The 60,948-nt window shown below is 40.4% G+C and overlaps 4 protein-coding genes and 1 long non-coding RNA gene across 6 annotated transcripts; 2 read left to right on the top strand and 3 right to left on the bottom strand.

Moving 5' to 3' along the window:
• The first annotated feature begins 294 nt into the window (after positions 1 to 294).
• LOC140994387 (uncharacterized) lies at positions 295 to 3,937 on the top strand. Its single transcript, XM_073463983.1, has 6 exons — positions 295 to 530; positions 1,323 to 1,468; positions 2,728 to 2,792; positions 3,321 to 3,488; positions 3,588 to 3,692; positions 3,786 to 3,937. The coding sequence occupies exons 1-6, from the start codon at positions 411 to 413 to the stop codon at positions 3,830 to 3,832; spliced, it is 651 nt and encodes a 216-aa protein (XP_073320084.1). The 5' UTR covers positions 295 to 410; the 3' UTR covers positions 3,833 to 3,937.
• A 1,368-nt stretch (positions 3,938 to 5,305) lies between these two features.
• On the bottom strand, positions 5,306 to 6,707 carry LOC140994388 (uncharacterized). Its single transcript, XR_012178734.1, has 3 exons — positions 6,629 to 6,707; positions 6,482 to 6,549; positions 5,306 to 5,395 (listed from the first exon to the last, which is right to left on the bottom strand). It is a non-coding gene; the product is annotated as an uncharacterized lncRNA (long non-coding RNA).
• Positions 6,708 to 12,257: 5,550 nt separating this feature from the next.
• Positions 12,258 to 33,413, top strand: slc12a4 (solute carrier family 12 member 4). Its single transcript, XM_073463924.1, has 24 exons — positions 12,258 to 12,649; positions 22,896 to 22,993; positions 23,086 to 23,217; positions 23,569 to 23,715; positions 24,099 to 24,153; positions 25,085 to 25,215; positions 25,352 to 25,593; positions 25,941 to 26,155; positions 26,302 to 26,466; positions 26,715 to 26,813; positions 26,942 to 26,999; positions 27,082 to 27,256; positions 27,560 to 27,678; positions 27,835 to 27,933; positions 28,141 to 28,260; positions 28,430 to 28,534; positions 29,742 to 29,910; positions 30,424 to 30,619; positions 30,882 to 31,051; positions 31,386 to 31,517; positions 31,768 to 31,875; positions 32,022 to 32,209; positions 32,388 to 32,521; positions 32,637 to 33,413. Exons 1-24 carry the CDS (start codon positions 12,514 to 12,516, stop codon positions 32,726 to 32,728), a joined length of 3,285 nt encoding a protein of 1,094 aa, XP_073320025.1. The 5' UTR covers positions 12,258 to 12,513; the 3' UTR covers positions 32,729 to 33,413.
• A 1,438-nt stretch (positions 33,414 to 34,851) lies between these two features.
• dpep2 (dipeptidase 2) lies at positions 34,852 to 42,854 on the bottom strand. Of its 2 annotated transcripts, none has more exons than XM_073463926.1 (11): positions 42,771 to 42,854; positions 42,049 to 42,212; positions 41,802 to 41,928; positions 41,456 to 41,585; positions 40,870 to 41,020; positions 40,321 to 40,390; positions 39,022 to 39,198; positions 37,499 to 37,583; positions 37,318 to 37,393; positions 36,649 to 36,784; positions 34,852 to 35,876 (listed from the first exon to the last, which is right to left on the bottom strand). In XM_073463926.1, exons 2-11 carry the CDS (start codon positions 42,207 to 42,209, stop codon positions 35,679 to 35,681), a joined length of 1,311 nt encoding a protein of 436 aa, XP_073320027.1. In that variant the 5' UTR covers positions 42,210 to 42,212; positions 42,771 to 42,854; the 3' UTR covers positions 34,852 to 35,678. The 2 variants fall into 2 exon arrangements, with proteins under 2 accessions (XP_073320027.1, XP_073320026.1); XM_073463925.1 differs by having other exon boundaries at positions 42,767 to 42,845.
• A 9,028-nt stretch (positions 42,855 to 51,882) lies between these two features.
• LOC140994745 (uncharacterized) lies at positions 51,883 to 52,698 on the bottom strand. Its single transcript, XM_073464512.1, has one exon. The coding sequence runs from the start codon at positions 52,696 to 52,698 to the stop codon at positions 51,883 to 51,885; it is 816 nt and encodes a 271-aa protein (XP_073320613.1).
• Positions 52,699 to 60,948: the final 8,250 nt, after the last annotated feature.

Here is a 60,948-nt window from a genome sequence, read left to right as displayed (position 1 = left end):
AAGTTTCTATTTTGTTCTTATTTAAGTTGTATATAACTTTATTATCTTGTTCTTTACTCTCTATGCTCGTCTGTCCTTACTTGTGTCATTGGGCTATAACAACATTATTTTCCCACTGGGGATCAATAAAGGTTTATCTTATCTTATGAACTCCTGCAACTCCTACACAGAAAACCTTAAAATCCCTTTTGACCAAACAGAGATAAGCTGACGGTGAAATATTGCTTTCACAACTCTGGACCAAAAATGTAAATATTGTCAAAATCTAGAGGGTTGTAACTGTAACAGCAGCTTCTATAAAGGCTGACCGGCTCAGTGATCTCAGTTGAGCAGCTTTCATCTGAGGTCTGTCCAGTCAAACTTCCCACTTGGTGTTTGTGTTCAGCTATATTCTGACCAACCGCAGCATCATGAATCTTCAGTTCAGCAGTATCTTCTTGTTTGCGGGGCTGTTTCTGAGTGTCTCGGCTCTGACACCTGAAGAATGCAAACCCTTAGTCACACCTTTGTCTCTGGAAGACCCCTCTGTGGTAAGTCCTTCTCTGATTCCTGCCTGCACCTTCAGGTTAGCATTAGCACTGAGGCATTCAACCTCATTTTTCTGTGTCTCATGTGATAGCATTAGCATTGCATTTAAGTAAGCTTGAATCGTACATTTCTCTTAAAGATAAATAAGCTACAATTCGTGACAAACCCAGAGGGTGCAACACTGCACAATGCTAAAAATATTTTTAACCCATTTTCCAAGTTGTGATTTGTTTCCTATCAAGGCAACCACTTGCAATGATCTCTGTTTTGATTAGGAAGTGCTGAAATTTGGGAAACAGTTTTAAAAAAACTTTTTCATCATGATGTGGACTTGATTATTTTTCATTGTTTTCCAGGTGTTTAGTTTGGGCAATTTGGCCAAAAATGGCATTGCCATAAAAGTTTTCACATCACAAATTACCACAATAAATGTGTAATCCGAATCTTTCGAACTTAAAAACTTGACTTTTGCTTCAGATTGCTAATAGGATACACACAATGAAATATGCAACTAGAATTGTGATGTCAGCTGCTATGGTTCTTGGTCAGATTGTAAAAAGCATCTCCATGCTGCTAAAGATGGGTCCTTTTTAAAATCAGCGATGGCCTCTTTCTGCCTCAAGATGGTCACTACATTTTCTTCAGTGTCGCTCATCCTTTATTAAAATGGTTAAAAAATTAGCAAAGATATGACATAAAAGATTAACCATCTAATTAAAGACTCTTTTTTTCAGAATTACTTAGCCTTTCTTCTATTAATGTTTGTCACTAACTGATTTCATGTCTATTTGCAGCTCCACGGCATGGTACACCTCATCATGGGTTACACAGATACCGCCATATATAACAACATCCTGAATGCAAGCGATGGCTACTGGATGAACACCATCGCATCACCGTCCAGTGACAAAGAAGTCATCGTACATCAGGAGCATAAGCTGTGAGATAACAGTGCAACATCAACTGTACAAATACACAACATGATAGCTTCTGTAATCATATGGTTAGAAAAAAATAAATCAGAGGTTGGACTTATACTTCTGTGGATGAAGTATGAGTCAGACTTCCCACACAGCGGATGTTCCAGTCCTAAATAGGTTCTGTTTTACATCGTAACCTGTGGTCCAACAAAATAATGTGGTTAGTGCAAGGTCCAGTCTGTAAGAAAGTTGTCTCATCCCCAACTCGACCTACAATCCCAAAGTGTATTTGACACTTTGGGATTGTAGGTTGGGTCGGTCGGAGTTGGGAATGAGACTCAAAAATCAACTTTCTTTCAAATTGGACCTTTAATGTTGGCCTTGGTATTCATGTGGATACTCAGTTTTCATGGAGATGTACCTGTTGACATGAAAGTAAAAAAAGCCCAGGAGTTTTGATTAATATCACAATCAATCACGATCGATCACAAAGTTTGCTTACAATAACTTGCTAGTGGAAAACATCTGCACCACTCAGCTAACATGTAATTTAATTTCTTTTCCATGATGTCATTTGAAAGTGTATTGATTAAGGTGAAGACCTAATTACATAGACTAAAGAAAATGAAAGCTTGAGTTTACCCAAAATTAGCAGTTAGTCCGACCAGTGGTGAGACATCAAAGGCACTAGCAAAGCAGCACAGTAGGCTTGACGTGGTAGTCGGTGTTTCCGGTACATTACTTGCACACCGTCATTTTGCTATTTGACGGACGCTAAAATAACTAGAATTTGGTCAGTAGAGTGTATACCTCTGCCAGTCCCCATTAATTTAATCAAGCCTAATCTAATATCAATCTCAGTACCCCTGTATCACGCTAAGTTTTAAACCACCAATAACTGCTTAACCTTAATTTAAGATCACCAAAACTGTAACAGCAATAAAAGGTGGTAACCATTTTAGATCATGTCCACGGTCAAGTTGTGTAACTATTTAACAATACAGTGTTTTCCCTACATGGACTTAGCAGTGGCATGCCTCAGCTGCTGAAACTATTGTCTCTGTTGGCTTAAAGGTAGAGCATCTTCACTTTGAAATAGTAGTTTAACAAAACGATCCAAAACTCTGGTTCCACTTTTTTCAGAACTTTCAAACATAAACAGTATTCTTAGTAGTGTAGTAGTCTTCATCAGTAGAAGGAGTCCTCACTTTTTAAGCCAACATGGACAAAAAGTCCTTCATAAGAAGATGAACTCACCTCCTGCTCTGTCTTTTCTCAGAAATGGAAGCTGCTATGGCATGACAGTCAATTTCACTATTGATGGCAACGTTGCTAGAATGGCACGTAAGTTACCTGATCTGACATGATACTGGAAGATATGAAGAGTAGACACAGTTGATAAAACATTTAAAAACATACATATTTTAAAGTAAATGAATGTAAATGTATTGACAAATGAACCAATGATTGCTGTTTATATATTGTAAATTTGTGTTGCACAATGTTAAACTAAGCTGTTGAACATGGTAAACATCAACACGTTAGCATGCTGATGATTTAGCTCATTTAGCTCAAAGGAGCTCAGTGACTATACACTTGGAAGAAAAAGACTGACTGTAAATCTTTTTTTCCTAATTCCATATCTATATTTTCAATGTTAAAATTTAAAGCCACAGACCCAGCTACATGTGTACAGTATGAAGACTATTTTTCACCTTTTACAGTCATGACTCAAACAGACAGTAACACAGTCAGAACATTTATCGCATATCTTCTTAGGTTTTCAATCTAAGGCCTAGATACACGGTATCTGTTTGAATGTGAATAGAGTAGTTGTTTTAATAGAATTTTCTGACTTTATTCTGTCCTCAGTCGGCAACATCACCGCGATGTACCATGTGCTGCCAAGCTGTGACGGCTGTCTGGTCCTCAGCGGCAACGGCACCGCCAGAGGCCTCGACCAGTTCTTTCGCGCTATGAACTATGAAACCACTATTAAGGCGGACGATGTGATCAACAGTCGTGTCCTTTATTTGATGGGTAGGAACGAACAAGTCACAGAGAGAAAACATTTTATATTCATCACAGTACATGCAATGCAAGACGCATCATTTGTTTTTGGTTTTTTTTGGTTTCCAGCCAAAGAGCGGACCCTGAAGGACTCCGACCTGGAACAGTTTAAGCAGCAGGCAGGCTGCCTTGGCTTCTCAGGAGAACCTGACTTCGAATTTGACTCCAAGAAAGGTGCTTCAGTTAAAACCTGTCTGATTAAAGAATAAAAACAAGATGTGTGATATCAGACATAACTGATTTCTTTCTCTGTCTTTGTCCCTGCAGATTCCTGTAAGGAAGGCGAAGGCGTCAACCTAAATTTTCCAAACTGAAAGTAAGGAAAAGAAAAGTGGCTCAAAACATCAAACATGTGGATTTGTATCTGTATCTTTGATCTTTTGTCATGTATTAAATTGGAATATTGATTGACTGAAAAATGATGTCTGTCTGTCGTCCATTCAGCTACAAAGGGTTTTACTGTTGATACAGGACATGAAAATATGACGTAAGCCTATAAATTAGGGTTGGGCGATATGTTAAAATGTTCCAACCAGCCACCCTCAGCCCATCAATCGGCGATTGCTGATATATTCCTGCAGTTGTGCACCAGTACTGCACGCATTTTCAGCGGATGTAATTATGGAGGAGGAGCAAGACATCAAACACGGTAGACTCACATCGATGCAATGCTGCTTTAAATGATTCGTGAGATTTGACGTGCAACCTGACTTGTAGCTAATGAACTTTCCACATGTCCTTGACCTTGTCTTATTGACCTTTTTACACATAAAAACAGGTCATAAACAGAATGGTTGACAAATGAATTGGTTCAATAACCCACTAAACACACACACTTTGGACTGATTCGGGACCAGCGGGGGCTTGACGTCTCCTCTCACTTGGCTGACCTTAAAGAGCACAGAGCTGGGTGTGTTTTTGTCTCAGAGCATGATAAGTGTTGTGAAGCAATCACTGCTGCTGCTGCTGGCGGCTATCGGCAGTGAAGACTGTGAGGGTCTGAACATAATACTGCCAACAAAGGACCAAAACAAGGTGATTCTGCATGCACACACGGAATGTTCTGTCTGTTTTTTTTAAGACATCAACAATGGAAGCTGCTCTGGTTGCAAAACCAAATGTAACTTTTCTTCCAGTTTGGTAACATCTTAGCTTTCAACCCAAAAAAATGGGAGAGCCAACCAATTAACATTTGCAAAACTTGCATTCTAGAGCAGCTAGGTTTAAGAGACTCTACAGGGCAGAAACACTGTAACGCACTGTAATACCCTCCAAATTCACAGACTCACAAGTACAATAGTGACCCATGATTGGATCTTAATGTTGCCCAGGATTATAATACCACACAGGGTAACTCATAGTACTCCCTACTATGCAGACTGGCCCGCTAATTATCCCAATTCGCCACAGCTGGCATTCGCATCCCACAGCTTGCCGAGAGACACTTGAGGCAGGAGGACAGAGAGTGCAGATACAAGCAGGTACTGAGATGAAACTAAACTAAAATGAAACATTTTAACCCAAAAAATTATTTTTTTGTTTGTGTCTATTGCAAAAGCAATAAGCACAATGATGTTACTCTGAAATTATACATTTGACTTTGTCTTTATATGAGAAGAATAATCTTTATTTATCACATTTATACAGTTATAAAAATGTACAATGTAGTTAAACTTATTCTTGGCGTTTAATCCATTTCTGGGAAGTAGTGGGCAACCAATGTACAGGGCCCGGGGACCAACTCCAGATCTATAGGACCTCACACACTAGTGTGTCCCTCACCATTGGCACTGGACGGCCCCTGTCGGAGGCTTTTTGGACGATTCAGCATGTGGAGTCAGTGGCCGCTTGTCGGTGAGAGAAATGACTCTCATTGGCTGTTCAGGTAAGTCGATATGTGCAGAAAAGAGACGCAGAAAAAAAACATGGAACCCATTCAGTGCAATTTGTACTTATTTTTCTCCTCTGCCTTTAATTTGCAGCATTTTTCTATACATATTATCCTTAAGGAGCGGCTACATTAGCAAGAGTGATGTCAAAAAATTGATGTGGTTTGTATATCCATGGAGAGGTATTTCCTTTCAGGCCGCCAGCTGTAGTCTTTGCAGTGTGTTCACAATGCAGATTGCAGATAAGGGAGACATGAGGCGATGCTAAACAGTGTGCCTTTGTCGCAGCTAATTCTCTTATTGTCAGTTTTGCGTGTAGGGGCCTTAAGATGAAGCCGGAGCACCTGGAGGAAACCCATGCCCCAACCAGGAATCAAACCCAGGACCTTCTTGCTAACCAGTGTGCCACCGCGCTACTTAATAAAAGATATACTTCATTAAAGACCAGGGACTCCCAAGTATTTCCACTTTTACAGATTTTTCTTACTTTAATCCAAGATGGTAAATGATTGACTACATTAACGTTAACTGTATCAGATAGCATCCTATCACACTGAATTGCATTAAATCGCATCACATTAAATCGCACCGAATCATCCCATATTAAAAAAAATATTGTCTAAATCCTACTGTAGCCAATTTGTCCACATGCATATCTGATTGTCTTATAAGAGAGAGATTGTCTGGAAACTTGTAGCGAACATTCAACTCACATGACTGATCAGCTGTTTCCACTGTCTGCTGCCTGCATTATCATCATTGCATTTCCACGCGTGACGTAGCCACGTGGCCTACACCGCGTCATCCTCAGACGAAATTACGCTTTATGTAGCCCAGTTCCATCGCTCAAAAAAAGTTGATGGAATCGCACCAGATTCACATTTAGATCTCTTCGATTTTTGCAAACTTTCAAACGTTTACGATTCCCTTCACATTTTATGGAAAACAGTGGGCTCCAACATTTTGATTGAATTCAGACAGCTGATCAACATCTTAATTCACTTTGCAGGCAAACCAAGACAGAGATCAAGGCCAATTAGTTGCTATAATTTCTAGGAAAAATGTGGAACCTACCCTCAAACGGAGAAGCTTCATGTTTACAGATTGCTGGCCAGTGTTGTTGTTGTACGCATTACGCAATGCTGAAAAAAGTACAGAGATTAGATGAAGTGCACCGGCTATCTACAAAGACAAAGCAGAGCAGATAGGGAAAACACAAACCCGTCCTGTGGTGAGTGAGGGGAGAACCCTGGTTAATGTCTCTACCTCTTCAGATGTCTGGTAATGGTTCAGTTTTCTTCCTCTCGTCTGCATTCTCATTTTCTCTGTTTTTACCTTCTCTTTGACTCTCTTATTTGTAATCCAGTTTGAGCTGGTTCCTAGTCTGCAATCTGTCACAGAAGGAGTATGGTCCTAATGTTATCATGTCCATCAGCAGTAGATTTCCTGAGAGGATGGTGTGTGTGTGTGTGTGTGTGTGTGTGTGTGTGTGTGTGTGTGTGTGTGTGTGTGTGTGTGTGTGTGTGTGTGTGTGTGTGTGTGTGTGTGTGTGTGTGTGTGTGTGTGTGTGTGTGGGTGGGTGGGTGTGTGTGTGTTTGTGGCATAAAGCAGTTTATAGTTTTTTCTGCAATACACAAAAGAAAAAAGGAAGTCCTTGCAGATTTTGAAGACACATGTAACTCATTTAAATTTATTTTCTTAAGGAAACGTGATTTTTTTCTAGTGGCTGTCGGTCAAAATCTGCAAGCTGACAAATCTTTTGCTACAACCAGAGAACATGTGGCATGAAACAGTTTTGAATGTCAGATGCCTAACATGTAATTGTAGGACTACAGTATGTGCAAGGATGGGCTATGTAAGATTTTCTTTTTTTCTAAGTACTATAACTGAACATAAAATAACTCTTTCCTTTTCTCCCAAAATGCACCTGATTAGAGCACATCATCTCTCTTACTCAAACAAATCCTCAAAATAAAGTGTTGCAGATAACTGGGCAGAGGCTTTTGTAAAAACAAACTGCCAGCTGAAAATGAAATGGGAGTATGTCCCGCTTTATCTAACATGTTTAACTTTCTCAAAAGCAAACAAGTGCAACAGAGCTACGTAACAGCCCACCTTGTCACCAACTCGAGTAACGTCTGTGTCCCTCCCCCGCTCCATGTCTGTCTGGACTCCTGCCATGAAACACACAGACAGGCAGCAGAGGAGAGCAGAGACGGTTCTCAGAAAGAAACTGTGAATGACCGTGAAACACAGTTGACTGTAGTTGTGTAAATTTGACCCACGTGGATATATCTGATATCTGTCAACCGCATGAGGCATTTCAATTGCCAGAACATAGAGTTGACTTGCTTGATGTTGAGCCCTGCGTAGTGTTAACATCCTCGGGTACCAGCACAACTGCTGTTTGCACCAGAGGGATATAAAAATACCAGACCATGGAATCTGGATCGGTACATGGATTGGTGACATCAGTCCAATATTCTGTGAGTGGATTAAGTCAGGATCAGGGGACCGATACCGATATTGAATCAGTCTCAACTCTACTGTTCATCTAACTACATATTCTGTATCTGTAGCCATCCCACAATCCCCGTCTGGGAAACGGCAACAACTCTGAGCCAACTTACACATTAAAAACAAGATGTTCTTTTGATTGGGTCCGAGGGAACGTTAGTGGTTCCCCAATAAAATTTGTGATTTATGACAATTTATAGAGCTCGCCTTTGATGTTTTATGGTTATATTCATGGTTATATTCATGTACGTTGAAAATGTATCTGAAAATTAAATAATAAAAAAACAGATCCCAATTCTGTAAACAAAACACTGGCACATCTAGGGTTCGGATTTTAATGTGTCAGAGACGCAGGATGCTTACCTGTCGGCATCACTGCCTACAACAGACTTCAGCCGACCAAGCCGGCTAACTTCCAGTTTAGTGCCCAGCTAACTTGAATAGAAATAAAAATGATTTCATCTTCCAGCTCTTCTAGACTTTCCAAATGTTATTGGACCGAATGCCTCAAATTATGATAGTCAAATGAGTCATTCTGCAGGGGTTGCGACGCTCAAAATAATGTATCCACCGTTTTAAAGCTGCTTCTTTCACAATGTAAGCTTATCGGTAAAAGTCTTTTTGTGCCACATTGCATCATGTGACGATGTAATAATACAGATTGGCCACTACGAAAGTTGGCCTCAAAGCCTGGCACTGGTGGGCTCTGCGCAAACATGAAAACATTTTGTCAACAGTGGGTCTTTTTCACAGTAAACATTTTTGAGTTGCAATGGTAGGTAAATCACAGTTGAGACTGATTATATTAACTATGGCTCCCTTTTACTCAAGTGTCCTTAAAGGCAACAACAGTGTGACAGTCACATAAGGTGACCTTGAAACCAAAGGAGCTAAATGAAATGTAGCCATTCCTGAGTACACTAATACTGTATTAAAATCATCATTGTGCAGGTGAAGAACAGGTTAAGTGATTATGCCTGGAAGAGAAGCACTACAGTGTTGAACAAAACAAACTGGGTTGTATGATGCTTTATTAAGTTACAAAGGCAGTTGGTTAAAATATAATTTGAGAGGCCCTGGCAAACTAAATATCTCTTGTAATAACAAGACTGATGTGAAAGTTACCACCTGTAGTAACAGGAATAAGACCCATAGAGTGACACAGACTGAAGCCACCAAAGGTTGCTCTCAGTCTAGCTGCATTGAACGGGGAAAGCAGCTACGGAGACAATATATACCATGGGCAACCTTTCAGTCACCACAGAAGTCAGGCTGCGTGGCATTCATTGTCCACAGAGGCAGATATTCAGTGCTAGAGACAAAGTGAAAGGGACCCGGGGCCACGTCAAGCTAACAATTGCAGCCAAAGGTAATTGGATCGACTTAAGTCCCTTCGGGCACTGCATTAGAAAATCCTAATCAATGTCACTAGTAGAAAGACAAGGGGTGCTTAGCTTTCACAGCCAATTAGATTTAGCCATGCAGCTAAGAAGCATTCATTCAAAATGCAAAGAAACACCCTCTTTTAGACAATGGTCTTCAAAGTTGTTCTTTATCTCATGAAATTCTTAGATGGTGGACAGGATGTGTGTGGGAAAAGTTTTAATACAGAGAAATACATTATAAGGTCATTATTTAACATCACAGATTGGTGGGGTAGAGCAGCCTTGTATTCAAACCAGTTAAGAAACACAAAATGTATGTTTTTGTAGTCTGACTCTTCAGATTCTGTAATTCATAAAGTGCCTTTAAGAGAAAATGTGTTTTAGGATTATTTTGGTCATCTGCTCTGAGATTTGCCAAATTAAATTTTGGCATTTTATATCAGGCCATACACAGTGGTACTTTATTTATTAGGTATTAATAGTCTGACACCTAGAGGAGGTCACTTAAAAAATATCTAGAGGCTGAAAAGACCAAATGCATTTGCAGAATGCCTGAGGTGTAAGGCTGCCATCTAGTGGGGGTTAGGCATAATCACAAGTCAGACAAGGTGGAACCTGTTGGAACCCAGTGAAAACAACATTTGGTCATCTTAATGTCATCTTTACCTCATTTGTTGTTACGCTTTACTCAGTTACTGACTGAAACATACAGGGTAATTTCTGCAGCCAGTACACCCCATTGGTTTTTTTGTGACCTGACCTCAATTTGAACCTCTGACCACACCTGTTAGGTTCAGAAGTGCCCTAGGGACAGTTGAGGACAAATGTGAGAAGCTCGCAACATAGCAGTCTCTCACCTCAGTGCCTTCACCACCAGATCCTCAAATGCCTTTCCCCTTTATAAACATGCTGATCCTCTCTGGCCTCATGTTTCCTGGTACCTGCCCCCTCTCCTGCTTACATGTCTTTCCACAAGACTGAGTAATTGTGGTGGAAGAAAAGAAAGAGTGCGTCAGGACCTGCCTCCCCTGCCTCCCCTGCCTGCTGCTCACTGACCCTCGCTTGTACACAGCACTGCATGGGTTAGTCAGTCTAGGAAATGACCTTATATGGTTGATGGCATCCCATGTGTAATACTTTGCCAGGCCAGCAAGTCAGTCAGGAAAAGACATTAGGGCCTACTTCTACTACATCAAAGACTTGGACTGTTTGGAGAGAGAAGACAATGTGTTGTTTATTGCGGGGCTGTAAAAGTGTAAAGGTACTGATTAGTGAAGAATCTTGATTTTTACAAATTTACGAGATGCTCCAGAGGCCATTTTAAAACATTGATAGGAATGAATCATCTTTTAAGTTTCAAGGTTTCCTCATGTTTTTATCTTTCAGACTTTCAAAAGGGTATTTAGATACAGTTTCCTGTGACATTATGGCGTTACTCTAATGTACAGCAAAACAGCATATGTGTCCACACCAAGATTTCTCAGGTTAAACAGTTTCCGATGTGCAGATATCCTCTGCATATTGAACTTCGACAATTTTACATTAAACATGAACAATCATCTCATAGGAGCTAACATGCTCGAATAGATTATCGAGGCTGTATTACAAATGAATTTTATTATGATAGTGTTGTAAGTATTTTAAATGTTTGTAGGCCATGTGTGCCATAAAAACAAAATAAACCTTGACTGGAGTAGAGAGCTGCAATGATAAGTCAATTATTTGGTCATTAAAAAATTATTGCGCACTATTTTTATAATTGTTTAGTTGTTTCAGTCATTTTTCGACCATAAATATCAAGCAGTTGCTGGTTCCAGCTTCTTGAATTTAAGGATTTGCTGTTTTTCTTTGTCATTTATGATTGTAAATGAAGAGTCTTTGGGCTAAACAATTTAAAAAATCTGCAGATTATTCAATAATTAAACTTATCGTAATTGTAGCCATGAATACACAAATGTTTCTCACTGGGCTTAATTACTGGAATATCTAGACTTGAGTTAGTCATTTTCCCCTACTTTCACAGGGTTGCCTCATACGCCCGAAAGTATATTTTTATACATATGTGTGGTTGTCCCTCCTGCATCTCAGCCAAGTTAGTGACTTACACTGCAGCTCTTTCCTGGATTATTTTCCATTGTTTATTTCTTCCAATGTTTCTAGAACTGAGTGAAAAATCACCCAAGACCCACAAACAGTTTACAAAGCCTCTTCTATCCAAACAGAGCAGTAGCAAGATCTAAACCTGCTTTAAACAGGACCTCTAATAACAGCCTTACTAGAGAGTCTTTGATGTGCTGCTATTATGGTCGAGAGTAGCTACTATTCTTGGGAGGAAAAGGAGGGTAAACTACAGCTTCTGTTAGGGATGTTACTGCTCAGTCATGCTTTAGATCTTCTACAGCTCCTTAACCATCTCAGTTTATGATTATATTATACCAAACATTAATTTAATATCATTTAATGAATGATTCAGCCAAATTTGCTGACAAAGCTACAATTCAGATTCTGATTGACCGCGGGGTCAAAGGTTATAATGACACGTTGAGCTGTTGGAATGGGGGCTGGGTCCATTTAACTTTTCCTCTCTTTTTGACAAGCTGCTTCTTCCCCTCCCTCCTCCACTCTGTGCTTCCCCGTCACCAATGTAGTTTGATTATTTTCCAAACTGCCACGTCGCTGTGTGTGTGTGTGTGTGTGTGTGTGTGTGTGTGTGTGTGTGTGTGTGTGTGTGTGTGTGTGTGTGTGTGTGTGTGTGTGTGTGTGTGTTTTGGGAAAGGCCTGCATACACAGAGGACTGTCTGTCTGAACCTTGGATAGACAAGGTTCACTCTGTCTGCTGTCATTATGACACAGACAGCAGAAAGGGGTCACCCCTCTCCCTCTCACCCTCTCACTCTGCATGACTCAGAGATGACAAAGCTAACTCTTCAGCTGGAGCTGTGCCCCACATGTCACTCTTACCCCTTGGGGAGGGTGAGCGTCTTCCCTAAACGCATCCCTGGGACCTCCATACCCTTTCTGTTCACACAGAAAGCCCAGTGAGGGGCTGGCCTATGGGCGGGGAGTATGATAATACCCTCCAGAGGAAGTGAGCGCAGTGTAGTGGAATGTAGTTGCCATTAGTGGGAGTTGAACTGAGGCCGGCTAACAGCTAACCTGCTATGTTAAGTCTGAGCTGGAGACGCAGAGGAGAGTGATGAAAACATGCCTCACTTCACAGTGGTACCGGTGAAGGATCAAGCTCAGTCCAGCTACGACAGTCTAGAGGGGATTAACTGGGTGGATTACAGGGACACTGGACAGGACTACCCTGATCATCAAGATACTGTCAGCTCTGATGGTAAGACTCACAACTTATATCAAGCTTTTTATCTCTCAGCTTGGAAACAACGTGACTAACTTGGAAGTTGTAAGGTGTGTCCTAAAAGTGATACTTGTTGAGTTGGACCAAGCACAGCGTGGTAAAGCGTTGCTTTGTCCTGAGAGCCTTCTGAACAGCTGGTTGTATGGTTACCATGGCAATTCTCCCGTGCCAGAAAGCAGTTTTCCTATAGGAGGCAGGTCTGTGTGTGACAGCTCACTTTCAGTAAAGTTGTGGAAACAGTTCTCTTATCATTCTGGAGTATTTCTTGCCTTTTTTTTTAATAAATTCAGGGACAGATGAGTAACAAAGGGAAAACAATGAAAGGGGTGAGAACCGTGGGGAAAGGCACAACGGGGGTGGGATTTTTGTGAGGGGGGCCGGTACAGCCGCGACAAGAAAAGGCCCCAAGTGCTTCCTTGCACAAAAGATGGAGCTCTCTTTGTGACATGGGAGGATTTCCTTTCACAGAGATTGGCTGCTCAACAACACAGGAGCAGATTTCTCCCTCCTCGCTCCTCTGCCTCAGCTTGTCTCTCACTGTCACTCACTTGTTTCTCCACTGTATCAGCATGTAAAGAGGTGGGGGGTGGGGATGGGAGAGAAAACAGAAGAGAAAAGGAGGACAAGGAGAGGCGCTTGTGGGATTATGTGAGAGAAGCTCTGATTTGTGTTGGCTGAGGGAGTAAACCAACTGGGGGAACAGAGTTTTTAATAAAAGGCGCACATGGGTGTGGCCTTCAACATGAAGCACCCACGCTTTACGCTTTGCCCAGAGGGCACAAAAACCACACACTGACTGGCAGTCCATTTATATTACTGTACTGTCTAGCGGGGAATGCGAGGCTGACTGTGTACTTTGTATACAACCAAATGACATCAGATCAGAGTGCAAGGATGACGACCCATTGAACTTGTCACTGTGTTAATAAGCCTCCAGTATAAAGACGGGATGCGTGTGAATTTCTGTGTATTAGTGCATTAATGTGTGAGTGCATATCTATCAACACAGTGCCATGCAGATGAGATGAGCTGTGCTTCAGTGAGCCACAGACCACAAGGATAGATATTTGAAGCGTCACAAGTAGGAATGTCAGCATGTTGACATAGCTGTTTGCTTGCATATTTCTGGAATGCATGGAAGTCACCCTCCAGGGCCAGTTAGTACACTTAAGATACTGTAATGGGACTTTTAAAGTGCAAAAAAGTAGTTGCTTGAACGACGGCTAACTTTGTGCCATGCCCCTACAAGAGGTTATAACGACAGAGGGAAAGGAAAAAAAGCAGATGTCCTGATGTAACCCTCAATGTTTTATGGGGGAGTTTCACATATGCTTGTGGCCGTCGCCCTCGTCTTCCTGCTGTCATAATTTGCACTAACTCAACCCGAGCCGGGGAACAACAACAACCATCCAATTTGGGGGGATAGCTGCATGCTGAGGTGAACATGGTGAGGGAGAGGACGAGGAGAAGAAAGAGGAAGTGAGACTATGATGAATGATGAGAGGGTCAACGGGCACACAGTATGTTACCATTACGTTTCAAACACATGTAGGAACTAAACCACAACAGCTGCTCCAGTCAGTGGAGTTAACTGCGTAGCATCTTTGAAGTATGGATAAGAGTTATTTTAGCCGACTTGTCAGTTTTAGAGTCCAGAAAGCAGTTTGGAACATGTACAACATACCTTGTGTACATATTATATATAATATTTCTCCAACTTTAGTTTTACATGCAGCGTTATGACACATTTAAACAGCACAAAGTTGGGTGGGACGGTATTCACTGTGGTTTAACAGTGCCAGAGTGCCTGTACCGCATGATTTCATCATGGGAGTGGTGGGCTTGCTCGGGTATGGAACATGTGTCAGCTACAGTGTGACGTCTGCAGCATTGAGGAAGTGACACAGTGCCGAGTCTGTTTCACCCCTATGAACTCAGCTCTGTTCAGCACAGCACAGGACAGGACTGGACCAACACTGTGGTCATTGTAACGGTGCTGTACCCCAGGAGCAACTACCCTGAAATAGCCTTCACATTTCAGGGAGGAAAGCGTTGCAGAGACGAGCTATTCTCAGTTTCTTGCTTCTGTTTTAAAACGTGAAAAAGCATATGTGTTTGTTTGAACACAACTAGTCCTAGACATTAAGTTTTCTTATGTCACCTATAACAGGATAAAACTTTGTCCCCCTCATTTTTGTTTGTCAAAGTCAGAGCTAAGCATGTTAACCAGCTAAATCCAGCGCATCCTGGTCCAAAGCTCCTGTGCTAGTGATGTAAACACCAACACTTCCTGAGTTCCCAGTTAGCCACAGTTAGCAGTTACTCAAGCGATATGCTGTCCCCTATTTGTTTTGAGTATTCAACAGGTGACATATTGCACCTTACCTTCTGTAAAGTTTTTTTTTTCTTAATAAATACACTGTCTCCAGTTGTGATGAAGTCCTAACAATTGAAAGACAGGGACATTTCTTGAAATAGGTGGAAACCTTATATTATTCTCTTGTTCACCTTCTGTCTGTGTGAATGCATTATAATTAGTTTTATTGATACAATTATTATGATTTGGTATGTACAATCTGTTTATGGTAACATCACAACCCTTATGCTGTAGTTAAAAAATATTGATACACTGGTAGATCAAGGAGGAAAAGTCAGCAAGAGGCACTATTTTCTCTCTGAATATCTGAAACAATGCAACAAATAATATCCCATTAACTAGATAAAGCTAGTTAACTTTTCTTTTATCTTCGAATTTTCCCAAAGACCTCTTATTTTCACACACATCCTCATAGATAACACAGTTATAGTTCTGAATACATATATAGTTATTATGCAAATTTCTAAATGGGTGACAGTTGAAAATTTGACCACTACATTGTCAATATGTTATTACATGTGAATTTATGATAACTGTTATATTATTATGTTATAATAATTATGATTTATTATCAGTATTGTTTTGTGTGCGCTTAAATTTGCATTACTTTTTGCCAACTTGGGGGCAGGGAATCGAACTGTAAACGCCACAATGACATATTATCACAATCTTAATTTGTTAAGTAGACATGATCGCGCACTTTTAGACATATCTAGCAAGGAGGACAAGTAGTAACATTACAACTAATTTGTACTCTGGTTTCTGTAAGTTTAAGCGTTTGGTCTTTACCTTAACTCTTGAGAAGGATATCGCCACTATGTTCAGCAGTAAAAGCCACTTCTTTGTGTAGTTGGAAACTGTGTTGATAAGCGCTGTAAGACTGAACCAAAACAGTTGCACTCTCATTTCATACATCCAAAACCACAACTATGAGCTGAAAGATGCTAAAATGCTAAGAGCTGCGGGAAACGGCACAACTGTGTTACACAACAACTTACACATTACAGTATGATCCATGGTAGATATTTTGACAAGTGTAAGCTCTATTATTTTCTTTTATTTCCTTCTCCAAGGAGGTTATGTTTGTTATGCTGCTGTTTTGTTTGTTGGTGGGTTTGTCAGTTTGTCAGCAGGATTACACAAAAACTACTGAACAGATTTCCACAACACTTGAATGGAGGATGGGTCTTGGCCAAGAATAGACGTCATTGTTTTTTGGTGTGGATCCAGATAAAGAGACAGAACCAGGAATATTTTTTTAACTCTCTTTAAGGTGCAAGATTGTGGCAAGATTTATTTATTTTTTCATTAATTTCTCAGGGAATAATGCATGGATCTTGATGAAAAAAACATCAGGTGTATTTATTCTATTTAATTTATTTTTGCTGTTATCTATGACTGAGTACAATCTGTGGCATATCCTAGATCTGATTAGCTTAAATTATGGTTAGACAGTTGTGGGTGGTTTAAAATTTAGAGTGACACAGGGCTATTAAATTTAATATCGGATTAGTCTTGATTGAATTAAATTGGACTGGCACTACTCTGGTTGCTATTGGAAAGAAGAGAACATACTTTGTATCTGGGTTCATAATATAAACATGTAGTGCAAATGTGTGTTTTGCTTATCTTTCCTGAGACATGATATACTGAGTGGATGATTTGGAGAATGCTGCAGTGTGTCCCCTCTCTAACTCAGGAGAACAGGGTGACAATTGCTTTCATGCTGTCTGGCACGCTGCTCAGATGACCCATGAGAGATAAAACACACTGTGGCAGAGCAGAAATGTGGAGCTGATGACAGAGTCAGAACCAATTCAGACAAACGCGAGTGCACATACCCCTCAAGTTTATTCATCTTTAAAGATCATCATAGATGATACAGAGGATCGTGCTTTAATTAGATTAGTCGTCACATGTTATTTCCTGTGATGTAACTGTCATTGCCATCCAATCATCTGCCACCTTTGTTCTATCTGCTCATTCGCATCAAAGTGGCAACAGGGCAAGCAGAGCAGCCAGATGTTGTTTTTCCAGTGTGCTCTCCAGCTCTCCCTGAGGATCTCTTAACAATTCAATGCGTTCAGTTTGTCCTGGGTGTACCGAGGTCTTCTTCACACCTTCACGTTTGACATAAAACAGAGATCAGTACAAAACACATACAGTACCATCCATGTAAACCTGAATAGTTTAGTGGCCACGTATGAATGATTTCTATTTCAGTTTTCCCCATAACAGAATTGTCGAGAGAAGGGCTGTCAGTCACGTTGCAATACATCAATGTACAGGGGGTAAACTCATTACTTTCCAACCCGCTGTGGACACAACAGGGTATGACTGACACTTTAACCTAATTGATGGTCAAGTGTGAAGTTGCTAAGGGAAAAACATTTACCATCTTGTTGTTTGCATTCATGGTAGTGTGCTGTTTATGATATGAACATTCAGTAGATTATGTGTAGATAAACATGGCAGTGACTGTTTATCTGCACCACAGGATCTCTCATCTGTACATGGAGCAAAGCTAAACATTAATGTGGTTGAGATGTGTGTGCAGCAGATGTACAGCATAAACTTCATTAAGTGTGTGAAGCAATATCTGCTAAGATGATACAGACAGAGTGACGGACAGTTCTCGTGTACAAACCACACACTCTGTTCAGTCATTAGTCCTACACCCATTGACAAAATGCGTTTAATTAATTTGTGTCTTTTTCGGAAGTCTGCTGTTCTGTACGATGCACCTTTTCCCGCCCACCTTCACCCCCTGAGGTAATCAGGCTGAACAGCCATCCTTTTCCTCATCATTAGCACACATCAAAGCTAATATGTTTTGCTGTACGACTCAGCAGGTTAGCATTCCTCTGCTCTGTTCAGATGCAGCTCTGCATGAAACACAGTTATTACAGCTAACATTGGCCTATTGCTTCAGCAGAATTACATTGCTTCAAGCCACAGGCAAGTACAACGATACCAAACAACTATATATAAAGCTTGTAGCAGTTTTTAAGAAGCAAAACATGTTTTTTACCTTGTACCATTTTGATTTTTCATGACCAACTTGACACTATATACTACATAGGTATACTTTTAACTGTACCAATCGCTCAATACATGTAAATAACAACATTTCTGAGTGATATTGTCCAGATTTAGATGTGCACTACAAAAGGGTATGAATGTTGCTTTAGTCAGTGAGAAAATATGCTAATTTGATGTTACAATGCATTGTGGGAAGTGGGAGCTGTCAATCAGAGCAAAGGCATTGGTGGAAGGCACTGGTAGAGCACAGTCGCCCCCCTTGGTGGCCCCATGTTCGAAAAAAAGAGGATAAAACATGATGAAGTGGCCTCTAGGGTGCCCCTCCAGTGGACAAAATGTGGTAAATTGCCCTCTCTCACCATAGATATGTCACAACTCTCTGTGCACGGGTGGCCCTTTTTATTTATTTCACCCCTGCACCACAAACGTCCTGAATCTGCCGGTGCTGGAAGTATATTAGGACCCCAACAGTATTGGAAATGTGTGTCTCCCCGGGCAGTTCATTATTAAGCTTGCACTTTGAGTTTGAGACATATGTTTTCGTGAACATATTGGCATTCATTTACATGTAAATATGGTTCATAATTTGATTGGCTTGCCCTCAGCTTGAACCAAGTGGGAGTATAGGTGCACTCGTCACGCCCCAGTTATATATTATTTGCTATTATGACAAATTCCATGCCTAATGTTATCATGCCTCCGCAGCGATGCACCATACTGTGACTAACAAAATATTAGCTGGGTTAGCTCTGCGCTGTATACTAATGCTAACACATAAAGACCCAACTGAGCTTTGCTTTTGTCTAAATTTGGACTCCTGCTTGTGACAAATAGATATTAGGTTTCAAAGCAGGCCTCCAAATGAATCATGTCAACGTTTTTCACTTGAAGGAATGATTGCTCATTCACTATTTTGCCATCCAAGGCAGATAAACTGCAGACAGTTATAAGGAGTCAACGTGGCGCTGAGTGTTGGGAGAATCATTTTACAGGCTCAGGAGGAAAGTATGAGCTGAATACAGTGGGCAATACAGAACAAGTTCACCCTTAAACCATTTGAGCTGCTGCCATGCAACAGTTGTATCATGTTTGCCCAACCCAGACTCACATCTAGCTCTACTTTTAGAAGGCGTGCAGTGTATAAAAGCAGAGGGAGCGAATGACGTGCACATACACTTATACTCTCATTTACTGTACGCACACACACACACACACACACACACACACACACACACACACACACACACACACACACCACCTCCAAATACATAATAAGTAGAACATTCCTGCCAACTAACTGCAAAGAATAGAGTGAGCTAAGCTGAGTGACTTCCCTGCCTCTCTGTTAAGTCCTAACAGTTTATTAAAGAGGAAGTTTAGCAAAGAGGCTTTTTCAAACCCTAAGAAGCTAATGGGCAGCAATATTGTTTTCCGTTTCTAATCGGCTTTATGAAGTGCAGACACATTACTGTGAAGTTTCTTTCTCTCTTGAACATTAGTGGTTTTGAAATGAGCATTTGAAATATCACTGTATACACTGAATAATCCAAATATTACATCCAAGTACACAGAGCAGCCTAGATGAAGTAAACCAATGACCTGTTTGCCTTTTTCTGAAAGTTGTTTGTTGGACCAATAACTAAAACATATTATTGATTTTGTCTTGTAGATTTGCTCAGAGCTTGCTTGTTTTGTGACATTCTTTGCACTTTGAAAAAGACTTGACCACGTAGCATCGTCTCTACGAATCAATCTAGGTGTTAATACACAGCAGATTATACCCAGACAGCCCTGACACATCAGTAGTCCGTCAAAACACTTGCTTTGGACTTTTCTTGTCAGACTGGAGCTTCAATTGAAAGGGTGTTGACACTTATCTATTGTCTTGGTGGCGTGAACATAAGGGCTCCTGACCATTATGGCAATTATAAATACAATAGCTCAAATTGTGCTTATAATCTTCCTAAAAGGCTTGTTAACAGGGTGTGTGCTTTTTAAATAATTGTCTTGTAAGCACAACATCCAGTGCGCCACAACACTAACATTTTATACTCTTTGCTGAGAAAGCTCAACACAAAAAGTCCTCGCAAGAGTTAGAAGATACAATATTTTAAATACTTGTCTTGGGATAGTTAGTCAGTAGAAAGTAAGTCATGTTCAACTTCTCTACCTGGATGCACCCTCCCAGTCCTCCAACACAGACAATCTTTGATCTTCTGGCAGAGGTTGTGAGCTGTTCAGGTGGGGGCACAGGTGACGTGTTGGTACACGTTGCTGTAAAGCCTCTGTGCTGTTCTGTGTGCGCTGCATGACTCCCGGGTGCCTTCATAACAAGCTGGTTAATCTTTAATCTTTTTAATTAGACATTTAATGTCAGGTTATTAACAGGAGACCCCCACAGTCTCCTCAACTCAATTGTTCGAGTGACTTTTATTGTGCTGGTCTGTGGCTGAGCTATTTTAGGTTTTAGCATTAGGATAGTCATGTGGAACAGAGTATTTGGAGCAGCACAGGCTGAGTAACAGGAAACATCTGACTATACTTTATTTCATGGCTAATTATGGAGCAACATCCATCTGCATGGCTCCCAAAATGCTGGATGTCTCTTTAAGTTGAGTTGTGCCTCTATCTCATCTGCAGTATTCTCCCTTCATTGCAGCTTTAAACACAGATTTTTTTTATTTCATGCCAATGACAGTGAGATGACACTAGAGGACAGTGTTGGCATTGTTTTTACTCTTATCTCTTCCCAGGCATCGCTGCAATCCAGCCGTGAAGGGTTTGGAATGACACGCCAAAAGGAATTTGACCTTGATGCTTTTATTTCCTCTGATTTTTGCATCCTTTTGACATTTTACAAGTTGTTGTGATGGTTTTGCTTATTGTTGTATTCTTGGAATGATGGCTTGGAAGACAATTTATAATTGATAATACATCCAGATTTATCCAGACTGAAAGTAAATTGAGAAACCCTCAACCCAAGGCTCTTTTATCCCCATGAGCAAACGTGTGTGTGTGTGTGTGTTTGTGTGTGAGTCAGTGAGTTACCACTGTGTCCTCCACTCCCCACCTCCCACCCCCCTCACTGTGCACCATGTGTTAGATCAGGCCCCTGAATGAGTATTCACCCTGGGTGACCGGGTGTCCCGGATAGAAATCGACAATTCCCCAAGCTAGAGCACAGAGTCGTGTGTTGCAGTCTGCACACAGCGCATAACTATGCTTACCCACAGTGATACTAGCAGCAGTGGGACACAGAGCACAGGTGAGTGAAGACCACTGTTGAAGCTCAACCAACTCACTTGCAAACAAAGCTGGTCTATTTTTATGTAGTTGAGAATATTTTTCTATTTCATGCCCACTTGGTGAGTTGGCAGACTTTTTGTCGCAGGATTAATTTGGCTTCAGAGATGCTGTTGTCAAAGTTTACATGCTCTAATAACCCAAGGTTAGGTAACTTCCAGGTAATGAGGTATGTGCATGTCTTTGAGTGTGAATGTGTGTGATAAGGTTTGCAGTGCTACTTTGCGTGCAATAATTGCCCCCGGGCACTGAGTTCATCTCTGCTCGATTCTTTTCTTCAAAAGCAGAAGTTAATGAGAGTAAAATCGAATTATATGCTTGTTTATCACCTGGACTTTGCTGTGCCAGTCTGTGCTGCTTTTGGCCTTTTCGCTGCTGCTTCCATGCATGAACTGGGTTTCAAAAGTTTACTGCTACATTGGGATTATGAAGATGCTTGAGTTGTAATTAAAAGTGACATTTAAAAGCTGTCTGACTGAATATTGAAAAGGATTTCCATGGAAAGGCTGTGACCGGAGTAGAGAATTGTATTTACTGGTATACTTTTCGTTAATGTTTTCGTTAATTACTGTACAGGCAATGGTGCTGGGCTGTTTTATTGTTTCCTCATGGAGATTTTATCTCAGTATTGCCACGTTTCAATCTATATGAGATTTTTTAATTTAACCACATGGCATGTTTTGTTCTTATTCCAAAGCTAGAAATTGTTATGAATAGTTTGTTTCAAATAGGTCATCTTACTCTGTTTTGAATGCAAATTGCTGTATATGTCTGTTAATCTCCACTGACACCTTACATAACTTAAAGGTCATACCTTTACTTATAATATATATTTATAATGTTAATAAGGCATTAATACAAAATCTGAAATATTTATTTGACAAATATCTTTTCACAACTTAATAAACAAGCTGTCCTCAGAGGGAAATAAGGTCTCCAGGACACTGTATGAAGCTTGAAAGGTGGCTAAAACTACATACTGCACCTTTAATGCCATCCATGACACTCTTTTACCACATGCGACAGAATCACAGTGACGTGCGCCTGCACTTGTGACTCTTTCAGTCACATAACTGTACACCCACAGTTGTTCATAATAATATAACTAATGTAAACAAAAACACATCTTTAATTCTTAATTCTTTTAATTCTGCTTTCACCTAGATTTGTGTTTCTTGTTACATGAAAGAAGGCTCTGAATCAACCCAAACACTGCTGGATACTTTATACTGTATGTCTGTTCCAGTGAATAAGCATCTTCTTAAGAGAGGGCGATGCTGATTTCATTGCAGGTTGCACAAAACTTCATAGAAATCATGCCTCTGTCATATCAGCGAAAAACATGAACCTGATGTTGCAGTTACAATATTTGTGTTACCTGGAAGCCGCCGACATTTCCTTCAAAATGATGTTTGCCTGTTTTGTTTTTTTTGGCAGGAAAATATGTATCTGTTTGGGCCTGTAGCTCAAATTGTCTTTGTTTTTTATTGTTTCTAATAGGACATGGGAATCATAAAGAAGACAGTCCATTTCTCAGCAGTGCCGATGCTGCGGGCAAGAAGAATGACTTCTATGACAGGAATCTGGCTTTGTTTGAGGTCTGTTGTTTTTACTTCCCAATATTTCTACCAGAGCATAACTCTTAAACCAAATTAGGTTGTTTAACCTCTTCCCCCTTCCTCCCCTCCAGGAAGAGCTGGACATCCGGCCAAAGGTTTCCTCCCTGCTCAGCCGCTTGGTCAGCTACACCAACATCACCCAGGGCGCCAAGGAGCATGAGGAAGAGGAGAGCGCTCAGGCCTCACGTAGGAAGACCCCCAAGGTCAGGAACGTTATGTCTCACTGTTTTTATCATGTGTGCAATCAAGTCATTTGAGGTTTAGAAACTTTATCCTCCACTCTTGGCTCTCTCCCTGCCTTGCTATCCAAATTCTAGGTTAGTATTAAGACTTGCTGATTGATTGCTTATGCCTTTGCACGCTCTGCAGTCAGTCTGTGGCTGTGCAAGACCTGGTATACATGGAAAGAGCTGATAACATGATTGAATGACCTTTAAAAAGTACATCAATCAATGCTAATGATCAATACACTTGTTTCCTGAAATGTCATGGTCAATATTCTCCCCTCTCTCTCCTCGCCTCCCCCTCCTTCTCTCCCTCTTTCTCTCTGTCAGTCTCCCAACATGGGCACTCTGATGGGAGTCTACCTGCCGTGTCTCCAGAACATCTTCGGTGTCATTCTTTTCCTCCGACTGACGTGGATTGTTGGGATGGCTGGCATCATGCAGTCCCTCCTGATTGTCCTCATGTGCTGCTCGTGTGTCAGTACACGCACACACGCACACACACATACTGTACAGTACATACACCCACTGTTACACTGGGTTGATTCCACCAACAATGTGGGCCAGCTTTTATTGCCAAACCAGTCAATCGAATCCACATGGTTGCATGAACATCAGCAATTATTTCGCCAAAGAAATGTCACTTCGACTTGTGTTTTCTACTCAGTATGCGCCCATTACCAAATTCTTACATATCAAATACTGGGGTTTTATTAAATTTCAGCCTACATATGCTAAATGTTTCGGAGTATGCTGTATTAGGTGGAAGCTGTGCTCGATTTTAACACCCACAATTTGCCATGATGTCTGCATGTTGGTCCTTTATTGTATTAATCATGTTTTCCCCTTTTCCTCTGCAGACGATGCTCACAGCCATATCAATGAGTGCCATTGCTACTAATGGTGTTGTTCCAGGTAATAATTTTAATCTTCTGACAAGTGTATTCAAAGTGTTGGTACTGTATACACTTGTACCTTCTTTTTTTTTATGATGACCTGTTTATTGACATTTCCAAAAGAAACAGTACAATACCAACACAAACAATACAAGAAGTCAACAGAAATATGAAGACTCCCCAAAAATGTAAAAATCACAAATTCTAAATGAAAAAAGATAACTAAATAATAGTTAAAATAATATTAATTCCTAGTCAGCAATACAATAAAATGAGGCATACATAACGTCATACTAGCAGCAGACATACATTCAAGTAAGCCCTGTATGTCTATTTATGTGTAAGAAACACTGAGAGCAATGTAAAAAGTCAAATTCCTGGTATGTGTACACATGCAGTATCTTAAAGAAACATTATGTAAAAACTGGCATTTTGTGTGATTCGGCGCCCCCCACAGTTTCTGAGTGCAACACCACTGTCGTAAACACAAATCCCAGGTCTGTAACAATTTGTCAGACGTAATGTAGTTGCGACCTACAAACAAAACTCACTATGTCATAACAGTGTTATGTGTTGAATGTAACGCTGTGATCCTACCCTCTCACTGAAGTTACATAGTGCAGAAACTAGTGATAGGGGGGCGGAGTGGCTGAGTCAGAGACACCAGCCACCCCTATTACAATATATTGTACCCATTAAAATGATTTTGAGCTGTTATTTTAAGGTACAAAAGTTACGTTATGATGCTTAAATACTTTAGGTTGTTGTTCTATTGTGTAAAGTAGTTTAAAAAAAAGGAGAAAGCAGTTCTGAATAGATTAAGAAGTTAAATTTTCTGTTCTTCCACTTGGGGGCAGCAGAAATGTACTATTGTGTTCACAGCACGTAGTAAATATGATGTGCTTTCCAGCAGCTTTTAGTGTGTCTAACAGTTTGTTCTACTATTGCAGCTGGAGGGGCATACTTCATGATCTCACGCTCCCTTGGCCCTGAGTTTGGTGGAGCTGTGGGGCTGTGCTTCTACTTGGGCACCACCTTTGCTTCTGCCATGTACATACTGGGGGCCATCGAAATCTTCTTGGTCAGTTTGCAAAAATATTATTATGTTAACCTCACATTTGTATGCAAAGATATGATCCCTAAACATTCTTCTGTATCCCATTACATGCATTCTATTTATGTATATATATATAAATAATGTTTTTTTTTCTTCTCAGAAATATCTGGTCCCCCAGGCGGCCATATTTCACGCCACGGACCCCCATGGGAGCGACAGTGCCATGCTGAACAATATGCGAGTTTACGGCACTATCTGCCTCAGCCTGATGGCTGTGGTGGTTTTTGTAGGAGTGAAATATGTCAACAAGCTGGCCTCTCTTTTCCTCGCCTGCGTCATTATCTCAATTGTCTCCATCTATGCCGGGGCACTCAAATCCATGACTCATCCGCCAGAATTCCCGTAAGTCTGCAGAGAAAGGTTCCCACAATAAACATGTGCCTTAAAAGGAAGTAGTGGGCATTATGGGGGCCTTAATATAGAATTATGGGGTGAGAGGAATGATGATTCCACATGTTTCTCCAATATTATTTAGTTTTTTTGTTTGTTATGAATCTGTTTCCCATCTGGCACCAGTTACTTGCAGTGTGATTTTTCAGTCAAATAGACATTTTCTCCTGAAGCCAGTTCATCCAACGTATGGAAATTAAACTGAATTAACTGTTAAGGACAGCGATGAGGATAGTTGCTGTAGTGGAAATACAACTATCAGTGTACTCATTTTATTTCTGTCCCTGTTCTTGCTGAAGGATCTGCATGCTGGGAAACAGGACTTTGGTGAGAGATCGCTTTGACGTGTGCTCTAAGACTGTGGTAACAGGAAACATCACAGGGCCCAGCCAGCTGTGGGACAGGTTCTGTCTGCCAGGGAACATGAGCAGCACTCAGTGTGATGACTACTTCATGCAGAACAATGTGACAGAAATACAGGGCATCCCTGGACTGAGCAGTGGGATTATTAGAGGTGAATTTTTTATGGATACCCTTAAATGTACCCATTCAAGTTCAGTTTGTGTTTTGGATATGATGCCTTCATTTTCAAGAATTTTACAAATCAATAATCACATTATTTTGTTGCCAGTGATTAAAATGTCTGTTGATTGTTGTTAGATAACATGTGGGGCGCCTACCAGCAGAAAGGGGAGATCTTAGAGAAACCGGGGCTACAGTCAGTGGATGCCCACAGTGCCATGGAGAACTTTGGCATGTACGTGTCCGCAGACATCGCCACATCATTCACACTCCTGGTGGGGATCTTCTTCCCGTCGGCCACAGGTATGACAGTATCATAAGCCTAAAGATGTGCTGCTGTGGCAAAAAACTAAAGACTGTAAACTGTAAAAATGTTGTTGTTTTTTTTACATTAATTCTTCAAACATTTAGCAAATTATATCCAAAACTGCTTAGACTAGCACCACAACAGAAAAGCTTTAAACCTCTCTCTAATCCAGCCACTAGGGGGCAGGGTTAAACAGTTTTTACATGTCCTTTGTTTTTAATCTACTATCTATTTTTCCTTCTAGGTATCATGGCAGGCTCCAACAGATCTGGTGATCTCCGTGATGCTCAAAAGTCCATACCTGTGGGAACTATCTTAGCTATCACTACCACTTCACTTGTTTGTATCCTTAATTTGGTGACTACACACAATAAAACTAACAATCATGCTCCTTGGAACAAGATAGGAAGGCAGACGTGATAAACTTTACAGCTTTGTGTCACCGTGAGCTCCTTGACCTCTTGTATTCAGATTTTAGTTCTGTTGTCCTGTTTGGCGCTTGCATTGAGGGAGTAGTCCTTAGAGACAAGTAAGTTCATTCGTGTGCTAATATCATCTCACTGCAAAGTAAAATCTAAGAATGGAAATAAGATAACTTAATTTGCTTGCAGGTTTGGGGACGCTGTTAGAAAAAACTTGGTGGTGGGGACGCTCTCCTGGCCGTCTCCGTGGGTCATTGTTATCGGCTCCTTCTTCTCTACAGTTGGGGCGGGCCTGCAGTCCCTAACCGGGGCTCCCAGACTTCTGCAGGCTATTGCCAAGGACAACATTATTCCTTTCCTCAGGGTGGGACATGCTGCTGATAATACATTGTGCAACCACCTCAGGTTCTCTGAATAGCAACACCATTTCACAATAACACAGAGACGGCTCCTCCAGACTTGACGTCATACAGTCAGAGACTTAAGTTACCTCATAGTCTGCTTCTGGCTAGGCCAATAACATATGACAACATTCAATGCATTTCTTTGGAAATGTTTGCATTGGTGATATCTGACGTGCAAGCATATTTGACTATGATACAGTACCAAAGAGGAAGTGATTTGCATTGAACCGCATGTGCACTTTTTTTTGCATGTTTTGTTTCAGGTGTTTGGTCATGGAAAGACCAATGGAGAGCCTACATGGGCACTACTACTGACTGGTCTCATAGCTGAGCTGGGCATCCTTATTGCCTCACTGGATATGGTGGCTCCTATCCTTTCTATGTAAGCACACAGGCCAAGAATATGATAGATGTCAAGTATATACAGCACATATGAATGTCTTAATTTCCCTGTTTGGTTAAGGCCAACTACATCCCTGATGTTATGACACTATCCAAGTCAAATGTATTGAAAATGATCTTTGTCTTCATTTAACAGGTTCTTCTTGATGTGCTACCTCTTTGTAAACTTAGCCTGTGCAGTTCAGACTCTTTTACGCACACCCAACTGGAGGCCAAGGTTTAAATATTACCACTGGTGAGTACAGGTGTATCTCCACCATACTTTTTTACAAGGAGTGGGAGCACACTTCATTCGTCCCTGTCCAATTGTCCAGGCTTGTCTCAGGCATTCAAACCATTGGCTTTTCTGTTACAAGACCCAGACTGTAATATTTATGCTCCAGTTGTCGTCAACTTGGTATGCAAAAACATAACTTCAGCCTTTAATGTGTTGCACCCACAGGGCTCTGTCCTTCCTTGGCATGAGTATGTGTCTGGCTCTAATGTTCATCTCCTCCTGGTACTATGCTATTGTGGCCATGGGCATCGCTGGGATGATCTACAAGTACATTGAGTACCAAGGGTATGTCTGGAGTCTGATTAGCATTTGCATGGCATGGGGTGATGATGGTTTTGTCTCTGTTTCTGTCTGACCTCTGCGTATCTGTAAAAGGACACTGGGGGAGAGCCAGTTACCTAAATTGTCTGCCGTTCCTTATGTTTGTGTCTCGTCTCTTCCGATCACACAACAGAGCTGAGAAGGAGTGGGGAGACGGAATAAGAGGACTGTCCCTTAGCGGCGCTCGATACGCCCTGTTACGGCTGGAGGTTGGACCCCCGCACACCAAGAACTGGAGGTAAAGCTACACCCAGAGGAAATGCTCTGAAACATGCATGTTCTTAAAATGAAGCAGCATCAATCATCCCTCACTGTCACCCTCTGATCATTAACAAATATTTCACATTGCTATCATTGTGATATCTGATATGAAGTGATATTTTTAAGTGAATATTTAATCATTTTAAAGGGGCTCTGTGGAACTTCTGTGTTGTGCTCGAAGCTGCTCGTCAATTTATGTTAGCAGATTAAGCATTTCTAAGCTAACGTTAGCTACTTTTGCTCTGGAGGCACTCAAGAACATACATAAAGACACATTTTTCACAAAGAAATCCACAGTCCAGCAGCATTAAACAAATCATCCACAGGCTTGTATAGGCAACCGAGATACGATACGTCTTCCAGATGATCAAATTAAATAAATTCTCTATCTCCTGCAAAAATGATCCTCCACTTCAATGACAATGCCACACAAGATATGCAATATGAGAGTCTTAGGTGGTTATTAATGCGTAAATCTGCGTGTATGTATGCACAGTTATGGGAAGTTGTGGTATGACTAAGAGGGTTTTGTTTCTGAAACATACTTGCTATCATGTTGTTCCAGTCAGTAGGTGTGTCATCTTTCGCTAGAACAGTGTTAATAACTCTGGTGCACTTCCTCTTTTGGCATTTACTCAACATACAACGACAGTGACAAAATAGCTTATGTTGATAGGTTAGATAGTGGAATGATGAATGAATGGAGGCAATAGATCAGTAAAATGGAAACAAGGCAGGCCAGTAAGCACTTGTTGTCTGGAGGTCAAAATATGTCTTCACATCTAGGTCAAAACTGGAATAAATTTCGTGGAGAAGACAAGGGAGAGCTATTTTCGATGTATACAATGTCTCAGCAGCAGGTCTTTGACTTTATCTCATCAGTTAAGACGTTTCTCTGTGATTTAAATGTATATAGAAGCAACAGTTGTATGTAACCTTAATGTCTAAGCAACTTTCACATTACAACCATTGATCCTGCTCATCTGGACTTTGGTACTGAATGAACTTTTGGTACCAATTTTATCAGAATCAAGTTAATAAAATCTATCATCCTTCATCCAATGACACCGACTGTTAAGTTAATCCTTTTTCATAGATATTTTCTACACAACTGCATCTAATGAAAATAATACTTTCAAAGACACACCTCGACTATTGACTGTCTTTGACTGTGTGCTCTACAGACCTCAGCTGCTGGTGTTGTTGAAGCTGGACGAGGACCTCCATGTCAAATATCCTCGCCTGCTCACCTTTGCCTCACAGCTGAAGGCAGGAAAGGGTCTGACCATCGTGGGCTCTGTCATCCAGGGCAACTTCCTGGACAGCTATGGGGAGATGCAGGCAGCCGAACAGGTGAATACTGCAAAGGGATGTGTGCTGAGCGTGCTTTATAGAATTCTCTATCGTACTGTGTTGCAGCTAATTGTTACAAATGAACACCTTTTGTAAATTGAAAAGCACAATGAAGCGTACACATGCATCAAGTTGAATTTTTTTAGCAATCTTCAGCAACTGTTAACTTTTTTTTTTAATCATTTGCCACTTTAATCAAAGGGCATGGCTGGAAACAGATTGTTGTTGTCTCTACAATCTGGCGCCAATGAGCCATTTCATATAAAATAAGGGACTGATGCAGGGACATTTTTCATAATGTGATGTGTTTGGTAAAGAACTCAATAAATGAAGCAACGTTTGCTCATGTTTATGTGACAATAACTGTAGAAATAAATGTAAGGCATGTACAATTATCAGACATTTAAGCTTTTTAGATAATTTCCCTTTAAGCATTAATTATCTCTGGTTTATGATTGTTTCCATTTGGTTTATGTGCTCTTAAGTTCTGTTCGCCCACATTTTGTCCGCCAGGCCATTAAGAATATGATGGAGATCGAGCGGGTAAAGGGTTTCTGCCAGGTCGTGGTGGCATCTAAAGTGCGGGATGGCGTTGTCCATCTGATCCAGTCCTGTGGTCTGGGGGGCATGAAGCACAACACCGTGGTGATGGGCTGGCCGTATGGCTGGAGACAGAGCGAGGACCCTCGTGCCTGGAAGACTTTTATCAGTAAGAGTCTCACTGAATTACTGTTTGTATAAGATGAGCCTATTAAAGGCTGCCGCCCAAAATCAGCTCTGATTTGATACCATCTACAGGCAAAAGTATGTAGTTTTCACACTTGAATCCTCATGCACTAAACAAACAGCTATAATGAACGTGTAGTTTTAGCAGCTGTGGGCCCGAAAAAGCTCATGTGAATAATCCGTATAAGTATTAATTTATACAGCACAGTTAATATCCATGCCCCCATGTTTTCACCTCTACTCAGACACAGTCCGCTGCACCACAGCTGCCCACCTGGCCCTGATGGTGCCCAAAAATGTGTCCTTCTACCCGAGCAACCATGAACGCTTCACAGATGGCAACATTGACGTGTGGTGGATCGTCCATGATGGAGGGATGCTAATGCTGCTGCCTTTCCTACTCAAACAGCATAAAGTGAGATGACACATATGTTTGAGGGTTTTTTTTTCCTAACAAGCTACTTTAAAATTTGTAAAAATTATGTGGTTTTACTCTCTGTAAAATGGACGCATTGAGAATGTTCAGCAGACGAAGTAAATTCTAATACGTGTGTTCAAAATTAACTTTGTTGACAAGAAAAACAAAACAGACTTTGAACTGCAGTCATTCCAAACTCGTATGCTCTCTTTGAATAGTCTTTGTTAGTATTAGTTTTATGTTTGGGTCTTTCTCCTTTGAAGAGTGTTGCTCTTTTCAACTTTTAGCTTGTGGCACTACATGTTCTTTTGTTTTTTTTTTGGCATTTTAGGTTTGGAGGAAATGCAAGATGCGAATCTTCACTGTGGCCCAGATGGACGACAACAGCATCCAGATGAAGAAAGATCTGGCCACGTTCCTTTACCAGCTGAGAATAGAGGCTGAGGTGGAGGTGGTGGAGATGGTAAGAATCGCTCTTTAAAAACAAGTAATAAAAAATAAGGCTTTTTATGGCTAGAAACAGCTCGGCATGAAAGTAACTGAAACTGAAACCAGATGCCCATTGTGGTACACCAAATGTTTATTGTTTTACTCAAGATGCCATAAAGATGTTTGTTTCAAATGTAAAGTTACAGTGAAAGAAGCTGATTGCAAAGCTGATTTAAGCATGTCTCTTTTGGATTCACCGCTAAAATGATGTCTGTACTTTGTAGCATGACAGTGACATCTCAGCGTACACCTACGAGCGAACGTTAATGATGGAGCAGAGGTCCCAGATGTTGAGGCAAATGAGGCTGTCCAGTGCAGAAAGACAAAGAGAGGTATGTTTATTTCTGATTATTGCTGTGTTTTCCTGTTTTTTATGTGTCAAATCTTCACGACTAGTTAATTGCTATTTGTAACAGGGTTTGTAACATACCTGCGTGTACACAAATAGAGCCTGATAATAATCCCCTGGCACTCGCAGGCCCAGCTGGTGAAGGACAGACACTCTTTGGTGCGTATGGGAAGTCTATACTCAGATGAGGAGGAGGAGGTGGTGGAGGCTCCTCCAGAGAAGGTTCAGATGACGTGGACAAGAGAGAGGTGTGAGGCTGAGAGGAGGAACAGGAACAATGCACCCGAGAACTTCAGAGAGCTCATGAGCCTCAAACCGTGAGTTCGGTTTCTTCTTTTCACTTCTCATTACACCAGTAAAACCTTTCACCTTATTTTCCCATTCTGTTTGTGTGTGTTCGACACAGTGAGAGCTTGCTTTGAGAAAGTCCAATAAAGTTTCTTATTAGCACAAATCAATTTCACATTGCGTCTCTCCCCCCTTGCTGCACTCCAGGGATCAGTCCAATGTGAGGCGAATGCACACGGCTGTGAAGCTGAACGAGGTTATAGTCAACCGATCGCATGACGCTCGATTAGTGCTGCTCAACATGCCGGGGCCGCCTCGAAACACGGACGGTGATGAGAACTGTATCCTTTGCCAATATAATCAAAACAAAAGGGGTGTTACATAACTTTTAAAGATTTTGAGCTACATTACATGCACAAAATTGAGTTGGTTTTACTTCTTTAACTTGTACTTCAGACATGGAGTTTCTGGAGGTGTTGACTGAGGGCTTGGAAAGAGTGCTGCTGGTCCGGGGAGGAGGTCGGGAGGTTATCACCATCTACTCATGACCTGTTATTAGCTGCCACACAGGAGCATCTGACTCAACGCAAAACATTCCACCTCTGAACACACGGCAACTCCGGCTCTGCAGCCAGACAGTTCTGGGTAGATGTATGAATTAGACACTTTTTATTGTGAAGTATGGACTTTTGAGTACAAAAGTGGTTTATTCTATTCTTGTAGAATATCGGGACATATTAGTGTACATATCCACCTGTATGTTCACAGCTCTGCCGTTCTTAACAAATGTAAGCTGTTACTTTTTCTCCTTCAGAAATCAGTGCTTCTGTGTGAGGCTGTCAAACACAAACTTTACACACAAATTTTCTTATTTATAGGTCGCAAATACCTCTTCATTTCTGACAATTTGGCAGACTATCCTGAGTACATGGACTGTTTTAATAGAATGCCAGATTTGTATTCTCTTTGCAGCTCTTTATTTTGGAAGCACATCTCTATTTATTTATTTATTTTTTACAACGTTTCCCCACTGAGGTAAAGAAAATGTTATTGTGGATAATCGACACAGTGTTTGACGTTGGTTGTGCTGTACACAGTAGGTGGCACCGAATCCAAAATTGTACACGTGGATTGCCAGATATCATAGAGCAAGTTTTTAGAGAGAGTTATAATTTATGGACAGATTTTGTGTTGTTGTTGTTGAGAGAAGAAAAAAAACTGTATGTGAATGACTTTTGAACTGTTGCATTTGTTTTTTTGCTGCAAACCCGAGAAGCTTATCTGCACATAAAAAGGGGTTTAATTTACAGGAAGAATCCTTAATCTTTATCTTTGACACCCCATTTACACCTGGTATTAAAAAGTGATCCGTATCTGGATACGTTTTCTGGAAGAAAAAACGATCTGATCTTGCCTTTGCATATAAAACCTGGTATTTTTATTGCGTTCTTGTTATCCACATTGGGATCGGATCTCTGTCCTCCGTGAGGAATTAGGGGCGTCTGCGAATCAGCCCCAGACTCCCTTGACAAATCATGGCTTGTTGAGTCAGGAGAAACTTTATAAACTTTGTGAAACTATGTGTACAACAAATTCTTCTTATTTATCCCCTCTTGTGAATTTGGCATATATATTACATTAAGTTATTCCATTCTTTGTGTAAAAATACTGAGTCAACTTGTCCTGGTTTGTTGCAGAAACCGCCATGTGGGCTATTTTATGACTAGATAAAATATATGCTTTGTTAACAGCAGATCAGCTGCATTCATTTTCCACCTGCATCGCTTTCATTTTTTAACACAGTTCTGTTAATTAACGCAACTTTTGACACATTCATGGTGCAGAGTAGACATTTAATCAGTAACTAAAGCCGTGTTTCTTTCATCGTACGGGCTTGCTCATTTTTTTAATTTGATCAACGACCTACATTTAATTTAGCTAAAAAAACAAATATCTGTATTAGTGTAATGATGTATACAGATGCCAGCACATTGTACTGATTGTGTTTGTACCAACCTAAGATCCGAACACAATGCCTGCCAGAACACCTCCCGATCCAATCACATTCCGTTCACGGCGCATTTACACTTTGCATTAACATGCATTTTTCCTTATCCAGATAAAATGCCCAGATATAGATTTTGGCATTTTTAATACCAGGGGTGAACGGGTTGTAAGATTTTCATACTATGATTCTAGTATTTATAGTTTTCATTTTGCTTCTGCAATAGCCATTCAATGTATTTACATTCTGAAAATCCTTTTCTATATCAAAGTTTTCCACCCTTTGTATTTCTGACAAAGCAACTGCTCAAGGAGAACACACTTTTACTACTTAACTTAAATCTTAAGGATTACAGCTATGACTTTCAGACCCTGCTTTGTTGCTTTTAGGTCTTTTTCTAAAAAGCTGAACATGATTAGATTCCAGACCTCCTTATGTTTATGTAAATTAAACAGTCTGTGCAAACCAACTGTGTTTTATAAGGGATAAACCATGACAAGGTGTGCAGTTATTAAAACAACTAATAACACAACGCTAAGAAAAGTGCTGGTCATTGCTTCACCTTTAATTTTGATAGAAACATTTTTTCCTTTTTTCCAGCAATCCAGATGTAGGTTTTTTTTTTGCTCACTACAATTCTGGCAAATACACTCTTTATATGGAAACTTTATATTCACAGTATTTTTAATGAAGTTATGACGAGTATTAACTTTCAAGAGCTGTTACATTGTGAGATTTATGCACATGGTGACGAAGTTAATAAAGAAATCAAAGTGAGCTCACCAAAGCAAATTCCTATCACCTTTGCTGGCGTACAGTACTGAATCTAAATATTAACAAGGCAGGTTTTCACACTGTTGCTTTGACTAACCGCTGCTCTGGGTTAAAGATTCTGTTTCAGTCATTTTCATGTGTAAATATTTAATGAGGAAAACAAAGGCAGTCGTCTGTTTGGCCAAAGGGCAGAACAGTTAACACAAAATTACACACTATTTTTTTGTAAGCTTCCATGATTTCTTATTATGCTGTAAGAAAAAATAAAAATAACATCTGTTTATAAATTGCTCACCCTGGACTACTTTGTTGAAGCGCTTCATAAAACACCTTTGAGGAATAGTATAGCAATAATTAGTAAGTGTGATATTATTATTACTATTAGAATGTAACATTGTACATTAAATTGCACTGTTAATTATAGCGTTCCCTGGCCTAGTGACCTCACTTACTGCTCACTGGTCAACAATTAATATATATAAAAGACCTTTGCAAACAAAAACGAAAAATACACCTTTCCCCCAAATGGAGTCATACATTCAATAATTGTTTGTATTGGTGGTGACGAAGTGATTAATCTTCTCTTATCTTTACTGACCTGAAGAGGGGCTGGGATGACCCACAAATGGCTCCAGCAATCATAATCATTCTTATTTACATTAAAACTTAATGCACTAGGGAAAAAAAAGAAGCTGCAGCAGGTCTGAGTTTCTAAATATTCATTCAATCATAATCGAGCTGGAGAGCAGCAGGACTGTGGCCAGGATTAGCAGACCTTTTGGTCCATGAAGGGCTTGGGAGGAAGACGGCAGCCCTTTAGGGTTAGGAGGTCTGAGGACCAGCCTGCAGGAGTTCTGCACTTTCTCTAGAGGGATCTGGACCTCACTGGGCCGGTTAGCACTCAGCTGATCACGGACCTGTGGGAAATACAGTGAGACAGGAGAGGGAGGCGATACACATATATCAAATTTCGACTTTGACTTTTGAACTCATCTGTGCTGTGGTTTAAGTGGGGAATATTTTCAAATGCGCAGTGTGAAGAAAACATTTGATATTTTGTAATATATGTCAACTGTCAACTTTTCTACGTCTTTTCAACTACTGAGAAATCTGATTTTTAGGACAAAAGAGTTGAGATGACTGTCTCAGGAATGTGTCAGGCAAGAAAATGCCTATGCAAAATAAAATTAAATATTTGATACATCCTAATGAAACAGTACTTAATGTGGACTTCATATACCAAATATTCAGCTTTTATCCTCAATTAAACTGCGCTATGAAGCCAAAGTGCAGTAACTACAATTTTGATCAGAACGGAGTTATGAGTGAAACTGAACTTTTAAATATCTATCTTATCTTGTGACATGAGAGCATATATAATTCTAAAAATAGGTTTACACATATCTTACAATGACATTAAATATATCAAGCCATCTTAATAAGTTAAACCTCTCAAAATATTACTTGAGGATTGCTTGATTTTTTCTTAATTACACATCTTTTTTTTATATTTTAACATGGAAACAAAACAATTAAATACAGATATGAAATAACATTAGATTTAGATTTTCTCAGAAAGACAGCAAGAAGAAGATGCACTACCTATATAACTTTTTCAGGTTAAAGAAAGAATGTAATGTCTCCATCTTTAGGGTCAAATTACTAAATTACATAAATCATTTTTCTCACCCTCTCCACCTCCTCGAACACTCGCAGGAAGTTCCTTCGTAGGACATCGGCCAACTCATACTCAGTCCAGTTCCTTTGCAGGAGTTCCTGGATTAGGGCGGGATACTTCGACACATCCTCTAACCCCCGAGGAAAACTGTCAAAGAAAAACACATTTTATTTTCAAAAATAATGAAAGCACTCACACAGTTTTTGTGTTAATCAATACATACTAATACAGCATTTGTTTTGTGACATTACTTTTTGGACTTGATGGTGTTCGCAACAAAGAAATTCAATCATCCACCATTCTACAGCAAATCTACTGCAGCAGCCCTCTCTTTATGCCTGCTAGAGGTACAAAGTTATTGATTTTTGCCATTTTTCAGCCTGTTGACAACTGAGACAGCCAAATTGCTGATATCGTGACAGGCAAACAAAAGCACAAAATTGATCTGGTTCAACAACAACTTCTGGAAAATGAAACTGCCAGAGACAAGTGTGAGCATGAGGTTTGTTTTATTTTGGTTTCTGTGTCTATATGTAAGTTGTGTCTCTGATGATCACCGCTCAGTCTAATCGCAGCATGCAACCACAGTACAATAGATTTTGTTTTTGAAAATACTATGGCCATTTAACTTAGTGCTTCAATTTATCTGTATGGAGTGTATGCAAGTGATTATTTCTTACTTCACGGCACCTTCGAAGTCTCCACCAATTCCTATCGACTCAGCTCCAATCACGCTCTTAATGTGATCAAAATGGTCTGTAAAACCCAGGCGGAAGAATGAATCAACTGATATATAAGAAATGCAATCTACAGATTCACTTCATGACTGAAAAAAAAAAAGACTCAACATGGAAGCCTCACCAGCAACATTAGAGATGTTAGCTTCATTTCTGCAGGAAATGAAATTGCTGTGGAGATTCACCATGATCAACCCTCGGTTCTTTTTCTGAAACACAACACACGAAAACACAAGAAGGTATATGTAGAAAAGCGGTAAAAACTAACAATAATCTACGTATTCATAAATTCAGACACAAGTAGCCTTTATTCCTCTCATTTACATTCAATATCTGTAGTCGTATGCTTGTCTTATCTCAAACACCCCGTAACCATTTGCTGCAGTAAACTCACAGCATGTGGCGTAATGAGAAACATGGAGAAATATATCCATGTTACCACAGTTTATAGATATTCAGTCTTTATCTACTGCAGTCACATACTGAATGTGCCAAATGTGCGTACTGTAACTCGCCCAATGGATGTTTCTAATTTTATACTCAAATAAATGTTTAGAATTGTGTGCAGTACACTGAGTTTGCATGGAAAATACTTAAAGCAACAACCTCCCCCGAACCACCTATGATTATCACATTCACACAGTAAGACAAGATGTAATTTTATCTGCGATGTAAATTTATGATGAGAATTATTGTACCCTGGGATTGAACTGAATTTCTCATTATAGTAAATGACAAAAAGCACTAACAGAGAAGGAGATTGATGTTCTATTGTAGGCTAAGTACGGCGTAGATAAACAGAACTTCATGTCTCAAGTGGGGGAAAGAAGTTAGTTGACTCGGTGTGAACAACTGAAGCTAAATAAGGTCACAGACTAATGAAAGCTTTTCAGACAAAGGATGGAAAGAGAGGAGACGAAGTCCAGAGCACAAAACTCATACTCATTGATACTGATACTTCACAAGTCAGCCAGCACATTCAGGTTTGATATTCTGACCACTGACTTTGTAATAACTAAGATTAAGGAGTTTACTATAAGTCTGTATCACAATAAAAGTAATAATAATCCAGTAAAGAATGATGCATTTATTGTAAGTGGTAACATTATGTTGGAAGAAGAACATTCATGATTATTGACTCCTTTCGCTCCTGAACCACAAAACCAACTCAAATGATAGCCAGCTACAGCGAAATTATCCTAAGTGCAGTTGATCTATTGTAGACCTTCGGTTTCATCCAGTAGGTCATTATCAAGCACTTCATGTTTGTGTATACATGTTTATGTTTATGGTTGATACTGGAGAGGAAAGTGTGGGAAGAAACATGTTCTTGGAAATTATGGAGGATATGAAACAATAAGAGTCAGCAAATACACCCTTCGGATTTAGATCCAGTTACCATATAGTGACTGTTAATGGGCTGAAGTGTTTAAGTAGTTTAATGGGGGGGGTCTGTTCATACATTTTTAATCCTGCTGAAACACAAAAGGCTAACAAAGAAAAAAGATTGCACGCTCTTTGTCAAGGGTATAAATAAAACTCGAAAAACAATTAAATAATGTAATAATCAATGACTGGAGTGATAATATAGACATTCAGTCAAGCAATTAAAGGAGCAATTAATCGCTCAGTGAAATGTTTTCTCACCAGCTCGTGCAGCAGCCTGTCAGGTACGTTGCGGCTGTGGTCACAGATGGAGAAGGAAGATGAGTGGCTAAAAATAACAGGAGCCTTGGAATGGTTCAGCACGGCCAAGGCTGTGTCCCAAGAAGTGTGAGAGAGGTCCACTATCATTCCCAGTCTGTTCATCTCCTCAACCACAGCCTGAAAAAAACAATTCAAGCAGCCATTTTCAATATCATAGGAAGGACAGACGATAATTCAGTCAACAACAGGAAATGGTTAGGAAGTCCACATATAAACACACTTGTGCTGATAGCAATCAAGGAAGTCCGACAACATTGCTGTTGATTAGGGTATTGTATAAGTATGTGTTTGCCACCCTCCTTTACTTCCTCGGCACACTTAACATATATTATATAATTTGTATCAGATATTCTGTCAGTGCAATTTGTTTTTCTGTTCTGTATATGTGACATCTGTTGCACGTCTGTCCGTCCTGGGAGAGGAATCCCTCCTCTGTAGCTCTTCCTGAGGTTTCTTCCATCTTTTTTTCCCTGTTAAAAGTTTTTCCTCACTCGAATCAAGGGCCTAAAGACAGAGGATGTCGTTCACTGTACAGTTTGTAAAGCCCACTGAGGCAATGTGATTATGATTATGGGCTAAATAAATAAAAATGTAGTTAAATTTAATATTTTCATCATCCTTTTATCAGCCGATTATTTTCAGGATTAATAAATTAGTCTATAAAGGTAAAAACTATCAGGCTCATTGCAATTCCCCAAAGCCCAAAGTGACGTCTTCACTTTGTGGGCTTCTTCAATTATTATCATAAACAACAAAGAAAAGTACCAAATGCTTACAATTAAGATGGAATCAAACGATGTCATTTAAAAATGACTTAAAAGATAAATCGCGTCTTTTACGTTGTTTCATCTCGCTACTTCTGCCGTGCGTGATATGCACTGATAGGTTGAAATCACTCTTGCGATGTTGGGAAGGTGGCGTGCACTGACGCAAAATAAAAATAATTGATAATTCCCCTACAATGCATGAAAAGTAAAGTAAAAATCCTGTTTTGAAAATGTAGTGAGTATCTGCACTTAATACAAATCCTCAAATCATAGTAATAATACAGTTTTCACGTTTGTTGGCCAATATGTATATACTACACAGATAAACTCACAACATGCACTACAGTGACAGTAACTTCAATTTGAAACAACTGTTAAATACAATTCTTTATCTTAATAAAAAAACAAGTGTTATGTTCTAAAACCTTCCCAAAACAATCCTGCACAGTACCTGATAATAGATTAAGCTTACCTTCCCAAAGGTTGTCAAACTGTTGTTCCGTCTTTGATAGACATTATAAAGTTTTGAGGACGATTCAGCCCTGCATTGAAAAAGAATACTGTCAAAACCACGAGTCATGAAAGCGTTGAAGAAGTCTTGCGTAATAAAATACATCCAAAAAATGCTTCATTGACGGGATCTGAAATGGCCTTTCAGAGAGAGTACAAATATTCCTATTAATTCAGTTGCACGGAAGGAAAAAAATGTAAAACATTTGACCTTTCTATGCAGTCAACCTGGTAAATAAACCCTTTTTCTCAAAGGTAATCATATTCAAAATAGCACCAAAAGCTTATGGTAAAAGCATGGCTCTACACAGGCCTGAGCCAATTAACAATGGAAGGGAGAATCATTACAAAATGTTTTTAAAAAAATGATTATTTTGAACAGTAACATGACATAGGCCTAGTTTAATATTCAAATATCTGTATGGGAAAATTTAAGTGATTCACATATGTTGACTTGCTGCAATATAAAAATGGTCTGTGACTCAGAATTAATAAAAAATCCCTTAATTACCAGGGTGTGTTGCAGGTGTGTGTGAGGGCCATGGAGCGGACCCCAAGCTGGTAAAACATCCGCAGTGCCGGCAGGCTGCTGTCAATAGAGTGGCCCCCCTCAATACTTATGAGACAGGCTATCTTTTGCCTGTCCTTAGAATTCCTTAGTTCTGCAATGACAGACACACATAGAGTACACACACTAACCAAAATGAATGCCTCCAGCCAAACCAATAGCTGCTGTTTCAGAGTTGTGTTATCATTCAGGCAGAAGCTAAAATAAGGTATAATCCTGGCGAATTAAAAAAAAAGTCTGAAGGTCGACACTGAATACACTGTAAAATCTGACAAAGTGACTTTACTTAAGAAGATCGAGGAAAGCGATTATCTCGAAAATTACAGTAGGGCAATAATTTTAAGTTGTTTTAAAATGTACAGTGTATAAAATCACAGGATTATAGAGGAGTTACATTCATATTAGAAACAAAAAAAATCACTTAATAACATTGAAGGTAATCATCTGAATAAAAAAAGATCTCTCCTTTATCTCCAAAGTGGTGGTTGTATGTAAGTTGCCCGCAGTCCCATCTTGACGTGTACTATACCCTGGGCCGATGTGACCAGCTGAAAGTCCTGGTACTCGGTGCACATTCGTCTGACTACATCTATTTGTTCCAGCGTCAGCCTCACAGCGTCCTTCTCCTGGGCCCCACACATCACATAGACTGCAAACATCTGACAAAGGGACGGGAAAACAAGAGAGCAGGAGAGGCATTTAAGTTACTGAGGGGGCTGTCATTCTGGGTTTGATTTTTTATTAATGCGGTCCCCTTAAGGTCCAAAATGTCGATGTTCATGTGAAGTCAATGCGTGCTTTAACTTGGCTACTGTCTGGAGCAATCCACACAGACTTAAAGCAGACCAGTGTCAGGAGTGATTCAATTACAATACCTGTGCCTGAACATGACCTGCTTGGAGACGGGTGATGTCCGTGGCCACTTTGGAAACATTGTGAAGGTCAATTTGGCTCAGGCGATTGTTATGACGTATCCTCAGCTGGAGAGCTAGGTCATTGTGACTTACAGACGGAAAGGGGGTGAGGACAAACGGACAGGAAGAAGAGGAATTCAAATTGGATTCAATGAATTTACTCCATGAGTGGAACTCCCGTGTAGGCAAGACAATAAACATCCTTTACCCGTCAATAAGAGGATACTTGTACATCAAGTCATGTACTCTCTCTCTGTCAGAGTATCCTGATATTATGCCGCACAGAGAGGAGATTGCCACCAGATGCCCGAGGGACTTCATCCAGAAGCTGCTTGAAGCACTTTTAAAGGTTTTCCTCCTGGCGGGCATGTTCTGAAGAGAGAAAACACAACAGTGCGTTGCAATTATCTGATAACAAAAGAATCACAGCTGCATGGTCACACACACACACACACACACACACACACACACACACACACACACACACACACACACACAAATATACCATAAGCCATATAGATAACATTAACTATTTTGGATGTATAATTAATTTTGAGAGGAAATAATTATCACAGCACAGATGAGTCCCTTTAGGAGTATTACAGAAATATAACAGTGACAGCTAGAAATGACAAAATGATAAGAGGATGCTCAGTATCATGCATATTTAAAGTCCTACTGTTGGAATACATCACACAATATGAGATCAAAATGCCCTGAGGAATGATAGGATCGTATTTTCTCCTGATCTATTAGAACAGAGGCACAGTAAATCGACACAGAAACAGACTTTTAAAAGAATCTGGACGTGTTAGTTAATTTATGAGAATGCGCACTGTACGGTAACACTATGCATCCATATTTCCAGTAAGCTCAGAGTAATATAACAGCGGGAAACAATTAATTTCAAGCAACAATTGACTTACCTACCTGTTGCTCACCTTGCTGAACGACTGCATACACACAGTGGGAACTTTCCAGCTCTCCGTCCTGACAAATATAGAACAAACCTATACAAACTGGCAACTGTGGTGGGTGCTGCGTTCAAGTCCTGTCGGAAAATGACCTATGATGATTTGATGCTGTGATGGCAGTCGCGATTATGTTGCAGGTTTGTGCACTAGGTTGACTTCAACTTCGGGCATTATCGCGCCTTTCAGAAAGCGCGGAAATTTCTGAAGGGATAACACGACACTAAGGAAAACAGTGGAATTGCTTTTTTTTATACTTAGCACGCTCAGTGTTATTTATCTACTTGCTTACTTTTATTTAATCGCGTTGCCTAGATCGGAGTACAGAATTAACGAGGAGCATTTGAAAGCACCGTTGAGACCTGTGGCTGTGACGTTGCCATCTGCTGGCCAATTAAAGTAACCGCTCCCATGAAGAAGAAGCTCCAGGTTCAGATGACATCCGTACTTTCCTCCTATCGGTGTTTTTACATTTAACACGTTTGACTTTCGATTAACTGAACCACTTCTGTTTTGTAAAATGTATTATTTGTTTTAAAAATATGTGGTTGACAACACGAGCCGTCAAAAACCGCTGTTCAAAAAAAAATTGTCAAGATTTCCAAGCCGCTTTTGCTAGCCTAACTTGAAAAAACAAAACAAAATGGCAGACGGAAGTGACACCAAACGGAAGCATGGCCTTGAAAGTGACAGAAGTAAGTCGAAATACAATGATAAGGATGGAAATATGAAAATGTATAACAAAAAAAAAAGATTGATATAGTTAAATGAACCTGTAAAAAATAATTTTGCAGATGCTAACATCTTAGCTATCAGGTCACTTCTGGTCACCATCTTTGTTTGAGCCCAAGGTTAAACTCTTCAACTCTTCTTTTTGTACAGCACGCACATCATTCAGTGTTACAGCTGAACTGAAGAAGGTTTGACCAAACAGAAAGTCCTGGAAACAGAAACAGGGGTAAGTCTTGTTAACAATGTCCGGCTTGAAATAAGAAATGCTTTTTTGTCTTCAGTAGAGGCTTAACTTAGTGGCTGGAGCATATCATTTATACATAGCCAGGTGGAACTGTGGATGGGGGTCGGCTGGCTGCAAAAAGAGCAACACCGGCCTACAAGAAGTGAGGCAGAAGTACAAAATATATATTGTATACATACAGATCGACACCTCGACAACATATCGGGCAACATATATGCTGATACCAAAATAACTGTAATAGGTCAATAACAGCCGATAATATCGACCAATAATGGGTTCTAGTGTACAGACTTGTAGGGAAGAGGGGTGGCAGAAATGTCACAGATTGGTTAAACACAAGAAGTTGCCCATCACATGCCTACAGATCATGAATATCAAGGTCCTGAAAGGACATTCAGGTTCGGTTTGTACTTTTTATTGCTTCCTTAAGCACCACAGCCAAGGGTGGTCCAGGCATTAGGGAGTTTGTGGACCTTTGTGCTACTTTGAAGTGTTTGGATCAGTTCAACAAGATCTGCCCATAAGGGTGCATTTATTTATAAATATTGAGAATTTTGAGGTTCCTGGATTGCTATCTACAAGCATCATATAAATGGCCCTTTTATTCTGTGATAAACAGCAACAGATCAGCAAATTTAACACGAGTGGCACAGTACTGCATGAGTTTGTTTTTTAAGCATTCAGCGATAGGAGGTCTGAATAGTTTCTAGGGGTAGTGATGGGAATAGTAAATGCATTAGCTGTTAATGTGTTTGTGATAATTGTTTTGTTTTTTTTGTGCTTCAGCTGTACTTTGGTTTGCTTTGGAGAGAGGAAAGCTTTTGCATGTGTTCTGTAAATAGTGTGTGTTGTATGCAATATGATAAACTGTTCATTTGGACTTTAAGGACTGCATGTCACACAAAACAAGGATGGCAACCGTGCAGTATATCAGTGTGGATAATAGCAGGCTAGTTGTCACTTTTGTTGCTGGAGTATTCATTGCCTGCACTTATCGCTACCCGAGACCCTAAATCCCATAGTGTCCTTGCAAGAGTAAATACATTCAGGAACCACTCCACTGGAGCAATACGTGGTCAGATTACTTTGCTTTGCCTCAACAAGAGTCGTTCCTGGAAAGATACATTTGATACTGTGCACTGCAGCTTACAATCTGGCCTGAATGCCGAGGTCCACACCACTAAATACAACCTGTGCTTTTACATGCTTTGAAACTTGCAGAGTGCTTGTTCTTAATGAATCCAGGGTGGAGTGCACACATGTGAATGAGTCTGGTGTTGATGGGGAGCATCAGGGTGCCACAAATGAATTTCAATTAATTTCAGTGGGAAGATACGAAGGCTGATTCTTTGGTCCACCCACTGAGATCTGGCCTTGTAGTCTGTAATGAGGAGAGTGATTCGGCTCTGATTGGAGCACCCTACCGCGTCAATGGAGTAATCACAACTGTGTTGATATTACTCTACCAATCCTCCCACTGTGCGGAGTGGACCTCCAGCTGACACTGTTTGAATTCAAATTAACCAAATCATTTAGTCATATTGTCGACCTTGGTGTGGAATGCGACTGGCAATACAAGAGATAAACATCCCCCACTTTCAAACCTGAGTTGTATTAGTTCGATGTTTTTTAAAAAATAATATGGTGAAAAGAATGGATGCAGGGGATATGTCAATATCAGGTGAACCACTTGAGAAAATGGATTTTATAAATAATGAGGAAAAAGGACAACTCAATCAGGAAATGCCACCAGCCTCAGGTGTTTTTTTTTCATGAATACCAGTGAGATAAATAGGGCTACTTTTAGTTCTGTTGTGTTCAACACTGGGCACTACAAAACGTAATCAGGAGACCAATTCTTCGACAGTATTAGGGAATTCTCTGTTTTGGTAACTGCTATTAGCTAGCTAGATAACCAGACAGACATGGATGGATGGATGGATATTGTATATAGGAGCCTACTTATTATACAGTAACTAAAACAAATCAAAAAATATAACACAATGAAATAAAACACTGAACATTTTTAGTTAAACCAAAAAAACATGCTTTTTTTAGTGTGCTTTTAACAGCTGTCTAAAACCATAAAATAAAAAATAAAAAACAGTAATACTTTAAAGTTGTAGCCCAGTTTGAAGAGAAATGTTAAGTTCCTTGCTGTTTCCACAAGGTTAAGATGTTTAAGAAAACCACAGTACCTTCTTGTCAATGATTATATTGATTGCACAGGAATGGGGGCATCCAATTACACCGATGACACCGAGAGGCAGCAGCTGTTCGTCACTCTATCAGTACTCAGTGGAACACTAAGGAATGTTAATATGCAACCCAAGAGCACTGCCAACATTATGCATGGCATTTTCTTTTACATCTGAACAAGGCCAATATTTTTGGGCAGTGCAGTCACCATATTAATCACAGTAGAATGACATTTTTGTCATATTGCACATGTGCACATTTTTACTTCAGGGGTCAAAGGGCAAAGGTTCGACAAGCCAGAGGGACTCAGCATTTTCTGCTCACTATTATAATGTTAATCATGCTCCTCCTGAAGTCTGAACTGTCCCGTCTTCACCTTTTACTGGGCATTACTGAAACAGAACAAAGCTAATATTTGCTGGGGCAGACATAAGCTTCGGTAATGTGTGTGTGTGTGTGTGTGTGTGTGTGTGTGTGTGTGTTTCCATTCGTGCTTTATTTCGCAAATATCAGTCTGTAAGCGTACCCTCTCCTTTTTCTCATCAACACCTTTTTGGAAGAGATGAGATGGAAGAGATTATAATGAGTGCTTTTCAAAATATAGGAGATCTCTTTATGCCTCAGCTATTTTAAGCTAATTGAGTCTGAACTCCTCCCATTATTGCAAGGGAGAGGCAATGATGATAAAAGGGTAAAATAGAGTCTTAACACTTTTTAATGGGCTAGTATTAGAATTGCCATTAAATGACAAAAAAATAGCACCAGCACCATTTGCTTGTTGTGAATGCTGTAATGTTATCTAAACATAATTATAGATAATTGTCTATTCTGTGACCATTTAGCTTACCTTCTAGTGCACACAATCAGAGATGCTTGTCAAATATATCAACAATACCACCCTTGAGCAAGGAGATGAGGCTTTCTCTGTATTTGCCTTTAAACTTATTTCTCCACCAGAGGGCAGCAACAGTCAGAACAAACTCCTGTTGGTTTTCTTCACCTTTGTAAGCCCATCCATCATGAAAGAAAATTAACCAAATACCTATATAATACACAGAACTGACAGATGCATGCATGTTACTCAGCACATCAAAACATGCATAAATAAGTTTAAGTGATTGAGAAAATCCTTAAAATGAATATTAATTTGCCCCAATTTGATTGAAATTTTAACAGCACTATGCAGCTGTCACAACATCTCCACATTAGTAAGAACTAAGTCATAGGTGATGTTTTATCAGTCTTTATTTAGTGTAAACACAGTGTGCCCTCATTTTCTATGAGGGCTTTTGAAAGAGTGCTGAAGACATTTTGGTCTCCGAACTTTCCATTTCTTTCGCTCTGGTTTCTGGCAGCCCTGTAGTCAGTGTTCATTATCTGCTCTTACAGCTTTGACTTCAGCACAGCAATTACATCCTCAGCTGCGCTGATTAATCCAACATGGAGGCATTTCACAAAATGGTTTTGAAAAGACATTTCCAGACACTTACCAGGGAGTAGCTGTGGCACAGCTTGTTTATGCAGATAGACCACAGCCAGTCATATTGCAATAAGATGTTTTCAATGGCTGCTTAAGTGTTCTCTTAACCTCTCGTGTACACTGTGCAGGAAACAATAGACTGTTTGGAAAGTGATTAATTTAATCTATTTTACTCCTGACATAAAATGGAGGTCTGTCTGATGTCATGTTTGGGTAATGTACGTTTTTCTATTGTTGAACATATTCCCTCCATGGCCATTCGTTAATATGTCTCCACTGCTCTCTGCTTAACTGCTTAACCTTCCATTCTCTCCTGACAATCACCTAATCAATCACTGTCCCATTACTTGACAAGGCAGACAAAGAGAGTGTATGAGTGAGAAAAACCTTTGGCCTGTCTCGACAAGCAAGAGGAATGTCGACTTCAGAGGGCTAACACAGGCAGAAAACATAGGCCCAGTAAATATTCAATTTAAAGGATTCCCAGATAAGGCGAGTTGAAAAATTGAGGCAGCACCCATTCTTCTAGATAAGAGAAGACGGAGCCATCTGGAGGCTGGGAGATAGCGAACTCCCACACCATCCCAGAGACCTCACTCTCATCTGCTGCAGCAGCAGAGGCAGGAAAAATAGAGTGCCAACGCTTTCATTATGTTAACTTCAAAATGAATTTATTCACATTCAGTGCATGTAGTTAATGGCTTTGGTAAATAGAAGGGTTATTGTTGTGTCCGCCATATCTATGATCGGTCAGTCTTTACTTAATGTTGCCCTTTATTAAAGATTTATTAACTACGTGACTATATAATACTATATCTTAGTAATAGTTACATATATATATATATAAATATATAACTATTACTAAGATAGTTACATATAGTACATATTTATATATACTATATATATTACTAAGATATTATTACGTATTCAATTCAAAGGTATCCAAAGGTATAAAATACAGTTTGGCTTTATTATCCTTTAAAGTAATCATTTAAATAAAATGCAATTTGATGCAGCCATTCAATCATTATATGTGTCTTAATACCTGCTGAGTTAACAGTTACAATTGAAATTGTCCAACATAGGCAATTCTAACATAGACAATTTCTAGGGGGTTTTGGGGGGGTGGCTCTTGCTCAACTCTCCAAGGGCCCTGTGTAGTCCTACTCCTCACTGCCAGATATAAATCATTTTATCATCATCATTTTAGCTGTTAGTATACTATATCAATTTGCCTATAAGAATCATCGTCTCTTTTCAGTTTTGTATTATTGTTATTATTGTTATTATTATTATTGTTATTTTTACTATTATTATTATTATTATTATTATTATTGTTATTATCATTATTATACTATAGTAATGAGAGTGAATATGACTATAATCACCCCAGGCCTCATGTATGTGTGTATATATATATATATATCTATATGTATGTGTGTGTGTGTGTGTGTATATATGTATATATATATATATATATGCTTTTTTTCCCCTTTTTCTCCCTCTCCCCCTCTCTTGGTCTCTCTCTCTTTCTCTCTCACCCCTTTTCTCTTTTACTCTTCCCACCACTCAGAAGTCATACTCCCGACTGCACACATCAATACATGACACTGCCACTTATACAAATACCCAGACATACTTAAACACACACACATACTGTATACTCGACCTAATCACTATAATCACTCCTTCTGGACACTTACCACATTTAGTTTAACTGCTTGTTATTGTCTGTATTTTTGGACCATCCTTGACCGTTTTGTCTTCCTCATTGTTGTTAAATGTTTTTTTTTTGTTTGTTTGTTTAATTTTGTTATTCTGTCTGCACTAGTTTGTTTTGTTAACTTTATCACCAATCAAAAAAAAGAAATTGTCAAAAAATTTACACAAGGTGGGAAAAAGGGCATCACTAGTTTCTAATAGAGTTTCACCCAGTTTTGAAAAATCCACGTCTAATCTAAACAATCTTTAGTTATATCTCCTTCAAGATCGAGTGTATGGGTAATTTGGTCAGTAGTCAAGATTTTACCTGTTTTCCTTCATCTAGTCTCTCATAGAAAGCACTTGGTTAAAATATACTAATCATACATATAGTTCAAGGTAAACACACAAACATAGATAGTACATTTTAGGCCCATGCCTGCATCTCCTCCAAATCCACCTTGACTGCAACTTTGAAAACAATCATTATTGGCAAAATGGACTCTCAGCTTGTGAATAACCTTGTCCACATTCTTATAATGCACTTTGTTGACTCCTCCACCATGCTATTTCGTGCCAGCCACATTGGATTTAGCTCCGGGATAGCGCTTTTGTCAGTATGTTTTATCTGTTCTCTCACTCAGGTACGCTTTGCCGTTATCCCTAATTACCCCCACTGCATTTTACACTTGGCCCAGAATTCTTAATGCTTGATAACAGATGCAGGTCGATTTGAAATTTACTTATACCGGCATTATCTTTTTGACCTGCATCACGGACTGACTGTCCCATAGGCTCTTGGGTGAAAGCTGTTAACTCTGTGATAACATGGACATGAAGTGATAACCTTCCAGCAGTCTTGAGGACACACAGTTTGCTACATCTGTGCTGTATTGCAGTCGCAGCATTTCTTATTCAACCTTGGATGCTCTGCTGTGCTCTGATTCATTTAATGGGATCGAGAGGGAGGTTAATCACTATGTCCGCCATAGACTGTTAAAGTTCTGGCTGACCACTATATGAAATATTACGATTCATATTCCTTCGAAAGACGAATTTGAACGGTAATGCCACAGGGTTGAACTCTCTTTTTTTCTCCTTTTTAAGCTGCAACAGAATTGTTTCCCCAGTTAGCAGTCACTTTGATTAATTTACTTTAGGAGGCCGACATCTGCTTTTGCAGATTTTCATTAAGATCAACAGTAAAAGCTCCAGACAAGGTTCCACTTGTCTAAGTTATTATCCCCAGAAGACAGGGTTGATTAAGTGGAAAAAGTTCTTAAGTATTTCGCATAAAATTATTCTCAGGAAGATTTATTTTGTTTGTCTTGTTTAGGATAACTTTTAAAGAAATATATGTTGAGATCCTTAATCCATTAAATTCAATACATACCCTCCCAGCTGTTTTTTTTTCTCTACCACTGTGCATTCTGCTCCGAGTTGAATTTTGATCCAATTGCCATAGATGTCTGCAGCACCCAGTTAAGCTCCAGCAATTACTCAGATGTACCTTTTTTTGCAGCTAAAGTAGTATCTAAATGGTGTGAAAACGCAGAGAGGCAATGCATAAAAAAATGTCAACCTGAGGAAGTCGGCAGCCATTCCTTTTTTTTTTTATGTCAGTTAACTACATGTGCATAGTGCTACTGTGAAAACTTGTCTCTTTTTAGACCACATTGTTCAGCATATTATTTTGCTTGAGAAATGGTAGATCAAAGCAGAAGAGGTACATTATACTATACAATAGATATGGTGGGTGGGTAGGCCTATTGGCTGAAAGGGAAGGAGTATAGCGTGTTTCATATTTTGCAGGAACAGTGTAGTGCGAAGCTCTGTCAAGCCCAGTTTTAATCCTTTTCTCCACTGTGTTGTGTGATGTTTCGTTGTTATCTTAATGATAATCTGTGCCTGTATTTCTGCCCTAGGCATATCTGTCAGGCTGGGTTGGTTTAGGAGCTGTGCCTTATCAACAGCTTTGTCATTAAATCAGCTTTTTCTACAGACAAATTTCACTGCAGTTATTCTTATCAAAAGATCAGCACACTGTGATTTTCTGTTCAATCAGAGCTTTGCAAATTCAATGATGTGTGAGTAAGAAAGATGAAATACAGAACAAAATTTCCATTGGGAAAGAAAAAACAATTTATTTAATTTTGTTTTCATGAGAGTTAATAATCAGACAAAATCGGTATGTTTTGCATTTGTCATACCTTCAATGGCTTTAAGCTGTTTTTATTTTATGTCCTTGGGTCTACTTGTGTTTTTTTAAAGGCTACACTTAAGAACATGGAAGAATAGAGATGATTGTAACATGGTGCTAATAAATGATTTTTATCCACAGGCTGTAGATAGTTTACTGCAATCTGAAACCTGTGCTATTCATGGCTTTTTCTTTGTCAGTGTGAAATGGGATGTGAATCTGTCGAAGATTTTATAGCATGGGAGCACACATCATCACAGATTTGTGGATGTGAGACACCATGTTGCACATGCCGAGAAACACATCCCTTAAATGCTGTATGTACAGAGGCAAGCTTTTAGGTCCCAGTCAAACTGACCTCTGGAGGCTGGAATTGGTACTCAGTTCTTCTGAGAAAGCACTGTTCTGTCTGAGTGAGTGTTCTGATTGTCTCAGCATTGTGCTTGAGTGGAGGGCAGTGCCAAATGAACTCCTCTGATTCAATCCTCTCCACTGTTTGACACCGGTTCAGCCAGTCAATGCGGAGGGTGGACTGAGACTCCTTCCCCCAAACACACTCTCTTACAGTGAGGGAAACTGCTGTATGGCAAAGGTCCGAGAGGTCTCTTGCATGCTGTCTGCGAGGAGGATTCAACACCCTCTCTCTCCTCCCACAATGCACTGAGAGTCTCTGGAGGCTGATAGCCTGGTTCCTGGGGATCCAGTGGGTCTTTGGAGAGAAGGATGCTGATGGAGGGCACAGTCCTGTGCACCGTCATCTCAGATGTCCCACCTTCACTACTCTCCCACACCTCTTTCACCACTTTGTACTGCAGTTTGGTCAGCTGGTGCAGAGAGCCCACTTTCCGTTTCATGATCTCAGCACAGGTGATGGTCTTTGTGACCGCGCGGCCTGACCCAGTGAAGACCACTTGCCTGAGTCCTCCCCCACTTACACCCTTCTCTCCTTGCATCCGTGCCATGGCAAATCCCATTAAGTTGCGGATCTTACTTCCCTCCTTCACGCGCATTTCCAGTACACCCGAGGCCAGTCCTGGAAATGGACAAGGGCTCTCCTCCTCAGTTCGGCAGACTTTCTTGAACCCTTCCTGCCCGAGTTTGAGTGCAGGGGGAGGGACTGGCAGGGGTATTAGCGGGCTGGAAACATTATTCACCACCGCTGGCTGGCCAGCATTGCTGTATGGTTGATCCTGGTAGACAGAGCCGATCCCTTGGGTTACACCATTCTCCATTCGTATCGGTCTGTTCACCTCTAGTCCTGGGAGGGTGCTGACAGCGTCTCTGGTAAGGTACTGGTTCTGGCCACTGACCACTCCGCACCCTGCGAACATTTTTTCTGTCCTCAGTGCTCCACCGCAATGTTACTCCAGATACATACATGGAAAACAGCTCAACATCATTTTCTTATGAATGTGGTACTTTTCTCTCCCTTCAGTCAACAGCTGTAAAGTTTCAAGACTTCATATAAGAAATATTACCCGCTCCCTAAGAGCACTATCAATGAAGTCTTTAATGCTCCCTCTCCGGAAGAGCTGGAGAAATAAGATAAACGCCTGGCTGGTGAATTAAGAGCACTGTCGGGACCATTCAAGATGTTCTTTAAAGAGCATCTCCATTTCATAACATAAATGACTATTTGGACTATTTGCTCTGGAGATGGATAAAAAAATAATTAAAAAAACTAAGCTAAATCATCCTCTTTCCTTCGTTTGTATGCATTTCATATGGTGCTTTTATTCTTAATAGCTTCAAAAGATATGGAGTACTTTGTTGATTCTTCTTTAGCAAAACTTTTCTAAAGAGAAACTAAAAGCTCATATCAAGACTCCACCTTTTTCTCAGCGATCCAGTCCAGCGTTGTTGATTGTGATCTGATGATCATGTCGCCTTCAACTCAAAATTGACCTCTTGGGTTGTCCAGCTGTTCCACCTCCTGTTTTGGACCTCTGGATGTTTTACTCCAGCTTGAGTGGGTCTGCGTCTCCTCTCCTCTTGCTCATCTGAACATCCACAGCAGTTGAGGCCAGGGTTGCATGGAGGTCTGCACCTGGGGTGTCCTCCCCAGAGCTCTGTCTTGTCTCCAGTGATGCTCTGGGAAGTCTATTCTGTTCCCCACAAAGAGACATAAGGGACAGGAGCTGCCTCACAAATGCTCACAGGAGGAGTGTCTGTGTGGTTGAGGGGGAGCATGAGGGAAAGGGGAGACAGCCCTCTTAAAGGCGCAGGTCTTTTCATCTTTTAGATGAACACCCTCCCCTCCACAACTGAAGCCTGCCATCTGAGGAAAAAAAAGAGAAGGGCAGGGCTACTGTGTCCCTTTAAAACCTAGAACGCAGATCCCCGGCAACTTTGTCAATCTCTTTAGAGGACGTTCCAGTGTTCAATGTACATGACTGATTAAACCTGAGTTCTGAAATAGAGACTCAGTCAACCTTTAAAAATGCATTTTCAGCTACGAAACAATGAATTAAATTAGCTCTGTTATAATTGAAAACATCCTTCAAAGAGCCACTGAAAGTCAGCTGCATTAAATTGCACTGTACTTAGCCTTTATCCTATTAGATGTTTGTGACCATTACAATTTACATAATGCAGCATTAATAGCTTCATTGTTGAGGCAATCAAGTGGCGCGGTAAGAATGCCTGTCTCTTAACGCTTGGATTGTTATATTGTTACAAGGCTGGAGAGCCCTTGTGATCAAGGACACGAGGACCACAAAAAGCATAGAGGCATGACTTCCATGCTCAAGGTGCTGTATTAATAGTGACTGTCTTCATTAGCCTGCCGTATCTGTGCAGGTGAGGAGATGGGGCTGACAGGTGGGGTAATAAGCATCTTAATAGGCTTTCCATCACCAGTGGAGGGCGCTGGCTCGCACCCTTCTGCACAGAGTCAGGCCCAGACAGCTGTAGCATCGTCCTGCTCAGCCCAGTCTCCTGGTCGACAGGTGGATTTGTTTTTGTGTGTGACTGACAGATGGGAGAATAGGTAAAGACAGCCCACTGAGGCTGAACCTATGAGGCCAAGAGAGAGAGGCAGACAAGTCCTAACTACTCTCTTCTCAGTGTATCCCATGGTGCACAGTAGTACACAGACAGTATAAACTCACTGTGGCTCAGGCCAGTCCTTACTGTGAGGCTAATTCACAGTGGCATGTGTATTATATTGGATCCCTGTGGTAATCAAGGAAAAAATAAGGGAAGCCCCCACACCTCCAGCTCCAACTGGCAAAGTGGAAGCTTGATTCGAATGTCTTTTATTAGCAGAGTTTGAACGGGAATCATCATCAAAGATTCAGTAGATTGACTGGATCCATGGAGTGATTACCTTTTTTTTCCTTTTGCGTATGAGAGCTGTTTATGTCCACTGGAACCATTCCAGACACTGCAGGAGACGTAGTACCAAATATCTTTTTTTTTTCCTTGCCTTTTTTGTAAGCTAAAAAGAAAAACAGGAGAGGGAAGACAGGGGAGGAGGGAGGGTCTGTGTGGCGCTCACCACCAAAGTGATCATTCTGTTGTTTGGGAGAAATTACCCTCATCAGTCATACAGAGATGCACAGCTGCCTAAGGGGATCTGGTAATGTTACTGCATAATAAACTGTGTTTGTGTGTGTGCACGCGCGTGTGTGTGTTCAGAGTTAGAGCAGGAGAAGGCAAGACAGAAATGCAAAAGGGCAGGGGGTAAAAGAAGTCTGATTTAACCACAGAGAGGTTAAAATTGATGATAAAAACAGCTCTGTAATCATCCCTTCTTACTAGATGATGTTGGCATATAATTTATTGCTTCTCACTTTAACTTTAGGAACCTGTTTGCTTGTGGGGATATTATAGATTAAGCAATTCAGTGTCTGAGTACAATGCAGGGTTCTGAGCAAAGTGTCTTCAGACACATATTCACAACTTTTTTTGTTTCCCTCAAAAGCAAAACTATCCTCCAGATGGCCAAATAATACCATCAGGGTTTTGCAGAAGTGCCGTGTATTGACCTTTTTGAGTGGAGTGCTTTTTTCCTTTAAGTGGCTTCATTTAATGATGGGTAGAGGCGGCGGCGCTCACGCTTGGTCACTCACTCCTTCACACCTCCTCCACAGATCTGGCCTCTGCTCCCGTAGCTCTCTAAGCACTTACTCCTCACTTTATCTGACCTTGGCTGGCATCTGTGACGGTCCAGGCATTCTCTCCTGCACGCTCACCTCCCTATCTTGGTTCATTCGGCTTTCACTCCTGCCCACCAGCATTTAAGTAAAGAAAAGCCATTTATTCCAAAACACTGTGACAAATAGTAGTGCTTGTGTCTTGCTCCTCTCCCTGTTTGCTATATACTTCAGATGTCTGAAGTGGTTGCTGTTATGAATTTTGGGGCTTTGTTGTTGGTTGCAGCACTGCAGAGTCTGGTTGTAGAAGGGCTTGTTGTGCTGTTGTCAGGGCTGCACATAAGCGGCGGTGCCTCACTGTGACAGCCGGTCGCTCACTTTACGTTAACCGCAAGTGTTTTCACGGTCATCAACCAATGGTGGCCTGGAGGCTGTCATTTCACTCCGTGTGGAGCTCGCCCGCGGCTTGGTTCTGCCCCACAAACTCACAGCCGGCCCTGGTGGGGGGACAGAGCAACACACACACACATGCATATGCACACACTTATAGACGCGCGCACGCCCACCGGATGGGCACACACACAAAAAAAAACTATATGCTCAGCATAAGGCAGGGTGTTGGAGCAATTACAGAAACATGGCAGAACACGATGAAGCAGGCCCCACTATCAGAAGGGAAATAGAGTGAGCAGAGGAAAAATGATGACGCCATTAATAACAGGGAGGCTCAGAGGCTCGGAGGGAGGTGGGGGTGGATGACCCTCTCTGTGATTTCCCTGTGACAGCACTTTGAGGTGCAAATGGTTGTGTTTGTATTAGCTCTTTGGACGTTTAAATGGGCATGTTTTCTCTTCAAAGGCAAAAAATAGATATAGAACAACGCTGTTATAATATACCAAATGATGCGTGAAGTGATGTTTTCCTGTCACTCATGCATCCATTATTTTGGTAAATGACAGGTCATACTTCCTTATTCTCATTCTCTCTTTTTGCACCTCCGTCTCAAGCCAGTCATACACATCTCCTCTCCTCCAGCCACTGCTTTCCCCTCGGCACTGCAATGCAGATGTGTCTCACACACAGTGGCAGGAAACTTTCATTGAAGATGCTTGTGAAAGAGGAACATGAGAGAGAAGAGGGAACGGCATGAAAAAGATGGAGCCAAAGGTATAAGGGGACAGAAGTGCTTTGAATACAGTATATGCAATACTAGTAGGAGTGATAAAGAAAAAAGTTTATGCACTCTGAGCAATAGAATGTGAAAAAGTGAAAGCATATGGTATGGCAACTCTTGATTTATGAGGCCTGTCAATGAATGTGATGTTTTTAGCTTCATCAACTAAACAGCTCTACAAAGCTAGCGCACCACCTAACAAATGTTCCAATGTTTTTGAAGAACCACTATGATATAAAAGAGTGGCTTTTTTGGTTTTACATTAAATTGAAATGGGTGGGGCTGAACCCTGTTGATCTATGTTTTTTGGTGTATTATTGCACACGCTTTGATTAACGGCACTGTCTCTAATTTAAATTGGCAGCAGCAGCTGATAATCACATTTGCGTTTGGTGCTTCTGTTTTGTCTGTCCTCGGGCTAAAAGTTAATGGACTTTATGGAAAAAAAATGCGATCAATTATATCAAGAAATAATTTGCCATGTTGAAACAAATGCAAAAACTAAATGAATGCCTCGGAGCAAGTATTCACTAACTCTGTAGCTTTCAATTTGGGAATGTAAGGCTGCTTACTGTATAGAAAAATCAACAGACCAACGAGTACTTGATCTGAATATAAAGCATTATTTTCCAAGATAACAAATAGACAGAGCTATTTACGGCAATGTCATGTGTTTGAAGCTCTAAGGCAGTATGTTCTTACTTGGGCATAACAATTAATTGAAATGTCATCGAATTCGCAATATGGCCAGGTGCAATACCACAATTGCAGAAGATGCAATTTTTTGATGGTAAAACAGTAATATAATAAGAGAGGGGTCTAATCCAGTATCGGCATTGGGTTCCAATCAGGATGTAATTGACTCATCGGATATCAGACTGTATGATTGTCATCATTCTAAACTTGATATTTGAAACTACCAATTGTCATTTGGTTTTTCAGCCATAGGCTTCCCATGTGCATTTAGTAATTCCCTTTATAGATAGTAGTTTTCACTCCCTGTTTACTGATCACTCTCATACAGCTGTATCAGAGTTGTATTTGTAAAGCAACAGCAGAAAATGCAATGTATGTCACTGAGGAGAGATGTTCTTTGGTAAGTTCACACTACAAGATTTTAGCCCTGATCTTCCACTTGCCGATGTTTTTTGAGATTGCCGACAAAATCCTTGGATCATAGGCAGATTGGTGTGCTCCCGTGAACAACAAACGGTATGTGTGAACTGTTCAAAGACATGATCCAGGAGCTCGGGGACAGCTTGCAGACATGTCGCAGCCACCTGCTAGATATCTAGCAGCCTAAACATCTGGTTGAGTCGCAGACGGGTTGGGGAGCAAGGAACGAGCTACAGCCAATGAGAGCAGACACTCCTTTCCTTTCTACCCTCTCTGCTCTGCTGTCATCTGCAGTAGCTCTCTGAAGCCAGTCCATGCTGCATCTATGTGTATGGAGCAGGAAGAGTAAAGCTTACAGTCTCTATCAGAATACATACACACAATCTTTTCAGTATTTGTAACAGTGCCCTTCTCGCTGAAACACAATCCAAGCAGGCAGATTACCTTTTCAGTGCATAAATAATTCTAATCCATCCTCTCACTCTTATCCTTTCATTTTCTTTGTTTTTCACAGCAAATCAGCACACAAAAGACTTGGACTGTTTGGACTGCATAATTCCTGTGTCACGTCTCACATGTGTGATCTTGTAATGGGTGACCCTGTCTTGCTGATTCAGTGTGCAAACCACTATGACTGTACAACAAGGCAGAGAGTTATGTAGTGTGAACAATACAGCAGTCTGATGACTTTGAAAGTCATGTAGTCTGACCAAGGCATTATTGGTGCTATTGTTCACTCAAAGTGAACAATTCTACTCAAGAATACATTGATTTTGGGGTTGGATTTGTCTACAGACAAGTTATGAATAAGAATAAATAGCATAAAATGATGCAGCCATTTGTGCAAATCAGCACACCTCCAACATGTCATCAAGTCAGCAGTGCTTTATACGATTCTGTCCTGTGCATGGAAAATCATTCCCACTGTAGGCTCCAGATTTAATCGCAGGTGCTCATGGCAGGTTCAGCATGAGTATCCTGCCACACTGTTTTCTTTTTTATTAAAACAATGTGATGCCACAAATCTTCTCAGTGCAGTGTCTGTACGCAGATTCACCGTTTGCTCTTCCTTTGTTTGCGTTTTTGACACGGTCAATACACGTCCATTCAAATGAAACTCCGGGACCTGCATTATTAAACACGCTGTATTGTTATGACCTCATCATACAAACCACATGTTTCACCACATTTAATAAGACTGAAATCTCAATAGATTTCTTTGGCCACTTGGGGGCAGTTTAATTAAACAGTTGCTTATTTACATCTATCAAAAATGGAGTAATATTCGCACTAAGGGGAAGGGAAATATCTGACTCTGTTCACTAACTAACTCTGTCTCTAACTTTGCCTTAAGTACACAATGTTAGTAATGACTGCGCTTTAAATCAAGGGCTGTACAGCTACATTTAATGTTGACATGTTTAGCATCATTGGTTTTCTGTTAATATACTGTATATATATTACAAATGTAGCAAATGCATACCATTACTGTATAATAGGTGTGACATGTGGTACAGTATCAGCTTCTCCAGACAGCACTCCAGGATTTTTGTGTTTTGTGGCAGCTTTCTGTGTTTGTGGCTGCCTGTTGCCAAGATTTCAAATTGGGCAAATGAAGAGCCTGCATGCAGGAGGGTCCGGTTTGAGCCAAGTGCAAATACTGCCCAGCCAGTTCATCAACTAGAAATCTGTAAAAAAAAAAAAAAAAAAAAAAAGTCTGCCCTCAGTCCTCCATTACTGATGATTCATTAAAGATATGTCTGATACAACTAGACAGCTTGATTTTCCTTACAGTAATAAATTCATGCCAAAGACTACGGAAAGCTCAAAACCAAGATCAGGTCATTTTTGGTTTTTAAACATCTACTATTTATTCTACTCCATTATATTTTATTGTATCCTAATCTGGCAAAATACACTGTGTTTTTGACTGTTAACCTTGTCGTATACACCATTTTTCTAGTCTTCCATTTAAGCTTTGACATCATACTATTTGCAGCTGTGGAAATTACTTTTCCTCAAACCAATTTATTGATCAATTTATATCTCCCTCCTGTGGCTCCCAAACCAGCCTTTTAGCACCAGTGCACTGGATCAGTGGCTTCTGTACAACAAAATGAGACAAAGTAGGTTGTGGCTCTTTGTTCCCCCCAGTCTCTCATAAACACCTTCCTGTCACTGAGGTTCCAGATGGCCTCGCTCCTCTGTATCCCACAGTTCATAGCTCTAAACTTCCTAGCGCACACATTTGCATCGGGTCACTGCTCACTCCGACACGCTAGAGGAAGAGGAGCACTAATCCTACCCAGCATGCCTCCCTGGAAATGCTCTCCATTCAAATGGTTGTTGTTGTTCTTTTTTTTGATCCACAGTGAAAGTGGTTCAGTTGCAAGCATGTGTGTCCAGTGGGGGTGCTGTGACAGACGTGTGGCTATAGCTCAGTAGGTGTGGCTCATTTGGCAAGTTGCCTCGCTAACAGACTTTGTTCAGGTTTCCTGGCTGGTGACTGGTTGTTAGAAAACACAGCAGCGAACTTTAAAAGATCCTTTCACAGGTCCACACCAGATTTATCCTGTATTTAATTGCATCGGAGAGCAATCACTCTCTGCCCTCCAAATCCTTGGTAAAGCTGAGCTTTACAATAGAGCCATAATTGCAGGAGTTTAATTGCCTGCCAATGCTCTGCTCCCACTGCCTGCCTGCATTGAAGAGCCCAATAATTAGAAACAGGGAGAAATTAGGTGGCAATTTTGTCTTGGCAATTATCATAATGCAAAAGAAGTGCCATTAGTATTGTTAGCCCCACAGTACATAATCCTTTGACACTGTCAAGTCCCTCTCTTGGCTGCTGGGTACAACAACTCTTGATTTCCCTGTAGCCTCTGCTCTCCCTCAGTCACTACTTAAGTCATCAGCTATCCAGGCCAGCCTGCATACTCGGAGTCAAGCTAGCAGACTGAACACATCCATGCCCGGAGTGCCGGGAGGATTAGAAGCTACAGCATTAGCAGCCTGTGTTCCCTTTAAAGGTATATAAATTGGGTGTTAATCCTCTTCCACCATGTCAACCATGAAATTGTGTTTGATATTACAGAAATATTAATGCAGTCGACGGATATTGTATTTGTAACGCACCGGCATTTCATTTTGTTTCACTGGATTTTCATTGTATTGACTCCCAAGTTGAACATGTT

This window comes from Pagrus major, chromosome 4, assembly GCF_040436345.1.
Source record: "Pagrus major chromosome 4, Pma_NU_1.0".
Taxonomy (NCBI): Eukaryota; Metazoa; Chordata; class Actinopteri; order Spariformes; family Sparidae; genus Pagrus; species Pagrus major.
The sequence above is the reverse complement of the archived record's forward strand: the minus strand, read 5'-3'. Positions and strand labels throughout refer to the sequence as shown.

Coding starts and splice junctions, on each gene's coding strand:
- dpep2 (XM_073463926.1), bottom strand. CDS start 42,209: ATGCCCGCCAGGAGGAAAACCTTTAAAAGTGCTTCAAGCAGCTTCTGG. Junction 41,929..42,048: donor AAGTATCCTCTTATTGACGG/GTAAAGGATGTT, acceptor TCCGTCTGTAAG/TCACAATGACCTAGCTCTCC. Junction 41,021..41,455: donor GCTGGTCACATCGGCCCAGG/GTATAGTACACG, acceptor CTGTCATTGCAG/AACTAAGGAATTCTAAGGAC.
- LOC140994745 (XM_073464512.1), bottom strand. CDS start 52,698: ATGTTCGCAGGGTGCGGAGTGGTCAGTGGCCAGAACCAGTACCTTACC.
- LOC140994387 (XM_073463983.1), top strand. CDS start 411: ATGAATCTTCAGTTCAGCAGTATCTTCTTGTTTGCGGGGCTGTTTCTG. Junction 1,469..2,727: donor GTACATCAGGAGCATAAGCT/GTGAGATAACAG, acceptor GTCTTTTCTCAG/AAATGGAAGCTGCTATGGCA. Junction 3,489..3,587: donor TCGTGTCCTTTATTTGATGG/GTAGGAACGAAC, acceptor TTTGGTTTCCAG/CCAAAGAGCGGACCCTGAAG.
- slc12a4 (XM_073463924.1), top strand. CDS start 12,514: ATGCCTCACTTCACAGTGGTACCGGTGAAGGATCAAGCTCAGTCCAGC. Junction 26,814..26,941: donor CACTACCACTTCACTTGTTT/GTATCCTTAATT, acceptor TCTTGTATTCAG/ATTTTAGTTCTGTTGTCCTG. Junction 29,911..30,423: donor AGATGCAGGCAGCCGAACAG/GTGAATACTGCA, acceptor TTTGTCCGCCAG/GCCATTAAGAATATGATGGA.